Raw genomic sequence first — 72,089 nt, forward strand, 5'->3', positions numbered from 1 at the left:
AAATGTCTCTTTGAAGTCTATCCCTTCAACTTGAGTGAACCCTTGAGCAACCAATCTTACCTTGTTCCTTGTCACCACACCATGTGTTTATCTTGCTTGTTTTGGAAGACCCACTTGGTGCCAATCACATTAGTCTTGGGTCTTTCCACCAACTCCCATACTTGATTTCTCTCGAAGTTGTTCAACTCTTCTTCCATAGCTATCACCCAATCCGGATCCTTAAGAGCTTCATCTACCTTAAGTGGTTCTAAGGAGGAAATAAACGAGTAAAATTAGCAAAAATTTGCTAGACGAGATCGAGTTGTTACCCTCTTTCTTATGCTCCCAAGGATGTTGTCAACGTGATGGTCCTATTGTACACTTTGATGGACTCTTGGGTGAGGTGGTCTGCTTGAAGGTTGATGTAGGGGTTGGTTGTCATCATCTTCATCAGCTTGAGGCTCATCATCTTGAATATGTTCATCCTCTTACTGATTGTTGTCCTAGACCCTAGAGCCTCTGCGTCCTGGCGCGGAGCCTCCACGTCCTGCATGTTCACAGGACCTAGAATAGCAGTTGGCCCTTGGAGTGGTGTTGAAGCTTGGAGTGGAGGATCTTCTTCTTCAGTAGCTTCAACTGGTCTCACATCACCTGTGGCCATATGCTTGATTGCTTCATAAGGCGGCTCTTCTTTTCCTACGACATCTTGATCAACTTGCTCCACTTGAGAGCTATTAGATTCATCAAACGTCACGTCTACCGTGATTTCAGTTCTTCCGGTAGAAATATTGAAAACCCGATAGGCGTGCTCGTTTAGACCATAACCAAGAAGAAAGCCTTACTCAATCTTAGGTGCAAATTTAGAGTTTCTAGACTTCTTGTTAAGAATGAAGCATTTGCACCCAAATACTCTAAAGTATGACACCTTAGATTTGTTACCGGTTAGGAGCTCATATGAAGTCTTCTTGTAGTACTTGTGAAGATAGAGACGGTTGATAGCATGACAAGCGGTGTTGATTGCTTCGGCCCAATAGTTGTCCGGAGTCTTGTACTCATCAAGCATTGTTCTTGCCATGTCAATGTGAAAGGTCCTAGTATGGCTAGAGGGGGGGGGGGGGGTGAATAGCCTATTTAAAATTCTACAAATTAACTAGAGCAATTTGATTAGTATGACAAATAGCGTAATGCAAACTTGCTCTAGCTCTACAAGGGTTGCAAGCCACCTATCCAACAATTGTAGTTGCAATGATTACTTAGGCACACAAATTTGCTACTCTCAAGAGCTCAACTAGATGAATGTAAATAACAAAGCAAGCTCTCAATTCTAATTACTCTAAAGAGCTTGTATCAACTAGTTTGCAAGAATGTAATCAAGTAAGTAGGGTGATTATACCGCCGTGTAGGGGATGAACCAATCACAAGATGAAGATTAAGCCAATCACTAGGAGAATGCAAATGACAAGAGACAATAGATTTTTCTTCCGAGGTTCACGTGTTTGCCAACACGCTAGTTCTCATTGTGTCGACCAACACTTGGTGGTTCGGCGGCTAAGAGGTGTTTCACAAACCTCGTCCACATGATAGGACACCGTAAGAACCGACCCACAAGTGAGGTAACTTAATGACACGAGCAATTTACTAGAGTTACCTTTCGGCACTCCGCCAGGGAAAGTACAACTCCCCTCACAATCACCGAAGGCGGCCACGAACAATCACCAACTCGTGCCGATCCTTCACCGCTGCTCCAACCGTCTAGGTGGTGGCAACCACCAAGAGTAACAAGCGAAATCCGCAGCGCAACACAAATACCAAGTGCCTCTAGATGCAATCACTCAAGCAATGCACTTGGATTCTCTCCCAATCTCACAATGATGATGGATCAATGATGGAGATGAGTGGGAGGACTTTGGCTAAGCTCACAAGGTTGCTATGTCAATGAAAATGTGCAAGAGAGCTCCCTTGAGCCGGCCATGGGGCTATAAATAGACCCCCAATCAAATAGAGCCGTTATACCCCTTCATTGGGCAAAACACGCTCTAACCGGACGCTCCGGTCATACAGACCGGACCCTGGACTCAGCGTCCGGTCCATAGATGTAAGCCACGTGTCATTCTGAGTTTAAACTTGAGCCGCTAGATCACAACGGCTATTAACTGACCGGACGCTCTGGCAAAACTGATCGGACGCAGAATCCTCAGCGTCCGGTCGTTTCCAGTAAGCTCCCCGAGGCGTATTTCTTCGACCAGACACGTCCGGTCAACCTTGACTGGACACAGACCAGCGTCCGGTGCAATACCCTCGGTACTGTGCCGACCGACCAGTTTGACCGGACGCATGCTGTCAGCGTTCGGTGCTTTCAGACCCAGCGTCCGGTCAGTTGACCGACGCCAGCGTCTTCGTGACCAACTCGTTTTCACTTCTAACTTCTTCACCCTTGCTCCAATGTGCCAACCACAAGAATTTGCATCCGGCGCAATAGAAAATAGGCATTCCATTTTCCCGAAAGCGTCGAATCCCGCCGCCATCGTCATGATCTTTGCCATTGCTTCATTACTTGGAGTAGTGCTACCTATCTTATAATCACTTGATAAACTAGGTTAGCACTTAGGGTTTCATCAATTAACCAAAACCAAACTAGAGCTTTCACAATGGGAGTGCGATTCTTCCTCTCAACCACCCCATTTTGTTGAGGGGTATATGGAGCCGAGAATTCATGCTTGATGCCCTCCTCATCAAGAAACTCTTCAACGTTGGTGTTGTGGAATTCGATGCCATTGTCACTTCGCACCTTCTTGATAGGTAGCCCGAACTCCCTTTGTGCTCTTCTAATGAAGGTCTTCACCTTCCCTTGCACTTCACTCTTATCATACACAAAGAACACCCACATGAAGCGAGAATAATCATCAACAATAACAAGACCATATTTGTTACCTCCAATGCTAACATAGGCAATTGGTCCAAAGAGATCCATGTGGATGAGTTCCAATGGACTTGAGGTAGTGACAATGCTCTTTGGTGGGTGTGGTACGCCTACTCGCTTTCTGGCTTGGCATGCCTTACATATCCTATCTTTCTCAAATTGAACATTCGTTAGTGCAAGGATATGTTCCTCCTTTAGAAGTTTGGCCAAGTTCCTCATCCCAACATGAGCTAATCGACGATGCCATAACCAACCCATGCTAGATTTAGCCACTAAACAAGTCTCAAGCGTTGCTTTACTTTTGTTGAAGTCAACTAGGTAAAGTTTGCCCTTCAAGCGACCCGTAAAAGCAATAGAGGAATCCTCCCTTCTAATGGTGGTCACACCCTTATCCGTAAAGTGACAATCATAGCCCATCTCACATAATTGTGATACGGACAATAAATTGTAACTTAACGAATCAACATGTAAAACATTGGAAATTGAATGATCTTGAGTTATAGAGATTTTACCAACACCAAGCACTTCTCTTTTTGAATTATCCTCAAATACTATGTTTTCACTTGGACCTTCCATTTGGGCATAAGATGAGAACATACTCTTCTCTCCGGTCATATGATTTGTACATCCACTATCAAGCACCCAACTTGATCCACCGGAAGAGTATGCCTGCAAAACAAGTTTAGTTCCTTCTTTTAGGTCCCCAATTAGCATGGGGGCCATGAGTGTTAGCCACTAGAATCTTAGGAACCCATAGAGATTTTTTTACATATATGTTGGACTCATTTCCAACATACGTGGCAACAACTTTACCAAGGTTGTTGCGTCTCAACACATAGCTAGAGGACATGCTCTCATGGGGTGCATGGGCCTTGGGCTTATAAGCATACTTGTTCCTCTTTGGTGTGATTGGGTTCTCCTTGACCTGTAGATGAGTGTTAGATGCTTTAGGAGCTTGTTGTCTTGGTTGAGATGGTGCTATGGTTCTATTGGTGCCACTGTTCTGCCAGATCCCGAAACCTCCATGTTTTGGCGCGGAGCCTCCAGGGTGCGGAGGTTCCGCGCAGGCCAGAGTAGATAAGAATTCAGCCCGGCTAGCTTTTTTGTGGCTGGGATTATTTGAGATGTAGATGGAGTTTTGAGCACTTGGTTCCACCCAACAAACCATTAGTATCCCCCTTGATAGTATTGCTTGTCCTATGACTCAATTTCAAAATATAAAATGAATTAAACTAGCTCTTAGAGCCATGGCAAGCCATCCATTCAAGTTGGGGGGGGGGGGTCTCCTCTTTTGTTTCTTTGCATCCACGATTAAAGATATGCTGTCAAACACTTGTCATAGCCATTAGCCATTTAATTATGTGGTCAACATCGCCAAAACCCACTTAGAGCTTGATTGCACTTACACCCATGTCTCACTGTAGTTAGCGTAGATGTTGTGAATCATGGTAGGTTTGAGCTTCGTCATGGCAGACGCGGCGCTTTGAGGAGTGTTGCTGGAAGTGCAGGAGCCGTGACGCCGCAACTAGCGTTCGTTTGCAAGAAAGACGAGGAGCACCGGTAGGCCGGAGAACAATGTCGTGCCGTGCAACTAGGGAAATGACACACTGCACCCAGGATGGTGCTCGTGGTGGTGCCATGCCCGTGGTGGTTGTGAAACATGGAGGTAGTGTTGTGCCTGTTGCTGTTGACTGTGTGGAGGTGGTGTTGTTTTTTTGGACAAGTGGAGGTGTTGTTGTTCCTAGGGCCTCATGAAAATGGATAAAGCTCGGGAGGGGCTAAGTGCATATTTTCAGGTCTTTCAAATGTTCTATCACTAAATAACATAAGCGATTTAGAAATGCAATTTAAAAGTTTATATACCTAAATGACACACCCATATAATTCGAAATGTCTTGTAAGAGATACCTACAGGGGCGGAGAAAGGGGCGAGCAGGGGCCTGCCCCCTATGAATGTGAAATGTCCAACTTTTTTTTTTGAAATTCAAATAAATTTCTAAATTTGACACTGCTAGCTCCTCTGCCATTCAAAAAATCAATTTAATGGCTTCGCCCCTGGATACCCATGTCATTAGCCGAGCAATAAGCACCTGTGCGCTTAGGCTAAGTCCATGTTTGCAAATTAGTAATTTTTAACAATACAATTATGCTTATGATCCTCACTATTTAGTGAATTATATGAAATTAGGTGGTGACACATATACTCCATGTATGTTATACAAAGGAATAAATCAACAGAATGCTCGGAATTATCGATCGAACAATAAATCCGTGTATAAATTGTATACCTACCTATATTTGAAACACACAAAGTGCCCAATACGAATGCGGATCGAAAAGGCAAATTTTCCGCAAAAAGCAAAAGGGTGCATCGTCCTTTTGTTTTTTAAAGAAACGGAAACGACAGGATAGATGAGAGAAAGGACCCCCAAATAAAATAGTAAATAAAACAGTAGGTAATAATTTAATAAGGAAAGTAAATGCTGCGAGCGGGCGATTGGTTTCTTCTCGGCCTCATCGTCTTCTTCGCCGATCTCTCCCCTCCCTCCCTGGCACCCTCCCACCCCCGTGCTCCAAACCCTAGCAAGCAGCAATCAAGCGGTACCCATGCAATCGTAATCGGCTCGCTGCCTAATCCCCTCCCTTTCTCATCTCATGACCATGCCGGCCTCGTCCCCCTCCGGTGGCAGTGCCTGTGCCCCACCGCCGCCGCCGCCACCGCCGCCGCCGCCGCGGGCTATGAAACGTGAGCTCGCCTTCGCGCTCCAGTCCCTCTCCGAGATCTCTGCCTCCCCCGGCCGCACGCGCTCCGGCCGCCCCATCTCTTCCCTTCCGGACCCATCGGCATCAGCATCTCTCAAGAGGCGCAAGAGATCCGCCCCGTCCGCCCCCGCCCCCGCAGCCGATCTCGTCTCCCCGCCCACGTCGCCTATCGACGCCGAGCCGCCTAACCAGCCCCTCCTTGACATCATCCAACCGCTCCATGGATCTAATCCTCCCACCGCCTCTGACCACCGTTCCGATTCCAATGCCGCTCAAGAGGTCATTCTGCAATCGATGCTGGAAGCCCCCCAGCCGTCGCACGCTGACACTGCAGCAGAGGACTCGGCAATGGAAGTGATTGCAAAGGTGAATCTGCCCGCAGCAGAGGATAGTGCAGCAGAGACTGCAACAGAGGACTCGGCAATGGAAGTGATTGCAAAGCCGAATGTGCTCGCAGAGGATGGTGCATCAAAGCCGAATGTGGCCGCAGAGGACACTGCAGCAGTAGCACCAACTCTGCTGGAAACCACCATTGCAGATAGTGCATCAAAGCCGAATGTGGCCGCAGAGGATACTGCAGGAGTACCACCAACTCTGCTGGAAACCACCATTGCAGCTGGAAATGACCAGTGTGATAACACAAACTCGAATGGAGCAAGTCTACAGCAGCAGGCCGTCACCATTGCAGCTGGAAACGACCAGTGTGATAACTCAAACTCAAATGGAGCAAGTCTACAGCAGCAGGCCGTGGACAATGTATTACTCTCCAATACTATGCTAGCTGAGGACGCTGCCACACCTGTGGCTGCTGCCGAGCTCAAGCCTGCAAGGCGCTTCACCCGATCACTGCTCAAGAATAATAAACCAGACAAAGAAGAGTCTGCAGCTTGTGAAAGTCAGGCGACACCAGATGGCAGCAAGGATGCCTCATTTGATTTCGCTTTGCTCCTGGAGAAGCCTCAGAGAAGGTTCACAAGGTCGTTGCTCAAGACAAAGGTTGAGAGCAGTTTGCTTGGATCTGACGATGCGCTGGACAGCACATCTGACTCCCCTCCATCAGTGAAGAAGATGGAGATGAAGATGTCAAAGAAAGTTGCCTGCCTCACGAAGCATCCTGGAAACATTAGAGAGCTGCTCAATACAGGCCTGCTCGAAGGGATGCCAGTTATGTACATCATTCCTCATAGCAAGGTATGTGAGAATCAGCCGTAATGTTTTATGAGCAGTTCTTAAGTATGTGGTTACTGCTGCGCTAATGGCTTGCAAATTCATGTTTTACACTTTTTTTTACTGATTTGACATAGTTTAGTAATATTAAGACAAGTTATCCTTTGTTGAGACAGTAGGAGTATTTGGCAGACCTTAAACCATGATCCATGACAACAAGTGCAGCTTAAGGATAAAGTTGCCATCGTGGAATTAAAGTTGCTTTGATGACATATTGCCTTGGATTGTTGTCTGTCTGGTTTTTGTATCTCATGCAGTTATTAAGATTAAGTTTATGCTTGCAAGTTGCAGAAGGCTGTGCTAAAAGGAGTGATTACTGGTTGCAATATACTTTGCTTTTGCCTGTCCTGTAATGGCGCCAAGGTTTGTGTTCCGTAGTCTATAAACTGTTAAAGAACAAAAACTGTTCATTTATGCTACTCTCCTTTTCATTTTGCAGGCTGTTTCAGCTTATTACTTTGAACAACATGCTGGAAGCACCAAAAAACACCCTGCTGATTACATTTACTTAGGGAATGGCAATAGTTTGCGTGACGTGCTGCGTGCATCTGACAGATCTCCCTTGGAGGCTCTGGAAAAAACGATTCGTTCTTCCATTGATCCAGTAGCTAAAAGGAGCCGCGTTAATTGTTTGAATTGCAATGGTAAGAACTTCATGTTTTGAGCAATTTTTTAAGTGCAAGTTCCTCTGATACATTTGACAACATCACCTAATGCTGCAGAGCCTGTTCTTCCGTCATCACAAACTGAAAACATACTGTGTCAAGTTTGCCTCGAGTCAAAGCAACCTCAAGATCCTCTTACCGCATCGTATACATGTAATGGCAGTTCGAGGTAAGCAGTTTGAGCAAACAGCGTGCTACATATTCTTGTGCCCAAATAGCTATGTTCTCACTATTGGTTAGATAATTAATAATATGTCCAAGAGATATCTGCCTGATATGGTTAGATGCTAAGTAACTTACTTTTTTTTGGGTTCTATCTAGGTTCATAGTTTTAGAGTTTTGATTGCTAATTTTACTTGTTTTATTAAATCATATTTAAGTTCTTGCATTTAGATCTTACTTCCTTCCATCCTTTGTTTTTGGTCTGTAGTCTGACTCCAGGTTCCAAGGAGGCTTTGCTAAAGAACATATCATCAGGCAAGAAGGGTGGGAGTGCTGGCAAAGTAACAAACAAGTTGGTACACTATAAGCATGTTATCTTTCCTTATTTATTATGTGTGCATGAGCTCATTGGTATTTTTTGGCTACTTTCTTCAGGGATAACAGACTACACAAATTGGTCTTTAATGTTTTGCTTGATGGCACAGAAGTAGCTTACTATGTTGATGGGCAGGTTGTTAGACTAAGGCTATCTCCTGGTTTTCTTCAATTCACTTTGTGTTTTCTTTGGTTTATAATTTGCATTGCATAATGCAGAGAAAGGTTGACGGGTATATCAAGGATCAAAGAATCTACTGTAATCACTGCAACAGAGTGGTCTCATTCTTCTCTCATTTAAGTTATTTCTTCAGGTTCATCGTACATTTTATAAAATAATTAATCTTTCTTTATGCGGAATATTCAGGTTAGCCCATCAGCATTTGAAGCTCATGCGGGTGAGGGATCAAGGCGCAAACCGTAAGTCTTTATGTTCTTGTGTTTAAATTATGCCAACTCAGGGTTATCATGGTTGACCTTACTTTACATTGCTGCTAGGTATGATAACATATTCACATCAAACGGAGTATCATTGCATGAGCTGGCAATGAAAATATCAAAGGATATGGAACTGTCAGAACGCGAGACAGATGATCTGTGCAGAGAATGTGGTCAGGGGGGAGACATTTTCCCGTGCAAAATTTGTCCAAGGTCATTTCATCCAGGTAGTTTTGCAAGTCCTTGGAATTAATTACAAGAGCTGGAATGTTCTTTTTGGTTATTTGTTCGTGAAGTCTTTTTCTTCTTTTTGTGAGAACGGTTTTAACAACTGGCTCGCTTGTTATGCCAACTGCAGCTTGTGTTGGACTGTCTAAAGTCCCCTCCGAATGGTATTGTGATAATTGTCGCAATCTTGTGCAAAAAGAAAAGGCTTTAGCACAGAACAAAAATGCTAAAGCTGCTGGGAGGCAAGCTGGAGTTGATTCCATTGAACAGATAATGAAGAGAGCTATACGGATTGTCCCCATTTCTGATGATCTTGGAGGCTGTGCTCTATGCAAGTGAGTACTGTTTCCTTATATATATATGCTCTATGCATTATGATAAGCTGTGCTTATACTTGATTAATCAATTGTAGCCTGGAATAGTTTTGAGTTTTAGTAGCCAGGGTTCATCTGCATTGCTACCTGTTCAATTTACAGTCTACTTACACCAGTGGGAACTGACTGTCTTATTATGAATATACCAGTGCAGTTAATTCAGCACTTTAGCCTGTAAATAGCTTGAGGCACAAATAAATAAGCAAAAAACCATGCACCCGAGCAAAGGTAGGTGCTCAAATAAACTTCGTATTGTACAGATAATGATTTGGTCATTAGATGATTAGATCATATCCTGCTCAACGTATGCATGTACATGCTCCGTATTTAGACCAGCTGTTTGGCCCGTTCCACATCCACAATTGTAAGAGATGTACTTTTGCAAATCACAAATATATTTTCAGCCTGTATGGAAAGCAAATGTTATCTCCATTTGGTCATCTCTGCCCCCCTATCTATTCTTCCCTTTTCTTCATGGCCCCATCTACTTATATTCTTCCCATCCATACCCCCTCCACCTGTCCTCTCATTGGACCTAACCTTACAATATTTTTTGTGAGTTGCCCATGCAATCACCATGAAGCCTTGCTGATAGAAAATGGTGTTCTGCAACTAGAGAAAGTATGCCCTGGAGAGTAGGATGTTGTGCATTAACTGAAATGTGCATGGCCGCATGAGGATGGTTTCTTAAAGCTGACCCTTTTAGTTTTATCCATGTTATTTGATGGAGGCTGGGAAAATAAAATTTAGGTCTTAAGAACTAGACTAGACTGTCATTTGATTAGTTGACTTGGTTTTTGAATCCCTAAACGGCTAAACCTCTTCTTTTAGATTTTTGGTTTTCTTAAATTTCTCCTATGAGAACACAAGAAGCCCTTTTTGCATATGTGGCACAAAAATATAGTGCTTGGGACTTTTTCTTTTATGCATATTTTTTAACAAGTATTGATCATAGGTATTTTATTCTACCCCAACTTGCTTGGGACTGAAAGGCTAGGTTGTTGTTGTTGTATTGATCATAGGTATTTTATTCTATTGTCCTGTTGAATGTAAAACAGCCATGGGTACATAATAGTTGTGGGTTGGAAAATCTCTTGGTAAACTTTCAGTAACACGCTTAAGTACAACTGATGCTGTTAGACCCTATGGAAAAGAGTATGCGGGCAGAAAATGGGCTGCTGCCAGCTGTAAAATCTCTTGATGCAGCTGGTTAGGCTAAAATTAATAGGCAAACCAAACAGCACCTAAAGAAATACTTTGACTAGAAGGCAATACAGAGTTTAAACCCCTGGTACATAATGCCTTTAGCTATCTGGGTTATCTAGGTGAGTTTCCAGCAAGGCAGGATGACGGCGGCTGGTGCCTAGGCAGTAGGCACTCTTGGCAGTTATCTCTTAGAACAGTGAAATGTGTGATATGTTTTTTGATGTTTGTAGCTGTCAAGTATGCTAGCCTCCTGAACTGCTAGCTGTGCTTTTTTAATGCTAGTTGCATTCTTACAGTGTTCTAACTGGTGAAGTTTCTCTGTGCAGACAGAAAGATTTCAACAATGCTGTGTTTGATGAGCGCACTGTGATACTCTGTGACCAAGTATGCTATGCATTTCCTTTTTCTGCAGTGGCTTGATATTTTTGCTTGTACATCGTTATTTATAGTCCAAATATTAAGACATAACACTTTTCTTCATATGGTTCATTTTTCTCTTAGTTTTTTTGCTCTAAATTAAAGTGCAACATACATGTGCAAGTTTACTGTTATACTTGGCTGACATATTTCTATTTTGTTCTGCTCAGTGTGAGAAAGAGTATCATGTCGGATGCTTGCAGAGTCAATGGCAAGTAGAACTAAAGGTTAGTGCAGAACGACCTTATTATGCAATTGAAATCAGTCATTATCTTAACCTTAGGTTTGCTGTGCATGATATATTCACTTCAGATGGAGTATGATGCCTTTTACCTGGGTGAATGGCTCAATGCTAACACAATACAATTTTCTACAGGAATTGCCAGAGGGGGAGTGGTTCTGTTGCAGTAGTTGCTCTGAGACACGATCTTCATTGGACAAGATAATCTCCAATGGAGCTCAACTATTGGCGGAGCCAGATCTTGAAATCATAAGGAAGAAACATGAGACAAGAGGTTTATGCATGGACACCAGTAAAGATCTCAAATGGCAATTACTTTCTGGTAAAAGGGCTACTGAAGAGGGAAGCATATTGCTCTCTGCTGCAGTGCCAATTTTTCATGTAAGTCCTGTATTATTTGATCTCATATGTTTTTGTATAGATAAATTTCTGGGTCAAATATCTTTGTTTCATTTCATCCTTTGGACGTGTTTCTCATCTGATGGTAATCTGTTTTGGGTAGTTTGTTATTATGTTGGATAGATGCATCATATCATATGTCAGAAATGTTAGTTGTTTATCAATAGAACTGAGTTTAGCCCAGCTTTGGGTGAGTTCTTTGTTCTTTGTAGCAGTGTAATGCCAAACATGAGCTTGTGGGCGCCTTAAAAAGGAGATTTTCTGTACAATTTTCATATTCTCATCTCAGAACAGAAGAGAAAATAGCAAATGTTTGCTCTGTTGCTAAGAGATTTTGGCTGGAGTAGCAAGTTCAAAGCTTTAGTTGCCAGCTTACCATTATTAGTGGAGGGACATTAGGACTTCTTATCAAACTATCTTAGAATCAAGACTTCAGTGGTTTCTCACCAAGTGTTCTCTTGCAGCAATCTTTTGATCCGATCCGTGAAGCTCTCACTGGTAGAGATTTGATTCCTGAGATGGTTAACGGGTAAGATAACCGAACAACACTTTGTCTTAGAGGTATACAACTGCCTCTGTGAAGGCCCTCATCTCATTTAAATGTACCAGGAGGGGACCTAAGGAGGGAATGCCCGGACAAGATTACAGTGGAATGTACTGTGCACTGTTAACTGTGGGGTAAGAACTGTTATAGTAAAATGGAAAATCGTCCCAACTTTTGCATCCATTGTTACTGAATAATAGTTGATTGTTGCAGCTCTGCTGTGGTGTCAGCAGCACTTATGCGTGTGATGGGAGGTGATGTGGCTGAGCTGCCACTAGTTGCTACAAGCCAGGATGTTCAAGGGCTGGTGGGTCTTAGAATTGCTTTGCTGCTCAATACTAGATTGTTTATTTGGTCATGCGGTTGGTTCTTTGTTCATTGGTTGATGTTTGACCTATTACGCTGATGCAGGGCTACTTCCAAGCCTTGTTCTCATGCATAGAGAGGGTGCTAGTCTCGCTGAAGATCAAGCACTTTGTGCTTCCAGCTGCACATGAAGCTGAAGGGATCTGGATGAAGAAATTTGGCTTCTCTAGGATCCTTCCTGAAGAGGTTAACTACGAAGCCTGCCATTCAGTTTAGATGGTGTGTAGATGTAAATCTAATTGATGTTGATGTTTTGCAGCTGGAAGCTTGTCTTAATGGGGCACACCTGACTATATTCCATGGAACGTCATACCTGTACAAGGCTGTTCCAATGTCATGATGTTGGTGTTGCAATAGCTAGCTAGCAAGCAGGATTTTGTCTGTCTTTTGGGGTCGCCATTGTGATGTACATAAAGAGTTGACGTAAGCAAAGCATGGCCAGACATAGCAAGTTCAAAGCAAAGCATGGTATACAGGAGCTGAAGCTAAGGCGAAGAAAAGAGCCAAGGAAGGATACAAGAGGTCATCTTTCTTTGTTTGTTTACTCTTGAATCGAGTGTAGTCGCGCTGGGGTTGGCGAGTGGTGGCACACCTGGCTATTTTTGGTGTAATACTAGATGCAATGCAATTGAAGCAGCCCCACCCAGAGTCTTGGCCCTGGAGACAAATTTTGCAATTCAATTTTGATGTGTTTGACACTGACAAGTGGTGGGGCTTGTATGTGTAAGTAATCGGTGGTGTTAGTTGAACTTGACTCCAAAACTGCTACCAGAGCTATTTTGATGGTGGAGTACTGGAGTGGTTTTACATTCCTCCCCCCCCCCCCCCCCCCCCCCCCTCCCCTCTAATAACATACATTCTGGTTGAAGCTGCGATATACAGGGAAACACAAATTTGGAGTTGTTGGTAGTTGTTGGTCTGCAGGGATACATGTTTCATATTTATCGCAAAGTTTACTATGCTACCGTCGTGCGGTCCGCGCGCAGGCCGTCACACCCCCTCCCTTCCACGTGACCACACGTGCTTGTGCCTCCGCCATGTCGAAGAGGAAGAAGAGGCGGTTGCATTAGGGTTAGGGTTCCGGTGGGTTAGGGAATGAGTCTCCAGCGGCCTTAGCAGGAGGGTTTGGGGGCTGTGGCCACGACACGGCGGTGGAGGCGGACGAGACGACGACGGTGCGGTGCAGCGAGGGAAGGTGGTTGGGCGGGGCTAGCGGCGGGGGCGTCGCTACGGAGCCTGCCCTAGGATCAAGGTGGGTAGGGTTGAGGGGCGGGGTGGGGGTGAGACGCGAGAGGTGGGCGGCGTGGCCGACGACGAGGCAACAGCTGGATGAGGGTGGTGGAAGCCGGGGCGGGGGTAGGGGCGAGGATGGCGTCGGCGAGAAGACAATGGGAGGGGCGTCGCGAGGAAGAGGAAGACAGGTCACGCGTGACCCGTCGCACATTATCTACCTCCCATATTTATGGATGTGATGGCACCCAAGGCAGCAGTCAAACAATTGAACTCCGTGGAAGAAAAACTTACAACTAGGTTAGGCATGTTCAAAGGCCAGCTAGAGCAAGTCTAGTAATAGAGCTAAATGCTTGTTTTTAGGATAATCGGAGGGGAGAAGCACTCCCCACCTACTTGATTGCATTGGAGCAACAAAAGCTTGTTGCTCGGTTACATATGACAGCGTACATTAGAGGATGGGTAGCACAGTTTTTTTGTAGGGCTTAATTCATAAGGAAACTACATTACACCAGTGGGCAGCTACACCCTGATCAGCAACAGGCAAGCGAAACTTCCATGGGTTCACGACGTCTTTGCATGCTCCTAGGAGACGATTGTATGAGGGCGCCATATTGTTGAAGACCACATCGTTCCTGTGTTTCTATAACATCCAGCATATCAGGAGAGCTAAATGCTTGGCTACAAGTCAAAGTTATAAGATATACTCTCTCCGTTTCTAAATATCTGTAGTTTTCGCTTCTCGAGAAACAACTTTGACTAAATATATATATATATAATATTAATATTTATGATACATAATTAATATCATTAGATAGATATTTGAATCTATTTTTTAATAAATTTATTTAGACATACAAATGTTGCACGTATTTTTTACAAATCAAGTCAAACATTCGGCACGGAAACCAATGGCGATAGTTATTTGGGGATAGAGGAAGTACATGAGTTCTCTTTTATTTACCTAAAAGATAAAAGAATCTTTTATTATTATTTCTATTAATGTCACACCTTATCTCACATCTATTTGCTACCTAGTCCTATCACTGCATAGACTTCCGTATCTAGCTTATTAGTATGAGTCATGCTCTTCTCTCTCTCTTCCCCCTTCTCTTCTCCACACCAACAAAAAATAATGACTAACTTGGCTATAAAACAATTGTTGTGCTTGCTCTTATGGTGTTTTCCTCACCTATCAAGATTACTTGTCTACTCCCAAGTGTAGTATCACATGCACTAAGGGCTTCCCCAACGTATGCACTAGAGCTTTCTCAACGCTATAGTGTGGTGTGCTATTTCAACATACTCCCTCCATCTAAAAATAAGTATTCATCCCATATTTCGAGGAGTCAAATAAGCTCAATGTTTTGACGTAAATTAACCATATCATGTATTTTTATAGTAAACTTATTTGAAGATATATGTGTTGATACTATTTTTTACAAACCTAGTCAAAGTTGAGATTGACTGACTTCTTGAAATGTGACATGTCAGTATCAAAAATCCATGTCACATCAAAGTGTAGCCCTAAAGTGGCAGACTTCTGTAGAAGTATCCACAGCTTGCATTTCTTGCTTCAACATTATTTTCCGACGCCTCAACGTCCCAATGACTCGAATCAACTTCTTCTTCTCCCCCGACCATCTCGCTCTCTGAAAACAAAAGTCATTCTGGACTTTCCATAAGCCCTAAAGCATAACCACGCATTAGTAACACCATTTTTTTTGCTCAACCAGAAACGTGCAAATGATTCAAAATCTTGGCCTAGCTAGACACTTAGGATTTGTTTGGTTTCCTTCACAGGTAGCCTGCATCCCATCTAGCCAACCAGGCTCCCTCTAGCCAAGCTGTGGTTATGCATATCATTGTTGTTTGGTTCATACGCTCATGCTGCCCGTTCAAGCTAGGCCGACCAAAAACCTACAAGTCAGGCTGCGGCGCGCTGGTGTAGGGTCGAGATGGTGGACTAGAGGGGGGTGAATAGTCCTTTCTAAAACTTAATCGCGCCGGCTAACCAAAATAAATGCGGAATTAAAACTATCGGTCTAGCCAAGACTACACCACTCTATCTAAGTTCACAAGCACCTTAAAAATATCCTAATTAGGCAACAAAGGTGCCGGGCTAGCTAGAGCTCACCTAACCAATTCTAGGAGCAAGGTCACACAAACCTATGCCGCTAGTACTTCAAGCAACCGGGGGAGGTCCTACACAAACTAGTAAGCAAAAGCACAAAGCTCCTAAGCTCACTAGCAATGTTCAATAACAAGGCAACTAATGCCAAATTAGAGAGCGTAAATTACTTAGCTACACAAACTAAGCAATGTGACTAACAAGGTTACTAAAACTAAATTAGACACGCAAAGGAGCTACTTCTATGCTACACAAGCAAGAAGGGAACTAGCAAGCTACTAAAGCTAAACTAGTCACAAGAGCAACTACACAAGCACAATGTATGAAATGTAAATACAAGCTTGTGTTGCGCGGAATGCAAACCACCGAGAAGATGATGAAGACAATGTTGACACGGTGATTTTCTCCTGAGGTTCACTTGGTTGCCACCAAGCTACGTCTCCGTTGTGTCGACCGCTCACTTGGTGGTTTGGTGGCTAATTGGCATCACCCGCCAAGCCCATATGTCGGGCACCGCAAGAACCTACCCCAAAAGTGAGGGTAGCTCAATGACACGCTCAACTAGACAATGTTATACCTTTACCTTGCGCATTCCATTCCATTTCCTCCAACGTCGATGCAACACATGCACCAACATGATCAACAATGATATGATCCACTTCATATCATCACGTGATCATATTGGTTCATCGATCTTGACTTTACTTGCTCTTCACTGTTGCCATCGTCCATCGGCGCCAAGTCTTGCTCAAGCTTCACCGCCACGTGGTCCATCACTCCAAAGCCTTTGACTTGCCCTTCACGCTTGCAACCGGTCCATCAAGCCAAGTCTTGTCTTGATCTTCTCCACCTTGATCACATGACTCAATGTCATGTCTCATGTGCAATGAGCTCCTTCATCATCACATGTGTGAGCTTTACAACATCTCCAAGCCATTTTCACCTTCATGGCATATGTTGCTCACACACATGTACCTGTGGACTAATCACCTGTGTATCTCACATAAACACAATTAGTCCACCTAAGTTGTCACTCAATTACCAAAACCAAACAAGGACCTTTCAATCTCCCCCTTTTTGGTAATTGATGACAACTCTACAAAGATATGGAAATTAAGCTCTTTTGGATTCATGTTGCTTGCCCAAGCAATTTTACCATGTGAAAATGATTTTGGACAAGTACCACAAACCCGAAATGGTAGTATTTGCTCCCCCTACATATGTGCTAGAGTGTTTGATTTGAAGGTCGCACATATGCATAGATTAAAATTGTGGGAGAGTAATTACTACTAAATGATGCTAAGGTGTATAGAATAAACCTTTGAAGCGTGTACCAATCAGAGTTGCACCTTGAAGTTCATCCTTAGCACCATGGTTAGCTAGATGTCACTTGGCAATAAAAACACTAGATACCTTGTGAGATCAACATTAAAAGCAAGGTACTAGCATTACTTGAAAAGCATACCAAGTGTCTAGCTTATCATCCTATGCATGCTAGTTATCAAATCATCATTCACGTTCTACAACTAGCATACACCACACAAGCATGCATATTGAATTTGAAAACTTATGCAATGCAAGCAAGCACATGAATATGCACATATCAAATGCAATCAATCAAAGTTCATGAGCTTGCTCCCCCTACTTGTGTGCTTCTCTTGTCCAAGAATTTTGATCCATCTCTTTTCTCCAATGTTGCTCCCTCTTTGTCCATGTTCATGTCCAACCTCTATTTCTTATATCTCATCTCTCCCATTGTACAATCTCTCCCCCATTCAATCAAGCTTTCATATCTTTGTACAATCTCTCCCCCTTTGTTATCAATTTCCATAAAAAGGTGTGCTTCTCATTGATGCAAAGGTATGCATTTGGGGTAGATGGTTGAGGCTTGAATCTTGCATTTTTGATGGACATCACTTGATTGTTGGAATGACACCATTTGTAAATACCACTTGTAGCTTGTACCACTTGTATCTTGTGTAGGGCTTCTTGAGATACCACACATAAGATTCTTTGATCTTGATATCAATTTGTGGGACACCTCCCCCTATGTGATAGCATGGGTCATCCATTTGATACACTTGAGCTCTTGTAGTTGAGGGATGCATTCTTCATTTGATGATCACTTAAAGTTGAGGATCACTTGTGGAACCATCGTCTTTCATGGCTGATACTATGTATAGATACCACTTGTAGGAAGTGAATACTATTTGAAAGAATCTTCTAGTATGGAACCACTTGTTTGATTTATCAATAAAGACCATTTCTTGAACATTTGCTATCTTCATGAGTACCACTTATAGGATATCACTTGTGAGTTGATCTAGACATCACTTATGAAATCTTGATGAAATACTTGAGTCTAGATACCATTTGAAGCAAACTAGATGTCCATTTGCATTATTGTCTTGTGCTTGTACTCTTATCACTATCATGAGCTTCTATGATTGACTTGAACTAAAATGATTTGCCTAAGCTTTCAAGTCCGGTTTGAACCAATGACAAGCTTCTTCACACCTCTTGCAAGAGTTATCTTGCCAATGTTGTACTTGTCACTTGTTAGCAATCCAAATTAAGTCAAGTACTTGGGTTCACTAGCTCATGAACAAATTCATATACTAACCACTAGATCAAGTAATCATTTAAACAATAGTGGTAGGCTATGAATTTAAGCACTTTATTTGTTATGCATGATCCTATGAAGCATGTACTATATGCACTAACCGCATACTAGTAAGGAATGAAATGATCATGCACATTACATTGATACCTTTGCTATGTTGGAGTAGAGGATAGTCACATAGATTCCAATTCATTACTCTAATAGCAATGTGAAGTCCAATTATAAGCTTGGTGAAGACCAATAGATACCATGTTGAATTTCATTCTTCACCCATATGAAATGAATACCACTTATGATCAAGTGCACATTCTTGTTGTGGTTGACTTGCTTTATCTTTTGATCTTTGCTTGCATAAGAGTATCAATTTGAGAATATCACTTGACATATCATGATTAGCTCTCTTTTGGGTGTTGCTTGCTTTTCTTGATCAACCCTTTTGATTGCTTCAACTAAGCATCTCAAATGTTCCTCAGATCACCACTTCCATGTTAGCCTTCCAAGTACCACACTTGGTTTACCTACACATAGGCGACAAGCCCCTACACTAGGGAGAAGTGACCTCTCTCCAAGAACCATTCTTGACACTCATTTGAAATGACTTGATTGATTGATCCAAGTGATGGACTTAACTTGATGAGTAACCTTGATTCCTTTTTTAAGTCCTTTTCTTTCTTCTTGTTTAAGTCCTTTTCTTTCTACCAAATGATTTCCAATAGTCACTAGAACTTAAACTTTAACTTCATCTTGAGTTTGATCTCGATCTTTCACTTTGAGTACCGAATGTGTGCAAAGTACACTCCACAATCAAATAGCCTTGTACTCCTATCTTGTCATGCTTCTAGATCATCTCAAAACCAAACTTAGGTACCTCAAACACTTGTAAACATGTTTCCAACTTGAGGACCTTTCAATCAAAGTGACTCTAGATCAATCTAACATTTGTCACTTTTCTGACAGATTTTGTACCCTTCAAAGAAATAAGCATATCTCCCAAAGTACAAATCCAAATACCACTAAATTTGGTGGAGGTGTTCTTTACTAAGTTATCTAGCAGCTGTAACAATTTGAGCTTCATTTGACTTCTAGACTGCTGCCATATATCAATTCTTCCACCACTGCTACATGCTGAAAACAGCTGCACTATAGCTGACAAGATCTACTCCAAAACCGAAGCATTTCTTATCCAATTCTCATGAAAATTGTACAGAATCTTATACCATAAGTCTAGAGCATGTACACCAATTTTTATGCTAATCCAATAAGTTTTGATCACTCAAACATGGCTAAGTTCACAGCTAGCTCAGATTTTGCAATATAGGACAGATTTCAACACCTGAGCTATTCTTCATCAAATATGAATCAAACTTGAAGCTAACTTGTTTGAATACTTCCATAAGACATATATCCATTTAAATCACTTACTAAATGTCATCTCATGAATTTATCCAACACAAATCAATCCAAACTTGATTACTAAGCAATTATCCATTCAATCATCTTATAGCAAGCAACATTGCATATTTATCCAATTCAATCAACTTATATGCACCAAAATGAAATGATCAACAAGAGATATACCTTGGTTAGCTCATGATCATCCAACTAGCAAGCTTTGACTTCAATTATTTGTAAGTCATCAAATATATCCAATGAATTACCAACAACTTGAATATGACACTTGTATGTTGTAGCACTTGGACTTCATTCAATTTTCATTTAGCATTGGGTTAGATATGCACTAAGCTTCAATGCTTGATTCAACATATGATGATTAATATGAACACAATTGAATCAAGTCTCCAATGCCGATGGTACCTACAATCAATCATCCACTTTTTGATGGTACCCAAACAAGTTTGGGTCCTCTCAAGTTAGGAGCAACATACTTAGGCATAGCCTTAGTATGAATAGTGGGATGTTTTGCAATTGCAACCAATGAGGTACCATTGCCATCATTTCTAAGCACATTATTATCAATAATTGAAGTAGGCTTAGAAATATCACCTAGGGGACATGAATGTGCCATGTGTGCCCTTTCTCGGCATGAGTAGCACTTTCTCTTTGATTGAGCCTTCTCTTCCTTGCTCATATGGTGCTTCTCATTGCCTTGCCTCTCATGGATTGCTTGATCCTTTTTCTCAAGCTTGGTAGGACACTTAGAGGCAAAGTGTCCCACACTTCCACACTTGAAGCACTTGATGTGAGCATGATCTTTCTTCTCATCTTCATTCTTGCTCATCATCTTGGCATCTTGAGTTTGCATTGGATGCCTTGCCTTTCCACCCCTTCTTGTTTTCTTCTTCTTTATCATCAAGTCACCACCATCTTCATGGTTGATCTTGATTTGAACTTGGGGTGTCTTCTCTTGCTCAACTTGTGGCTTTGGTTGAGGCTTCACTTGTTGCTTCACCAATTGCTTGGTTGGGCACATTGAGGTAAGATGAACCCAAGTGCGGCACTTGAAGCACTTGACATGCTTTAGCCTCTCTTCTTCTTTTATACTCTTGAGCTTCTCAATGTTAGGGCAACCATTTGCAAGGTGTCCCGCTTCATGACACCGGTAGCACATGGTATGAGAGAGCTTTCTTTGTTGTAGCTTCTTCATCATTCTTTCTCTCTTTCTTTCACCCTTTGTCATCTTCTTCTTGAAGCCAAGGCCACACTTGTCACCATAGTTTCTTTGAGTCTTCAACATGTGCTCAAAGGTGACTTTTGAGTTGTAGCACCTCTCTAACTTGTTGCTCAATTTCTTCACTTCACTTTTGAGCTCAATGTTCTCCTTCAAAATGTTAGTCTCACAAGACATGGAAGTAGAACAAGCATCTATATGTGAAGAGCATGTCATATCTAATAAATCATCACAAGAGGTGGATACATGCTTCTTGCCTACATCACAAGGGTTAGCAACATTTTGTGATTTATCATTTGATCCATGTGATGAGCTCTCATTATTTTTAAGTTTCTTTGTAAACACTTTAATGAGAGAAGCATGTTGTTCTAATAATTCATCATGAGATGCAAGTAGTGTCTCATGATTCAATTTTAGCTCATCATGTGAAGATTTATAAGCATCAAGTAATTTCTTATGTTCTTCACAAGAGTTCTTTAGAAATGAGTTTTCATTTTCTAAGTTCAATATTTTAGCTTTCTCATTTTCTAAAGACATGGTCATGCTAGCAAGTCTACTAACAAGCTCATCATATGAACAACTACACAAGCAAGAAGGTAATTAGCAAGCTACACAAGCTATCTAATTACAAGAACAACTACACAAGCTTAATATGTATAAAAGTAATTGCAAGCTTGTGTAATAGGGATGCAAACCAACGGGAAGAACAAGGTTGACACGATGATTTTTCTCCTGAGGTTCACGTGTTTGCCAACACGCTAGTCCCCGTTGTGTCGACCGCTCACTTGGTGGTTTGGCGGCTAATTAGCATCACCCGCTAAGCCCGCACGTCGGGCGCCGCAAGAACCTACCCCTTGAGTGAGGGTAGCTCAATGACACGCTTTACTAAAATTGCTCTTCGCGACTCCCGTGGGGCGAGCACAAGTGCCCCTCACAAGCACTTCTCCAGAGCACCGCACAAGCTTCTTGCGGGCTTCCATGGAGACCACCACCAAGCCGTCTAGGAGGTGGCAACCTCCAAGAGTAACAAGCACCACCGGCTTGCAACTCGATCACCTAGTGCCACTCGATGCAACCTCACGATGCAATCGCACTAGAATCGCTCACTCACACAATCGAATGATCACTATCAAGTATGTGTGAGATGGAGGGCTCCTAAGCACTATCAAGCATGGACACAAAGTCCCCCGAGGTGCTCAGCACCAGCCATGGCCGAAGGCCACTTCTATTTATAGCCCTAAGGGATAAACTAGCCGTTACCCCTTCACTGGGCAACTGTCAGGTCGATCGGACGCTCCGGTCGTGTTGACCGGACGCTGGACCTCAGCGTCCGGTCGCCCGATGATAGCCACGTGTCACCTGTGTTCAACGGCATTCTTCCGATCTCAACGGTCATCTTCTGACCAGACGCAGCAGCTTCAACTGACCAGACGCTGGACCCTTAGCGTCCGGTCGTTTCTAGTAAGCTCCCGAGCATGACCGGACGCGTCCGGTCGAACACGATCGGACGCATCACCAGCGTCCGATCACTCTTTAGCTACTGCGACACTCCACGTCAGCTTGACCGGACGTACCCAGCCAGCGTCCGGTCACCACGTGACCAGAGTTCGGTCCACTCTATGGGACCTTTCTTATCTCCGTTTCTTCACCGAGTTGATCCACATCAACTCCAACTTCATCTCCTTTGTAAATGTGCCAACACCACCAAGTGTACACCACCATGTGTATGTGTGTTAGCTTTTCATAATCATTTCCCAAAGGATGTTAGCCACTCAACTTGCTATGCCACTCGATCCTAGCGACGATGCAAAGTTAGATCACTCGAGTGGCACTAGATGACTGATATGCAAACAAGTTTGCTCCTCTTGATAGTATGGCCATCTATCCTAAACCCGGTCATAAACTTCTCTACACACTTATGACTGGTGAAATAAAATGCCCTAGGTTATACCTTTGCCTTGCGCATTCCATTCCATTTCCTCCAACATCGATGCAACATATGCACCAACACGATCAACAATGATATGATCCACTTCATATCATCACATGATCATATTGGTTCATCGATCTTGACTTTACTTGCTCTTCACTGTTGCCATCGTCCATCGGCGCCAAGTCTTGCTGAAGCTTTACCGCCACGTGGTCCATCACTCCAAAGCCTTCGACTTGCCCTTCACGCTTGCAACCAGTCCATCAAGCCAAGTCTTGTCTTGATCTTCTCCACCTTGATCATATGACTCAATGTCATGTCTCATGTGTAATGAGCTCCTTCATCATCACATGTGTGAGCTTTGCAACATCTCCAAGCCATTTTCACCTTCATGGCATATGTTGCTCACACACATGTACCTGTGGACTAATCACCTGTGTATCTCACATAAACACAATTAGTCCACCTAAGTTGTCACTCAATTACCAAAACCAAACAAGGACCTTTCAATCTCCCCCTTTTTGGTAATTGATGACAACTCTACAAAGATATGGAAATTAAGCTCTTTTGGATTCATGTTGCTTGCCCAAGCAATTTTACCATGTGAAAATGATTTTGGACAAGTACCACAAACCCGAAATGGTAGTATTTGCTCCCCCTACATATGTGCTAGAGTGTTTGATTTGAAGGTCGCACATATGCATAGATTAAAATTGTGGGAGAGTAATTACTACTAAATGATGCTAAGTTGTATAGAATAAACCTTTGAAGCGTGTACCAATCAGAGTTGCACCTTGAAGTTCATCCTTAGCACCATGATTAGCTAGATGTCACTTGGCAATAAAAACACTAGATACCTTGTGAGATCAACTTTAAAAGCAAGGTACTAGCATTACTTGAAAAGCATACCAAGTGTCTAGCTTATCATCCTATGCATGCTAGTTATCAAATCATCATTCACGTTCTACAACTAGCATACACCACACAAGCATGCATATTGAATTTGAAAACTTATGCAATGCAAGCAAGCACATGAATATGCACATATCAAATGCAATCAATCAAAGTTCATGAGCTTGCTCCCCCTACTTGTGTGCTTCTCTTGTCCAAAAATTTTGATCCATCTCTTTTCTCCAATGTTGCTCCCTCTTTGTCCATGTTCATGTCCAACCTCTATTTCTTATATCTCATCTCTCCCATTGTACAATCTCTCCCCCATTCAATCAAGCTTTCATATCTTTGTACAATCTCTCCCCCTTTGTCATCAATTTCCATAAAAAGGTGTGCTTCTCATTGATGCAAAGGTATGCATTTGGGGTAGATGGTTGAGGCTTGAATCTTGCATTTTTGATGGACATCACTTGATTGTTGGAATGACACCATTTGTAAATACCACTTGTAGCTTGTACCACTTGTATCTTGTGTAGGGCTTCTTGAGATACCACATATAAGATTCTTTGATCTTGATATCAATTTGTGGGACACCTCCCCCTATGTGATAGCATGGGTCATCCATTTGATACACTTGAGCTCTTGTAGTTGAGGGATGCATTCTTCATTTGATGATCACTTAAAGTTGAGGATCACTTGTGGAACCATCGTCTTTCATGGCTGATACTATGTATAGATACCACTTGTAGGAAGTGAATACTATTTGAAAGAATCTTCTAGTATGGAACCACTTGTTTGATTTATCAATAAAGACCATTTCTTGAACATTTGCTATCTTCATGAGTATCACTTATAGGATATCACTTGTGAGTTGATCTAGACATCACTTATGAAATCTTGATGAAATACTTGAGTCTAGATACCATTTGAAACAAACTAGATATCCATTTGTATTATTGTCTTGTGCTTGTACTCTTATCACTATCATGAGCTTCTATGATTGACTTGAACTAAAATGATTTGCCTAAGCTTTCAAGTCCGGTTTGAACCAATGACAAGCTTCTTCACACCTCTTGCAAGGGTTATCTTGCCAATATTGTACTTGTCACTTGTTAGCAATCCAAATTAAGTCAAGTACTTGGGTTCACTAGCTCATGAACAAATTCATATACTAACCACTAGATCAAGTAATCATTTAAACAATAGTGGTAGGCTATGAATTTAAGCACTTTATTTGTTATGCATGATCCTATGAAGCATGTACTATATACACTAACCGCATACTAGTAAGGAATGAAATGATCATGCACATTACAATGATACCTTTGCTATGTTGGAGTAGAGGATAGTCACATAGATTCCAATTCATTACTCCAATAGCAATGTGAAGTCCAATTATAAGCTTGGTGAAGACCAATAGATACATGTGGACTAATCACATGTGTATCTCATATAAATACAATTAGTCCACCTAAGTTGTCACTCAATTACCAAAACCAAACTAGGACCTTTCACACGCGGTCCATCGCTCCAAAGCCTCCAACTTGCCCTTCACGCTTGCAACCGGTCCATCAAGCCAAGTCTTGTCTTGATCTTTTCCACCTTAGTCACATGACTCAATGTCATGTCTCATATACAATGAGCTCCTTCATCACATGTGTGAGCCTTGCAACAAATCCAAGCCATTTCACCTCCATGGCATAGGTTGCTCACACATGATGTACTTATGGACTAATCACATGTGTATCTCACTTAAACACATATTAGTTCACCTAAAATTATCACTTAATTATCAAAACCAAACAAGGACCTTTTAGTTGGCTGCACACACCGGGCCAGGCCCAAGATGGAATATAGGCAACCAAACGACTTGAGCCTACATCCCAAGGTATGTCCAACCAACCAAACAGGCCCTTAGAATCTCTCAAACAATCTTTCAAATGTTTTTAGCTACACATCACCCAGAGAATAAATGACTAATTGACTTAGATTTGTTGCAAAACAAACACGTTGGGTTAGTGAATTTCTTTCTTTCTGCAACGTTATCTCAGGTAAGCAACTTGCTATTGGTTGACAACCATAAAAAGATTTAAACACTAGGTGAGATAGTAATTTTTCACACGATTTGAATGTAAACTGGAACTGTACCTGTATGATTAATGATAGTGTATAATGAGTGCACCCAATATTTTCCACTTGAGCTAAAGCTCCAAACAATATGATCATTATCATCAGTAAAATTAATACCCTCGGTGATGCTTATCAGCTCAAACCATAACGTTATAAGACTATAAACAATTGATCTTCCAAAAGCTAGCTTCCGGTGCCATCTCTTACCTCTGCTACAGTAGTACCTTGCTGGTCATAAATAAGATAAAGAGACCAAAATTGAATAGCATGACTAAAATTCCCAAAAAATTATCTTCGCAATATCTATTTTTCTTTCAGTTCCCTACTAACCACCTAATCCCCATATGAGCTGCTTGAATATATAGCTCAAAGACTCCTCCAAGAAGGGGAAGCTCCAATATCAGGACATCAATTGATAGGTATGCGCGCCTCGTCGCTGCACTGCTGTTACCTCACATGCTGGCCGGTTCGTTGGGTCCCTGCTTGCTGTCTTGCGCGTAATCCATATCTATATCTATATCTATATCTATATCTATATCTATATCTATATCTATATCTATATCTATATCTATATCTATATCTATATACTACCTAATACTAAATAGACAAAATTTCTTGCCATAATTTTTTCGTCCATCACCTAATCTCCGCCGGATTCACGCTTAGATCGTCCAATTGAGATTTTCGTATCCAGGTCGTACCTCTATCTATCCCTTCCCTAATACTAAAGAGGCAAAATTTCTACCACTATTTTGTTTCATCTAACCTATTCACTATGACCCGCTTCTGTTTTTTTCCCATGAAAGCGAGTCCGTGCCCTTTGCCAGACTGCTAGATTGTTTTTTCTTTTTTTTCCGCCTTTCCACTAACACCCATGTCCGTTTTTTACCCGTGGGAAGTGTTGCCGTCCGCGCCCATCGTGTCCGGTTGTTTTTTCATTTTTTTTTTCATTTTTGCTCTCCCCACGTTTAGTTCCGTGATTTTTTTTCTATAGATAGAAAAAATAAATAATAAAAATAGTAGTATGTGTCTTTGATCTCTTTCTTGTTCCTAATTTAAATAGATATTTTCATCACTAATCAATCTAGATCAGCCGATGCCCCAACTAATCAACCTTAATAAATATAATAATTTGTTATCCTGTCTAATATCTATATACATATACTTCTATACCTAATATTGTTCAAAAAAAATTATACCTAACACTAAAGAGACAAAAATTTTGCCAATAATAATTTTTTATCCAACCTTCTACAAGATCCGTCACCTGCGATAATCTTTCTTCTGTCCAGTTTTTTCCGTGTCTGTTTGGGACTTTTTGTCCTTTTCAATTCACAACCGCGACAACGTCCTCTCCACCGTTGCCTCCCTCCTCCAACAACCTTTCCCTTTTCTGTTCGGTATCTATTTTTGTGTTCGTTTCGTTCTCTCTTTTTCCATCTTTTCTTGTTTTTCTCTTCTTCTTTCCCGTTGCTGCAGTCTGTTTCTTCCGTGTCCCTTTCATGATTTTTGAGCAGGCCTAGGCGGCAACGCCTTGTGGTTCCATTTTTGACTTTTCTTGTTTTTCTCTTCCTCTTTCCCGTTGTTGCAGTCTGTTTCTTCCGTGTCCCTTTCATGATTTTTGAGCAGGCCTAGGCGGCAGCGCCTTGTGGCAGCACAAAATTGTTGTCGGTATTTTGTAAACCAAACTAGTAAATCTATACGATTGCCGCGTTGCTCTAGGAATACGATGGTAGCATCCAAAAGATATGAGGATTTATACTAGTTCAGGTCGGAGCCCTACGTCTAGTCTCAGAGATGATCGAGTGCGTGTTCCTCGCTTGAATGCTCTGAAGTTCTTACAATGGGGAGGTGCAAGAATGGTGGAAGAGGTAGGAGAGCTAGAGCTAGGAGATGGGCTGCCCGAAGGGAAGCTTCAGGAGTCCTTCTACGATGTAAGAATGAGTGAATGAGTTCAGATCCCCAAGATGGGTGCCCTGGCTGCCCTTATATAGAGTTCAAGGCTAGGGCGTGTACAAAGAAAAAGGTTGTAACACCCCAGATGTTAGTCACGAGTTATGCAGCAAAATTGGACTTAAGTAGGATATGTCAAGCAATGATTATGATCTCTAGTTCATAATTTTGAAGTGATGATGATTGATGAAGGTGTTGAGGTCCAATCTATGAAATTGAGTCCCAACCTAAACTTGGACAACACACCTTTGCTTACATGTGGACCCTAGTTAAGGTTAGGCATGAGTAATGTTAAACATGCTTGTTTCATGTACATTACATCAACATGCATCCATCTTGACCAGTGGAAAAGTTTCATGAAGTTTGGAATCAAGAAGTCACATGAAATGATAAGTTATAATCTTTCTTGAATTGCTTCATCAGGTGAATGGGAACATGGGATGTCGACCAAACCTTGCTACCTTGCCCAAATGACTCTAATTGAACCCTACAACAAAAGTTATGAAGGGTTCATGTTGAGAAAATATCAAGAAAATGCTTCAATGGATCAAAAAGGACAATTTAAGATTTATCGTGATGCTGCTTTGACCAAGGTCAAATAACAGTATGGAAACAAGTTATGAAGTTTGACCTTAAATAAAAGTTGAAGTTCCAGTGGAGTACTACAAACTTTATGTTTGGACCAAGACCTGATTCAACTTCTAAGTGTCTCATATAGTGGTCTCAATTTTGAATGCAGTGCTATTTTGGGCCCTCTAAAATATTTCTAAGTCCCTGATCGGCAACAGCGAATTGACATGTTGTGACATTGTTTTCTTCCAAATTCATATGGTAACTCAATTGGATTCCTTAATATGAGTTGAAGTACACTATGTGGAGGAAACAACAAAATAAGTCTCAGTAGATTTGAAGCTCATTTGATCATTCAAAGATTCTCTCCAAAATGGCAAATTCACGAATTCGGTCACACTTTGCTGAAACTCTAAAATCTGAATTTTAGTTTTATCTACCTATCTTTGGAGATTTGTATCTTGCAGACCAAGCTGAACCAGTTCATGATCCTTTAGCCAAAGTTGCAAAGCAAGGTGCACACAAGAAACTTTATTTAAGGGTCATGAGCTAATTTGGTCCCTAACTTAGTCAAACTGAGGACTCAAAACTGAACCCAGTGCTGTTTTGGATCTCAAAAATTTGGTTGTCTGAGATTACAATGTTGATGATGATTGGCATCTCGCGTTCTCGAATTTTTGTTCAACAACTCAAGTTGAGCCAAATATAAAAGTTGGAGTTTATATCTTGGAGAAGGACATACAAAAAGTTGGATTAAATTTGTCCATGTGTTGACCAAGTAATTCGAGCTCAAGCAGAGCAAGGCTTAACCTTCGTTAAGTCGTTGACACTATCAACTTGGAACTTAATTAGCTGCTAATGGAGAGCTCTAATGGCCAGGCACCCTTAATGAGTTTTATAGATCATCAGGTGGGCTACAACTTTGCTTTTGGGCCCAAGGTCCAAATTGGCCCATAGCCGGCTCAATTCGGCTCCCACCTTGCACACATCATCGCTCGTCACCTGTTCATTGAAATGGACGCGTGGCCGCTGTAACACCCCAGGTGTTTCTCACCAGCTAAGCAATGGGTTTGAGCTCAAATATGACATGTTAAGTAGTGATGAAGGTGTCAAGATCAAATCTACAAGAGTGAGCTCCAACTTAAACTTGGACAACACACCTTTGCTTACATGTGGACCCTTGTTAAGATTATGCAAGAGTAATATTAAACATGCCTATTTCATGTACATTACATCAACATGCATCCATCTTGACCAGTGGAAAAGTTTCATGAAGTTCGGAATCAAGAAGTCACATGAAATGATAAGTTATAATCTTTCTTGAATTGCTTTAGTAAGTAAATGGGAATATGAGATGTCGACCAAACCTTGCTATCTTGCCCAAACGACTCTAATTGAACTCTACAACAAAAGTCATGAAGGGTTCGTGTTGAGCAGAAGTCAAGAAAATGCCTCAATCGGTCAAAAACTCTAATTTAGGCTTTACCGTGATGTTATTTTGACCTGTGTTGACCAATCACTTACAATGCTTGCATGGAGTTGCACCTTAAATAAAAGTTGAAGTTTGAGTGGATTAGAACAAACTTTGTTTTTGTATCAAGAGCTAGATCAGCTTGTAAGCAAGTCAAACTGAGGCTCAAACTTTGAATCGGCCGATGTTTTCAGAGTTCAAAAATATTCTAAGTCTGGAAATTTCACTAGGAAATGACTTTGGCATCTCGTGTTCTCGTGATTTTGTTAAGCAACTTGATCGGGTCCCAAAATAAAAGTTGGAGTATACATTGTGGAGAAGCGCGTGCAAAAAGATGGCACCAGTTTGACTTCATTTTGACCATCAATTTTGGAGTTTGTTAATCGATGTCAATGCATTGACAATGCCATCTTAGAGCGTAACTAACCGCTAATCTACTGCCCTAATGACCATGGTCCCTAAATGAAAAATGAAGAGCAGTTCATGGGCTTCAAACTTTGTTTTGGGTCCAAGGTCCAAATCGGCACAGATTCGACCCAAAACTAGCGCCAACCTCACCCTCGCCGACACCCGCTAGGTGTTTGTTGGAATGCCTTCGTGGCGTTCATGCACCGCTCTACACCCCACCTGCCCGACATGCGTCTCTGCTGCTCCCTCTCGCATTTGGAGAAGCTCGACGCCCTCTACACTCGCTCAGCGCTCTCCCTCACTCGCCCCTTCTCGTTCTCACTCACTTTAACGCCGCGCACGGCCGTGTCCGCCATGGCCGGCTGGCCGAGCTCGCCGCCGCAGCATCCCCGCCTCCCTGAGCTCCCTCGTGTCTTTCCGCATGCGCCACCGGCTCTGCCAACCTCTCCTCGTTCTCGCACACTCCTTCATCGGGCCAACCCACGCCAGGAGGCAGGAGGACCGCCGTCGCCGCCGCTGCATGCCACCGACGTGCATGGCCAAGGCACCACGACCCGTCTCCTAGCCATCCATGGCAATCTTAGGGTGCACGTGGACCCCCTGGTGCTCCCCCACCATTCCTACGCCGCCGACGAGCCTTCTCCGTCTGAAATCGGCGAGCTCCCGCGCATGATCTGCTCCAAATCCACATCAAGGACTTCGCGCAAAAATTCGACAAAAGGTAAGGGTCGATCTGCAAACCGTAGACACATCTAAATAGTGCATATAAGGACCTCTTCGCTGGAATCTATTTTATGAGAAGTATAGGGTCCCTGTGCAATGTTGTTTTTCTTTTATGGCTGAAAATTTGTAAAATCGTAGTAAATTGTAGAAAAATCCAAAAATAGCAAATGAGGACTTTTTGGAATCCTTGTGAAATTATCTATGCACTAGACCTATCATATGTCTTTCTTTAGTTTAAAGTTTTGCTATAAAAATCAATTTATGCAGTTAGGTTTTTAATCCTAGTTGTGTCTTGTCTTTTTCATAACTGCAGTTGTGGAGCTCAAATAAATGTGAAATTTTTATGGAGTGCTACTCTGGTGATGGTTGTTGTCTGGTAAAAATTTCAAGAGTTTAGAATTGATAGTTTAAGAGCCATAAAAATAACAAATTCCCTGTGTTGCTTTGCTCCTATTCTAAATGGGACTGCATGTTTGTATTAATTGGCTCAGTTAAGTTATGAATCATCATCTAAATGTCAACTTCTCTTGCAACCCGCTTAATATCGCCCATGAAACTCTTAAGCACATCTAACGAACTTAAGGTAGATGAACGCAATAAACACAATGAACTAAATAAAATGCATGTTCCAACGGTCTTATACGGGTACATTGTATAGGCATTCAGGCTCCCATTCCTGATACAGCATTCACCTTTCCTACGGGCGAATGATCTCAACAACTACGGACCAACAACAACGGCAAGAATACAATACCGGAGGACAGTGATGAAAAGCACTACTACTACGGGTACAGCATCCCAAGGCAACTAATCTACATCTTTTCGGGGCAATGGCTGAGTGAGAGGAACCAAGGGCTCTTCTTCTAACACTTCCGAGGGTGGAGGTGCTGGCGGTGCTGCAACACCAGTTCTTCTTTCTAGCTGGTGGATAGGGATCCCTTCCAAGATCGGGGCATCCTGCCTTTCATCCACCAGCATCCTCCGCTTGGCCTTGGTGACAAGATAGGCCGCACGTAGCTGATGAACATGCCAGTCTTTAGCCTCCTACAGAGCTTCCGACATGGTAGTCTCCCGACTCTTAGCAGCTGTAGCACTAGCATGCGCTTCGGCGAGCTACACCTAGAGCATCCAGTTGAAGATCTCGGCTTCCTCGGCGCACCGAAGGCATGCCCTCAGCTCCAAGGCTTGCCAATCATACTGCTCATCCAGAGTGAGCAGGTACGTGGTCAAGTGCACCACGGTTGGACTGTCTTCTTGCGCATCCCGCCCTTGCAAAGCCTCCATGCGAGCCCTCCATGCCCGCCGATTCCTATCCAAAGGTGGAAAGAACCGCATGGGGGTACGAGCAATGGGCTCCTCATAGATCTAGCAGAGGTACCGCAAGGCTTTACGGGCCACAACCTAGTAGGTGTCGATGAAGCGAAACTCGATTGCGGTCACACTCCAGGCTTCGGTGAGGTCGGGGAACTCTTCACGCTTCCCAATGTAGACGGTAACCTCACACCGCTCGGTGCCATGCTCCTCATACTCACGGCCCTCATACTCGGGATGATCTTTGACTCCGAGCTTTTGTAGGGTGGCATGCAGGATTCTAGGAAAACCCTCAACGTTTAGGCAGTAGGTACTAACCTAGGCTCCTGCCATCTCTGGCGGTGGTTGCAAGGAAGGCTGAGCAAAAAGCTAGCTCAAAGGAAAAGCTAAGCGAGCTAAAGTGTTTCGAGTGGTGATACCAATAGCTAAGTCAGGCTCTGTGATGAGGACATCACTCCTTTGGATGTAACAGCTGATCCTCCAACCGTCATGCAAGGTCCAATGACCCGGGCTCGAATGCGTCAACTCAATTTACAGGTGAGCTCGTTCTTAAGCGATCCTTTTCATACTTTTGAGAATAGACTACTACCTAATGATGTTATCTTGCTTAGGAACATTGGAGAGGGTCAAGAGGGACTAAGAGGACGTGGAGGAGGTGATGATGACCAGCAAGGATGTCCAACACAAGCCGGAGGCCCAGTCCAACACGAATTCGAGTTTGCCTTGGCCTCCAGGACCAGTCTGCCTTAAACTGGTCGCCCAAGACGCATCCGGACTCCGTTTTCGATGATCCACATATGGATGGAAAGCTAATTTGATAAGGAAGCCAATCCAACTGGTTTCACGTCAAAAGCTATTCGGAATCAACGGGAATCGTCGAAACAAGTCAGCGTCCAGAATCTGCCAGGGTGCTGCAACACCGTCTTTTGGTCTGTTGGACCATGTATCGAGTTTGGGCCCATTAGGGGCGCGTCCAGGGGTCTTGCACGACCCTAGAGTCTTCATATACAGCCACTGCCCCTCCATGAGGGTTTGGGTTTTGCTTAGATTATTCTGTCAAGAAACAGTTTCGCCGTTCTTCGGTTTGTGAGACCCCAACTCGTGAGATTAATCATACATCTGCAATTTGGTTGCGATCTTTCTTGTTCTTGCTTGTGTTCTTCGTTGCGCAGGCAGGGATTAGCCTTCTTGGCGAGGTCAATCTGGTCCGTGACTCGGTTGATAACCAGAGGAGCTGTGGTGCTAAGATTGCAGGGTTCGATCTTTCGATCTGAAGCCGGATCGGTGTGTCATTCTCCGCCACAACGATAGTTACCATCACCTGACGGAAGATCGGGATCCCCGTCTCCATTAAGTGGTAATCAGAGCTAAGGTATACCGTCAGGTTCACTTGTTACTCCCTAGTTTGAGTGTTTCGTATTCATCCCATAGTCCAGTGCCATACTCGTTTTTCCTATCCTAGAACCTTCCGCGCCATAGCCTTTGCATATTTCAGTTTCAGAGTCCGTCGTGTTGAGTTTGTGTCCTGGTCGAGGTCTTGTTGCTGGTTAGGTCGTGTTAGAGTCCAGTTCGTGTGTTTCCCCCCATCGTTTCCATCAAATCTTGACTGTTGTGACCAATTTTGCACACATTGTTCCCGTTTTGTCCTCTAATTCGGAGCCAATTCTTAAAACTGATCTAGTTTTCGCATACGAACTCCGTTTTCGACGTTCCATATATGCAAATCGATTAGAAAAAAATTTCGGATCCGTCCATCCCCCGCTTTATCGGGGTTTGGAATTTTTAGATTGGCCAAAAAGTGGTCACAAGATCCTCGTTTCATGGTCACAAGGTTTTTGTCAATTTTCATCCAATTTTCTAAAAATTCCACAGGCCACGTCTTACACTTGTTTGAGCTCATATTTTCTGTGGTTACTGCTTTTGTGCTCCTAAGTAAAGGAAAAATATCAAAAAATAAAATAAAAAAGTCAAAATTTCCCAAAAAAACAACGACAGCCCAAAAAATAGAAAAAAAGAGAGGGGCAAAAGAGGAACAATATCTAGAGGAGCACATAGAGAAGCCCAAAGTGAGCTGTGTTTGCGTGTGCTGTCTGGTTCCTTGTTTGTGTTGCTGTGTCCATCCACCATACTTGTTTTTCTCATACCTATCACCTTGCTATCCACCATACTTTTGTCACAACCTGGTACTTGCAACACTTTAGACCAGCAACGAGAACAAGTACTTTGGACTATAATTCAGCATTACTTTCTGTTACTGACTTGTGTGCCAAATATACATATTACTCTTTGTTTGCCTTCCAAGCTCCACAAATTCTTCAGATCAGTACAGACAAAGGGCCTTGCAATCTCGGTACCACTACCTCACAGGTATCACGAACCAGCCGCCGGTTGTACCGCCCACTGCTTATGTTAGTAAGAACTTGGTAAGAGCTTGGTAAGACGCTTCCACTTGCTGTGAAAAGTGACACCACTACAACCACGTAGTCATTTGGTAGGGATAACTTTCACCTGTTTGTTCCTATTTTTGTGTTTTCAATGGCAGGAGGTGAACAGACTGCAGATAACAATCTTAAGGGTTTCAGCGAGTGTGTCAGCCAAGAGCAACTACAAGCTGTTGTAGAGGATGCCCAAAAAAGGATGAATGAGGCCGTCAGGAAGGCCGTCACTGACGCACTCATTGAACTCAACATTGGCAATAGCATGGAGAGATTGGACAAGAGAATTTCCACGCTAACCGATAAGGTTACTGAGTTGGAAACCTTTGTGGCGGGCAACAACGACGTTTCTGGTAGCAACACCAATGGTCAAGACACGGTGCATGATGCCGCTGGAAACATAGGTCGAGCAGCTATCCGACAAGAGAGATTACGACAACGTCTACGCCACAACACGACAGGTATGGGTGGTGTCCATCACCACCACCGTCAAGGTAATAATCACCGTGTGCCCGATGATCCTTATGCTAAGATTAAGTTCACAATACCATCTTTTTCGGGTCATTATGATGCTGAGGGATATCTTGATTGGGAGATGACGGTAGAACAAAAGTTTAGTGCCCACCTTGTACCTGAGCAGCATAGAGTTAGACAAGCTACTAGTGAGTTTAAGGATTTTGCCATTATTTGGTGGAATGGGCTAGCTGCACAGGATGCTTTACCTGGTACATGGGAAGAACTTAAGGTAGCTATGCGTGATCGTTTTGTTCCTCCTTCTTATCATAGAGACTTGCGTAAGAAATTGATGCGTTTAGAACAAGGAGATAAATCTATACAGGATTACTATGGTGAGCTCCAAAAGGGATTGATGCGCTGTAGTGTTGTAGAGGGAAATGAAGATGCCATTTGTCATTTTTATTCTGGTTTGAGGCGTGACATTCAGGACATTGTTGATTATAAAGAATTTAACACTGTCAACCAGTTGTTTCAGTTTGCTATGCTTGCAGAAAAGGAATTGCAGGGGCGTGAACAGCAGGGCAAGAGCAAGGTCAGCACCAGCACATACACGCCATGCTCGGCACCATCTTCGGGGCTGACCAAGCCAACCACTTTTCGGACACCTCCACCAGCGAGCAAGCGACCAACAGCCTCTGGAGTTTCCGCTACACCTAAGACACCTCCCACATGACCTTCAGATTCAGGTAAAAATTCTTTGCAGGTGCCTACCAAGAGTTCCTCATCCGTTGCATCGACGGGACGTACTTCGGGTATTCAGTGCCATCGCTGCCATGGCATTGGCCATGTGCAGAAGGACTACCTAAGTCAGCGGGCATATATTGCTACAGAAGATGGTTACATCAGCACCTCTGACATTGAGGATGAAGAAGACCAAGATGTAGATGAGGAGGATGGCGAAGTCCTTGGTGACGAGGCCACGGCGTCCTATAGGAGCATTATTGTACAGCGGGTGCTCAGCTCACAAGTCCAGCAGCCTGAGAAGCTACAACGCCATAACTTGTTCTAGATTTTCTTCGTCATCAGCGATCGACGAGCACGTGTCATTATTGATGGAGGTAGCTGCAACAATTTGGTGAGTTCTGATTTGGTCAAGAAGCTTAGCTTGACCACACGCCCACACCCACGTCCATATCATATTCAGTGGCTAAATGATTCTGGTAAAGCAAAGGTAACACAAACTTGTAGAGTTTCATTTTCTATTGGTTCTTATGCTGATTCTGTTGATTGTGATGTGGTACCTATGCAAGCTTGTTCACTTTTATTGGGTCATCCTTGGGAACATGATAATGATGCTACACACCATGGTAGAAGTAATAAATACACTTTTGTGCATAAAGGAAAGAAAATTACTTTGGTACCTTTGACCCCTGCTTAAATTGTACAAGCTGATAGAGAACGCGCTGCTAGTTTGAATGATGTTCAATCTGAAAATCAGCAAGTTGCTAATTCTATTTTCCCACCTAAAAAGGATAAGTCTACATCTATTTCTAAGGCTGAGGGGATTAAATTGAAGGGTGGTGTTATGCTTACAACAAAAAGTGACTTTGCTGAAATTTCTGTTGATGATATTTGCTATGCTTTGGTATGCAAACGAGCTATGTTTTCACTTGATGATATTGTTAGCTCGGTACCTCCTGCTATCACTAACCTTTTGCAGGAGTATGAGGATATTTTTCCAGCTGAGATACCCCCGGGGCTGCCACCTATGAGAGGGATAGAGCATCAAATTGATTTGATTCCGGGAGCGACCTTGCCCAACCGAGTTGCATATCAAACCAATCCTGAGGAGACTAAGGAAATTCAGTGGCAAGTCCAAGACCTTTTGGACTGCGGGTATGTACGTGAAAGCCTTAGTCCTTGTGCCGTTCCTATACTTTTGGTTCCTAAGAAAGATGGAAGTTGGCGTATGTGTGTTGATTGTAGAGCCATCAATAATATTACTATTTGGTATCATCATCCTATTCCTAGGCTAGATGACATGCTTGATGAGTTGTGTGGTTCTATAATTTTCACTAAGATTGACTTGCGAAGTGGATACCACCAGATTAGAATGAAACTTGGAGATGAATGGAAAACTGCATTTAAAACCAAATTCGGGTTGTATGAGTGGTTAGTTATGCCTTTTGGTTTGACAAATGCACCTAGCACTTTCATGCGCTTAATGAATGAGGTTTTAAGAGTTTTTATTGGTCATTTTGTGGTAGTTTACTTTGATGATATATTGATTTACAGCAAGTCTTTTGATGAACATATGGATCACTTACGTGCTGTTTTTAATGCTTTACGTGATGCACGTTTATTTGGTAACCTTGAGAAGTGCATCTTTTGCACGGATCGAGTTTCTTTTCTTGGCTATGTTGTAACTCCACAGGGAATTGAGGTGGACGAGATGAAAATTGAAGCCATAAAGAGCTGGCCGGTTCCCCAAACTGTCACACAGGTGAGGAGTTTTCTTGGTCTTGCAGGATTCTATCGCCGCTTCGTCAAAGATTTCAGCACCATTGCTGCCCCATTGCATGAGTTAACGAAGAAAGGAGTGGTGTTTCATTGGGGAGAGGCACATGAGGAGTCCTTTGACACTTTGAAGGACAATCTTACACATGCACCATTGCTGCAACTTCCAAATTTTGGTAAGACTTTTGAGCTAGAATGTGATGCTAGTGGACTTGGCATTGGTGGTGTTTTGATGCAAGATGGTAAACCTGTTGCTTACTTTAGTGAAAAATTACATGGTCCTGTTCTTAATTATTCCACGTATGATAAAGAATTGTATGCACTTGTCTGTTCTTTAGAGACATGGCGTCATTATTTGTGGCCTAAAGAATTTATTATTCATTCTGATCATGAATCGCTTAAGTATCTTCCCTCTCAAAATAATCTGAATCGTAGGCATGCTAAATGGGTTGAATTTATTGAGTCTTTTCCTTATATTATCAAACATAAGAAAGGGAAGGATAATGTGATTGCTGATGCTTTGTCTAGAAGATACACATTGCTGTCTCAACTTGATTGCCGGATTTTTGGTCTTCAATCCATTAAAGAACAATATGCGCTTGATCCTGATTTTAAGGATGTGTTGATTAATTGTAGAGAGGGACGCACATGGAATAAGTTTATGATCAGCGATGGGTTTTTGTTTAGAGCTAACCGCCTATGCATTCCAGTTGGTTCCGTTCGTCTTTTGTTGTTGCAGGAGGCACATGGAGGTGGATTGATGGGACATTTTGGTGCCAAGAAGACGGAGGAGGTGCTGTCCACACACTTCTTTTGGCCTAGGATGAGGCGTGATGTGGAGCGGTACGTGGCTCGGTGTGCCACATGTCAAAAAGCTAAGTCGCGTTTGAACCCACATGGTTTGTATATGCCTCTTCCTGTTCCTTCTACTCCTTGGGCAGATATATCTATGGATTTTGTGTTGGGATTGCCAAAGACTAAGAGGGGGAGGGATAGTATTTTTGTGGTGGTTGATCATTTTTCTAAGATGGCACATTTTATTCCTTGTCATAAGAGCGACGATGCTGTTCATATTGCTGACTTTTTCTTTCAAGAAATTGTTCGCTTGCATGGTATGCCTTCTACTATTGTTTCAGATCGTGACGCAAAATTCTTGAGTCATTTTTGGCGCACATTGTGGAATAAATTGGGGACCAAGCTGCTGTTTTCTACAACATGTCATCCCCAAACTGATGGGCAAACTGAGGTGGTGAATCGAACATTGTCCACCATGTTGAGAGCCATTTTGAAGCGCAATTTGAAGATGTGGGAAGAGTGTTTGCCACATGTGGAGTTTGCATATAACAGGGCGGAACATTCCACCACCAAGGTAAGTCCTTTTCAGGTAGTGTATGGTTTTAACCCCCGTGCTCCTATTGATCTTTTGCCTTTACCTACCACTGAGAGAATACATAGTGATGCTAGAGAGCGTGCTGATTTTATTCGTAAGTTGCATGAAACAACTAAAGCAAATATTGAAAGCATGAATGAAAAGTATAGAATTGCTGGTAGTAAAGGTAGAAAAGAGATTAAACTTGAACCGGGTGATTTGGTTTGGTTACATTTAAGAAAAGATAGATTTCCTGAGCTACGTAAGTCTAAATTAATGCCAAGAGCAGCTGGTCCTTATAAGATTCTTGAGAAAATAAATGATAATGCATACAAACTTGAGTTGCCACCCGAGTTCGGGGTTAGTCCCACATTTAACATTGCAGATTTGAAATCTTATTTGGGAGAAGAAGATGAGCTTGAGTCGAGGATGACTCCAATTCAAGAGGGGGAGGATGATGAGGACATCACTCCTTTGGATGTAACAGCTGATCCTCCAACCGTCATGCAAGGTCCAATGACCCGGGCTCGAATGCGTCAACTCAATTTACAGGTGAGCTCGTTCTTAAGCGATCCTTTTCATACTTTTGAGAATAGACTACTACCTAATGATGTTATCTTGCTTAGGAACATTGGAGAGGGTCAAGAGGGACTAAGAGGACGTGGAGGAGGTGATGATGACCAGCAAGGACGTCCAACACAAGCCGGAGGCCCAGTCCAACACGAATTCGAGTCTGCCTCGGCCTCCAGGACCAGTCTGCCTTAAACTGGTCGCTCAGGACGCATCCGGACTCCGTTTTCGATGATCCACATATGGATGGAAAGCTAATTTGATAAGAAAGCCAATCCAACTGGTTTCACGTCAAAAGCTGTTTGGAATCAACGGGAATTGTCGAAACAAGTCAGCGTCCAGAATCTGCCAGGGTGCTGCGACACCGTCTTTTGGTCCGTTGGACCATGTATCGAGTTTGGGCCCATTAGGGGCGCGTCCAGGGGTCTTGCACGACCCTAGAGTCTTCATAAACAGCCGCCGCCCCTCCATGAGGGTTTGGGTTTTGCTTAGATTATTCTGTCAAGAAACAGTTTCGCCGTTCTTCGGTTTGTGAGACCCCAACTCGTGAGATTAATCATACATCTGCAATTTGGTTGCGATCTTTCTTGTTCTTGCTTGTGTTCTTCGTTGCGCAGGCAGGGATTAGCCTTCTTGGCGAGGTCAATCTGGTCCGTGACTCGGTTGATAACCAGAGGAGCTGTGGTGCTAAGATTGCAGGGTTCAATCTTTCGATCTGAAGCCAGATCGGTGTGTCATTCTCCGCCACAACGATAGTTACCATCACCTGACGGAAGATCGGGATCCCCGTCTCCATTACTCTGCTTATAAAGGTGGAGCGCTCAGTGGTCCTGGCGTGGTTCACCAGGGTTCTCACGTGGGATCACCACGACGAATCGACCAAATTCCGCGCGTTCGAAGCGAGCGACGTGCGATGCCATTACTGACTAGTATGACTATAGGGCAAGGGTCCGACAAGAGCGTAGAAAAGGGGTACGAGAGACGTGGGTCACGACAGGCATGAGCCACGGGCGAACGCGAAGCACGAAGCTACATTGCAGACCTAACTCTAGAACATGACGGTTCAATCATGCACAATACGACACGCGTGACACCTATGGATGGTGTATCTATAAGTAATACGTGCGCTACAATGCACAAACAAGATATGCATGAATGCACGTCCTATACGTCCTTCCACCATTGCCAACATATAGAGCAACCGTTCTTAGATTTTTGGCACATCGTTCTCTCCCTGTACCTAGTCGATACTATCGGACTATGCTCGAGTCAGTGTACCTACAGAAAATTGATTAAGCATACCTAAGTCAGCAAAGTGCCATCTATCCTGGATACATAACCATAGTAATAGGGCTACTTATATAGTTCGCATACAAACGTCCTAACTTTTTGAAAATAATTTGTTGTCAAATTTTAGTTTAGAAAAGGTTTTTGAAGCCTTATTTCCTCAACCTGGCTCTGATACCACCTATGGCAGAACCGCCTAATCTAATGCCTCACAGGAGTGCTTGTCTTCCATTAGACACTAAGCACTCAAGGGAGAACACTAAATTACTCGGTTCCGTCGGGCACACCCCAGGGGAGAACCCAAAAATCCACATTTTTGCCATCAGGATCACAAATAAGAGAATAATGCTTACATCATTCTTAACCATTTCTTACATCACTTTTAATACAACATCAAAGTATAATATTTATTATTATAGCAGCGGAATATAATCATATTATCAGAGTTATAAACAATTTAATTGAACAACGAAATATAAACATGTGATCCGAATTACAGCGGAAACAAATATCTAATCATGACATGATGAAGTATTGATATATAAACTACGACAACAGATTATGAAACTTTCATTTATAAAAGCATTTGGTAAGAGTTATAAATAAAACTATGATCGTAGCATAAAGGAAATCCTCTCTGAGCCCACCAGGAGGAATCCACACACACGGGTCAGCTCTAGCCTCCACCTGTCACCTGTAACAGGGGGAATAAAACCCTGAGTACTCAATTGTACTCAGCAAGACTTACCCGACAGGAGAAAAGAAAAGACTCCAAGGATATACAAGGCTATCTGGCTTGTGGGTTTATTGCATTTGCAGGAAGCATTACTAAGCGTGCATCCTTATGTTTGATTTTTATTAATAGCTGCATTGGTTCATTAACTAATCATTCTATGTAAGCACATGTGCTACTTTTAAGCAGGTGGTAAGCAATCAACTTTCCTTTTTCCATCTTCCATCTTTCATCTTCAGTTCTTACTATGGTGCTAGGCCGCAGACGAGCCATACCAGATTTCCCTGCGATTTACGAATCAATGCCCCCAGCTGAGTACCCCGAAAACACACGCCCCGCTTGTACCCCAGGCACAAGCAGGACCAACCCATCACTCTCCTGTCCCGAGTGTCTAGGTCCCCGTCCAAACTAGGACTCTAAGCCCCCACCCCTGAGTCCCGGACTCAGTGCGGTGCAAGGACCTCCTCCACCAAAAACAAAACTCTGATAGTCGGTCTGGAAAGATCCAGATCCGCGACAAGAGAGCAACAAGTCTTCCAAGCGTCCATACCCAAGTATGTGCTCGGGATAATAAGTCCGTGACTTGCCTAGAGCCTTATGCAACGACTGGTCCTTAATCGACACAGACAGGGAAAGCAGTGTAACCAAGCCATGCCCCGCATCCACGATGACACAACCTCTTACACCCACCAATACCCAAACCATATCCCTGTCCGGTCATAATTTTCCTTTCCACCATTTATAATTTCCAAGTGGTAATGATATAGTAACATATTTCCTATATCTCGCGAGTGACAGGCAATCACTTGACTTCTACCGATTCCTGTAGCATAGCAATCTACCCGATCCTGTCATACTAGTAAGACTCATAGGATAAAGATATATATGCAAGTGGGTTTCATTCAACTCCTTAAAACTTAATGCACAAATATAATTTAAACTGTAGAAAAGTAGAGGTTATGCACCGGGGCTTGCCTGGGTAAAATATAACCAAAAGTTAGTATTTGCATCTTCAGATCATCCACCATCAACTGAACAGAAAACCCATTGCATCATCTCCTGGAGAGAATACCCTTACACCATCTTTGGATTCTCAATCATCCTTCGATCGATCCGTTGATCCATCATCGTACCTATATGATATGCATGCGATGCAATGCAAAGATGTAATTAATCAACTGCAATCGTAACTCATAAAAAACGACGTATGCCTCTTGAGTTAACGGGCTAGTTCTAACGACGATCGTACCTAGGCTACATATACACGTTGTCGGATAAGGCTCTATTTCTCAACAAATTATTTTAGTTATATAAACCAACGATGTTTCTTTATTCCATTCTTTCCATTTAATCTTTATTCGGAATAGGGCATCATTATCTATTTTGCAAATTAATTATTCTAGAGCTACAAAAATTACAGTGAGTACCTAATATTGCTAGGAGCCTACTATACAATTTCAGTTTCAACAATATTACCAATTTATCACAACAATTCCTACAAGTTTACATTTTTATAATATTAAGTACCTTAAATTAATTATATAGCTTCCAAGAATATTATCAAACTATGCGAACAAAATATACTAATAGGTAGATCATAATTTTAAAGACTCAACAAAACTGTTTTAACACTTTTTGGATTCCTATACATTTTATATTGATTTTTCAAGTTTCAGCCAATTTAAACAAAATTAGAAAGGAACAGGGTACTTGGGCCGGCGGCGGCAAAATGGCCCAGCAGGGCGCGACGCGCGAGCGGCCCAGTAAACCAAACATGGGCACGTGGCCCAGAAGGCACCAGGCCGGCCCAGGCGCAGGCAACCGGTCGGCCCAGCGCTGCGTAGCGGCCTAGAAGACAGATGAGTGGTGGCCCAGGCAGAAACGGGCGTGCACGGCCCAGTGGGAGCCGGCAGCCCACACAGACGCGCAGCACGCAGCCCAGGTGCGGCGGCACAAGGCTGGCCCAAGCACGCGGGCGCGAACGGCCCAACGCGCAGTCATCGGCAAGCCGGCCCAACAATGCCAGCCCAGACAGCGAGGCAGCCCAACGCGGCATGGTGGCGGCCCATTTTGCAAAAACGTCCCTGCGTTTCTAACAAATCACGCCGAGGTACATTAGCACTATTCACTAAGGTCGCATATTTAGCATTGAGAACCCTGTATAATAATTTAGCTTGGATTTATACCTCTTCTACCTTCTCAAAGCAGAGCACGGCATAGGGAGGGGCATGGTGACCGGCGGCTGCAGCACGGTGGGGGAGCGACTGGCCCATGACGGCGTCGTGGTGCTGTGGAGTGGAACGGCGTGGCCAGCCAGCCCCGGTGGGTGCTGCGGCACACAGGTGCGGCAGCAGCGGACTAAGGGCACACGCGGGTGGCGTGCCGCTATGGCACGACACCGGCACGACGTGGCCCCGACGGGCGTGGCCATGGCGGAGACGCGGTGTGGACCGAGGACGTGTGCGCGTGGGAAAGCCGAGCGATGGGGCGGTTGCGGTGAGATGCACGGCTGCAACCTGTCCAAAGCGAGGAAGGAAAAGGACGGCGCTCGCATGCGGTGCGGCGTTCCAGGCCCAGGACTGCGCTCCAGGCGCGGTGTGGAGCTACGGCGCCGGCAGGGCGGCTCCGTGCGGCAGGCGGCCTGCTCGGAAGAGCAGCACACGCGGTGGAGGCAGGACAACGGTGGGCGCGGGCGCACGGACGGGGGCGCAGGCGACTGGATGTGGCACGTCACCCGGCGCGCAGCTGCGGGTAGTCGTAGGACCGAGGGGCGCGGGCACGGTGGCTGAGCTCGGTGCGGCCGGACCAGCGATGCGCTGCGGCTCAGGCGGAGCAGCGTAGCGGCGAGTGAGCGGGGTGGAGTCACGTGGGCAACGTGGGCGGCGCGCCCTGTGGCAGGCAATGGAAACGGTGATAGCGGGTGTGGCCCAGCGGTGTGGCGACGGTGATCCTACGCGCGGCGACCGCGGCTTCTAGCGGCAGAAGCAAGCAGAGAGAGAGAGAGCAGAGCGATGGTGCGGGCATGGGGTGGCTGTGAAAATTCACTGCTGCTGTGCTAAAAAAGGTGAGCCACTGAACTACTGTGCTTCCATAAAAAAATTTGGACAAGACCAGCACGGACAACAGCAGTAGTAGCTGGGCCTCAGCGTTGCATCGCACAGGAAAAGTAGTATACGGCAACAGCAAGGATGCTGGCGCAGGCGGGTGTTCAGCAGATGTATTGCTTAGCTTCTTCCTGCCGTGCTCAGTCATATGTAGTAGTCGTCTGCATGTGTACTGACCATACTAGGTAGCTTATATATATATGTATATGTATATATATATACACACACGCTGAACGTGCGGTTGAGTGTCAGCTCGTGTACATTTATCTGCAGCAAGAAACCAAGGCAGAGAGAGAGAGAAAAGCAAAGGCCGAGGACAGACTGAGACAAGGCGCAGCAGGCAGACACCTGCTGAGCCAGGCAAGACAAGCAAGCTCAGAGAGCAGAGAGATTTATGACGCCGCAGAGTGAAACGATGGAACCAGCAGCGAGCGGAGGGAAAGCAAACAAATCAGTATACGACGGCAGCAGCCCAACCAACCTTCATTATGGCGATCATCAGAGAAAGGACGCGATGGAGAGGGAGCAGTGGCATGACGACGGAACTCGACGATGCGGTGCGACGCTAATAAACTGGAGTTGATTGATTTCGAACAAGGGGGAACGCACTACTGACGACAAGCGACGGAGCAGGGCAGGGAGACGTCCCGTCATCACTGTGGAGCCATTCGCTTGTAAGTCAAACTAAACCAAGGCTTTTTAACTGAGCGTGCTTTTCAAAATAAACACATGAGCATATATATATATATCGTTCTATTTATTAATTGATTTTATTTTATTTATAAAAGTTGCTTTTCATGCGTAATCTATCGGAACATACCGTTTGCTGGCATCGTCGTTCGTCATTCCTAAATATTTCTACGTACTGCGTAATTTAACTTGGGTATTGATTCGAGTCCACAAAACTGGGTCACCGAATTCACTGATCACACCAAGTATATTAAAAGAAATTCCGAGAAACTTGTTTCAAAAATTTGACTTAGGCCTAAATCGCGGTGCTAAACGAGCTCGTAACACCAGGGGTGTTACAGATACACACCACCGACCACTCTGGAACCGCCCCCGCCTTTCTTCTTTAGCCAGAACAAGTGTCGGAAGAGGTTGAAGTGGGGCAGAATGCCAAGATATGCCTCACAGAAGTGGATAAAGACAGCAATATACAAGATAGTATTTGGATGCAAATTGCACAGGCTTACTCCCCAATACTCCAACAGATCATGCAAGAAAGGATGAATAGGAAGTCCTAATCCGTGCTAGAAACAATCTTCGAAAACTACCACTTCGTCAGTATGTGGCATCGGGTAGGGCTCACCGTCGATCGGATACCATCCGGCGGTGACACGGTCAGGAAGAATGCCCGCCTCCACCATCTTGTTGAGTTCCATCTCCCCCATGAGCGATGGCACCCATTCCTTGTCACGGCTTGCTCTAGCGTCCGCCTTCTTTGGGTTACCACCTCCCCTCTTCGGTGCCATCTCTCAGATCTGGATTGGGACTGGCGGCGGAAGCACGTGTGAATGCGAATCGGGAAGCACGAGGTCTGAGGAGGAAGATGAAGTGGTGAAGTGGCAAAGATGGGAGCGCGGAGTGCGATGGCATAGTTATGAAGAAACCGTACCCACTTTTCGCATTCAAGGGTTTTTGGGAAACCACACCATGATTTGCGCCTTTCTGAATTCCTCGAAGCAGTGTGGTGGGCCGTTATCAGAGCTTCCACGCAACTGCAGCCCATATCGCCCATTTTTCGCCACAACTTGAAACTGCACACTGAATATTCGCCGACTTCTCCGCAATACCATCAAGGCTCAGTAATTTCTACTGTATAGCCGTTACTCTGGTTTTTTCTCCATGATTTGATTTCTTCGAGATTTCCACTTATGGCTCGGGGACTACGTCATCACTATGACTTGGTTCCTCACCACACTAGGGATTTTCTCCTGGTTACTGTTGTTTCTGACCCTGGCACCACATGACCATGTCACCTACTGTCAGGCTTGGGGACTAAGTGGGCACACTTCACCTTGCGGTGAATGTGCGCTTTTCATTTCAGGGCTACGCCCGGGGACTGGTTGCCTGCTCGACTGGTCTTTGGTTTTTCTTCTACTATCTGGACCCTGGCACCACATGACTACGTCACCTACTGTCAGGCTCGAGGACTAAGTGGGCACACTTCACCTTGGGTGAGTGTGTTTTCTCTAATCTAGAAGACTCCATGCCTCCTAAAGTTGAAGATGATTACCTCCCTTTCTCGTGGTCAAACTCTAAGTGGGCACACTTGGTTCACAGTAAGAAAATTTTTGATTTTGAACTTGAGCTCATTACATCCTTCTGGCAAGCCTTACTTGGGATACTCTGCTCGGCAATGGTTCACAACTACTCGGTGACTCATTATGGTAGTTGGACCATGAGTCTGACTGCTCAGCTTTGTTTACAACTGCTCGGACAAGCTCAAGACGGCATTGCACAATGGATACAAGGCGCTCGGGGACTAGCTATGGTGAAAGCTCTAGTTTGGTTTTGGTGAATTGATGAAACCCTAAGTGCTAACCTAGTTTATCAAGTGATCATGAGATAGGTAGCACACTCCAAGTTGCAAAGCAAACAAAGATCATAGCATGATGAAGATGATGCCATGGTAATGATCAAGTGCTTGGACTTGGAAAGAAGAAAGAGAAAAACAAAAAGTTAAAGGCAAAGGTATAAACCATAGGAGCTATTTTGTTTTAGTGATCAATGCACTTAGAGAGTGTGATCATATTTAGGTTTGATAGCCATACTATTAAGAGGGGTGAAACTTGTATCGAAATGCGGTTATCAAAGTGCCACTAGATGCTCTAACTCTTTGCATATGCATTTAGGATCTAATGGAGAACTAACACCCTTGAAAATGTTTGTGAAAATATGCTAACACATGTGCACAAGGTGATACACTTGGTGGTTGGCACATTTGAGCAAGGGTGAAGAAGTTAGAGGTGAAATGGAGTTGGTCGCAAGATGCTGGCATCGGTTAACTGACCGAACGCTGGGTCGCTCAGCGACTGGACGCTGAAGGGCTACGTCTGGTCGTGTTGTCGGTCAACACAGTAAGAAGTCACAGTGTGACCGGACGCTGGCAGGGTCCGGTCGAGCATGACTGGACGTGTCCGATCGGCAAAAATCGGTTTTGGAACCTTATTATAAACGACTGGACGCTGGGTGTTCAGCGTCTAGTCAACTCAGGCATAGTGTCCGGTCAAGACTGATGATCGTTGAAAGCAGGACACGTGGCTGACTACGAGCGACTGGACGTTGGGGGCTCAACGTCCAGTCAACTGACCAGAGCATCCGGTTAGCCCACGTTATGCCTAGTGAAGGGGTATAACGTCTCTATTTCGTGGGGGCTTCTATTTAAGCCCCATGGCTGGTTGAAGCTGGCTCGCTTGGCCATTTTGCATTGACATAGCAACCTTGTGAGCTTAGCCAAAGCCCTCCCACTCATCTCCATCATTGATTCATCATCTTTGTGAGATTGGGAGAGAATCCAAGTGCATTGCTTGAGTGTTTGCATCTAGAGGCACTTGTTGTTCGTGTTTCGCTGCGGGTTTCACTTGTTACTCTTGGTGGTTGCCACCACCTAGATGGCTTGGAGTAGCAAGGATCGTTGAGCGGAGGGTGGTGATTGTCTCTGGCTCCGATCGTGGTGATTATGAGGGGTTCTTGACCTTTCCCCATCGGAGAGCCAAAAGGTACTCTAGTGGATTGCTCATGGCTTGTGTGATCCTCATCTTATGTTGGTTGTGTGGCACCCTATTGAGGGTTTGGCGTTTGAAGCCAATTAGCGTGTGAACCTCCAAGTGAGTGAATCGCCACAACGAGGACTAGCTTGCCGGCAAGCAGGTGAACCTCGGTAAAAAATCATTATGTTCATCATTGATTCTGAGGTGATTGGTCCTCATTGTTATTCATCCTTGTGATTGATTGGTTCCTTCATCTACGCGGCAGTATAATCTTCTTGATCACTCTCTTTATATTACTGCAAACTAGTTGTCAAGCTCTTTAGTGTAGCTAGTTGTGAGAGCTTGCATGCTTGGTTGGTGTGGCTCTTTAGTTAGCCTTTGAGAGCACACTAACATAGAGTAGTGTCTTAGCTATTGTGTGAATAGACACTATCTAAACTAGAATTGTGATAGGTGGCTTGCCTTTTAAGTAGGCTAGCGCAACACTTGCTTCGCCTCATAATTGTCTAACTGTTTTGTTAAGTGTTGTTGTAGAAATTTTTAATAGGCTATTCACCCCCCTCTAGCCATTAGGACCTTTCAAGTGGTATCAGAGCCAAGGTCACCGTGATTTGAGGCTTAACAACCTTCGGTGTATAAATGGCTCAAATCAACAACACCAAGAAGCCACCCCAATTTGATGGCTCAAATTATCCTTATTGGAAGGCTAAGATGACAACATACATCAAGTCAATCAATAGGAAGATTTGGAAAGTGGTAGAAACAAAGATTGAGATAGAAGATGAAGAGGCTCCCACCGCCACCGAAGAAATACTTCTCCAAAACAATGACATTGCTCTTAGTGCCATCCATGATGCTTTGGATGAGAGAACCTTTGAGCAAATCAAGAACATTGAGAGAGCTCATGAGGCATGGAAGAAGTTGGAAGAGTCATTTGAGGGCACTCAAGCCATGAAGGGTGCAAAGGCATATATTTTCAAAGAAAAGTTTGCAAGCTTCAAGATGAAGGAAGATGAGAGTGTGCCCGACATGTTCCATTGGATGGAAGTGATTGTCAATGATCTCAAAGCACTCGGTGAGAAGATAGAGGACAAGGACTTCTCAAATAAGTTCTTGAGATGTTTACCCTCAAGATTTGGCATGTTGGTCACCTTGCTAGTAAGGACCAGTTTGAACACAATGACACCAAACCAAATCTTGGGAGATATTATGACTGATGATGCTTATAGATGTAACACCCCTGGTGTTTAGCTTTCACATTTGCACTGCATTTCATGAACATGAGCATCATGCATCCCTTCGTGAACTTGTAGCACATGAAACATAATTACGAAACATTGCAACATGTTGTATATTTCATGTGTGTTGTTCTTTTATGAAATGTAAAGTGTGCAACACTGAAGTGCAACATGTGCCACTCACTTAGTGAAACCAGATTAGTTAATACTATGCAACAAGATCATGAAACATGTGAAACATGACTATGAAACATTTGCAACCTTTCTTGTGTTTTTCAGTGTGTCAGTACATACCTTGATTGATTCTTGTGTGACCAATGCATGGTGTGGCTAGAAATGCTTGTAAGTAACTTAGTTACACATAGAATGTCTTTTGGAACATTGTTCATGTTGGTCACTTTAACTAATTAGGTTTCCAAGTCATGGTTGACCAATTTGGACCCCTAGAGCTCCTATGTTTGACTATTTAAAATGTGTAGCTTAGGATGTTTGCATGTCTGAGCAACCTAAAGCAAAGTTGTAGAGAATTATATAAGGAACAAACTTTGTTTAGAAGCCAAGTCATGAAAATGTGCACAACATGCTCTAAAGGGCCCCACAAGTTAGATTTGAGATCTATTTTGAAACCCTGAAAATTTTCTAAGTCATAAACCAGTTTTCAGTTTCATGAGCTGATGTTGGAGCACTGTATCTCACAAACCAAGCCGAACCAGCTCGAGCTCCAATTGTGATAGTTGTAGACCACATGTAGATCTCCAACTTTGTTAACTACAACTTACCCTGGATCGCCATGGATTGAGAGATCCATTGTCAACAAGTTTTGCTGACAGTCAGTTCGATGGATACTGAAACAAAAAATTCAGGCGCTACAGTGCTCAGGTGATTCAGAACTCGGTGGCCGCGTGTACGCCGCGCGTCGACGGCCGGCTGACCGCACTGGCCACGCGCCGTGCACATTCTGGCATCGCAGCCGCGTCTTGAAGCCACCCCGCGCCTGCCGACGCACTCACCCGCTCCAGTTCGCCTTTCTTCTCCTCCACCGCGTGCTGCGCCAAGCAAGCAGCCGCTCCGCCATTGCCGCCATGAGCTTCGGCAAGCTCCCGCGCACTCACCACCACGAAAACGCGCACTACACCTTCACCGAAGCTCCGCCGAGATCCCCTCTTGCTTGTCATCATCTCCGCGCGGTCAATCGACCTCAGGTGAGGCCGCTGTTGGCGTTCCCGCGCCGTCACACCCTCGCCGGAGATGGCGCTCATCGTGGCCAGAGCATCACCGCACCACTCCTTCTTCCCTCGCCTTCGTTCCGTCTTCCCTAGCACGCGTAGTAGCTCTCGCGTTGAGGTTACCGGTGAAGCCAGTCCGGCTGAGCCAGAACACGGCCGCGCACCGTCGCGCCATGGCCGAGCCGCTGTGCGCCATGGCCGACATACCTAGGGTTCGGTAGGGTTTGCGGTTAGGGTACCAATCGACGCAGTAGGTCTAGGCGGTCACGTTGGTGCCGTTCTCGTCGCCGGTGAGGTCACCGTCGGCGAGCTACGCCGTCTTTCGCGCGTCGCAGCCGCCTCCTCTGCTTTGCTGTCGCTGACCAGTGGGGTCGGCTGATAGCCGGGTCCCACATGTCAGTGGCTGTTGTTCTTAAGGATAGTTCAAATTTTCAGTTTTGAATACTGATTTGTGATTTTTGTAACTCCTAATTGGTAGATCCAAATTGAGTACTTCCAATTTTGTTAGACTCACAGTTAGGTCTAGTATTTAAGAAAAATATGTCTTGAACACATTATGTAGAAATTTTGGATGAATTAAATAGGAACTTGAAAAGTGTTTTTGAATGCATGCAAACTTGTTTAAATCATATCTTGAATTTCTGTGATCCAAAAATTATGAAATTTTGTGGGTAAGCTAGTCTTGTATGGTAGAAGCTCTGGTTAAAATTTGAGGGTCATTTCATGTGTAGTTTTTGAGTTATAGATTTTCCTTTTATCATTTGTAGATACTTGGATGAATTTTAGTAAATTATTTATGAATCCATTGACCATGAAAATTGTTGGAGAGTATCCTTGTACCCTAAGGATGCTAGGAAAAATATGAAATCTGTTGCTTGACACTTTTCACTAAGGTTTCCTAATTATGCCATTTTAAGCCATTCCGCCTTACCATTTTTGTGTAGGCTGTTGTACTTACTAAAATGATGTGAAATTTTTATGGTAGTCTACTTAGGGCATGTAGTGTCTACTGTAATTTTTGTAGAATTAATGGTGTAGTTTTCATATATGTTTACTATTTCCTATAATTAATTAAATAAATTAAGAAAAGTATTAGAGGAAATATTTTGGGGATGAACACCCTACTTTCTGGTGTGCTTGTGATATGTGTCATATGTCAGTAAAGTTGGTTTTGTCCAATTAAGTGTTTATATCATAAGTTAATAATTATTTGTTTGCATCATGTCCCTCTGGACAGATCTGGGGACTTTGGAAAGTTTCCCATGATAGTTTGGTTTTATGTGATTGTGATGAATACAAGAGTTGTAGATAAATTAGGTAGCTAGCTCCTGTCAAAATTTGAGGGTATTTGGCCCAGTAGTTTAGAAACTACAGCAGTTTAAAGTTAGGTTGCAGTTTTTGCTGATTCTCTGCCTTGTGAGGATAGACTTCTGTTGATTGATGAATTCGACCTGGTAAAGGTTTGAATCATGCTTTGAGGTCTGAAAATGTATTGTAGACAATTTTATAAGCTTTCCAGATTGTCTTGTTGCATATCATTTGGATTTATAAATCTTCAGTTATGACTAGTTTACTGCACCGCTACATAGTATTCATTTTGCTGAAATACAATTGCTTGAGTGTATGTTGTTGCAAGGTTCTCGTTAATTGTTTAGGGGTTAGCCTAACTTGAGAATATGCTTAGGTGCAGGTGCTAGGTCATTAACGGAAGATGAGCAATTATACCTTAGGTTGTATAAACGTGGTAAGTGAAAGTGATTTGAATAGGGCTTAAGTTGGAATATGCAAACTACAGCGAACATGTGCATTCCCCGAGCATCCCCGACATTCGTACATGTGCATCCATGATATTTATCTTGCGCATTCATGCAATAGGTGTGCCGGAGGGAGTGACGTTGCTGGAGTTCGAGGGAGCCAACCAGGAGGAGGAACCCGAGGTGCAGGAAGCCGACGAAGCAGTCGCCGCGAAGGAATTGCCCGAGTGCCCTGACCACTAGCCTTCCTTGTTCCTGAAAGGCAAGCCCCGGAGCATATTAAGCCTCCCGTGTTTTTACAAATACATTGAGTATCTTTTATTGTTGATGATGCATTAAGTATAGGAATTGGTTGGAACCAATTGCTGCATTATATATCCTTCCTTGTCCAGATATCGCACTGGAATCCTATTTAAGTTCAGGAACGGGTTAAATGCTTAGCCATGCTTAGTGCGGTAGAAGTCAGGTGATTTCCTGTCACCTGCGAGCTTTAGGATGAGGTGGATCACAGTTGGCTATATTTGCTATCGTGGAAAAGAACCATGTGAATAATGAATTAAGACCGGGCGGGGTCTTGTGTAGGTTTGAACATAGTGACTCCATCTGAGTCGTTTAAGGACCGATACGTTGTACGTCCTCATGTCATGTTGAACGCAGCCTAACACTTAGCTGGCCGGATAAGTCGTTCCGACCGCGAAGCCTAGTAGCTCGACTCAGGCCAGGGACGCGAGCGGTGGCGACATTCTGGAGGTAGTAAGGATGTGCGGAGAGCCATTGGCATAAGTCCAAGGCGGGTTAAAGTCCTGAACGACCTTGGCAGAGTGGTTCTCTGAGAATGTCGATCTGTTCGGACTCGCGACTCCTGAATCATACCAAAGGTGACTTGTTTGCGACCCTAACGGGGGAAGCAGGGTTTGTGTTTAGGAATACCCCTCCAGCTGGATAGGAATCGATTCGAATCGCCGTCTCTCCCGGATAGTGAGAACTTGACTGAGCAGCGGCAACGTAGATTCAATTAATTTAACGATATGGTTAAATGGATGATGATAAGGTTGCCACAATGAATACCTGATATGGTTATTAATGTTTGCACCCTAATAAAATGATTGCTTAGTACAGGTGCTAATATAGATGACAGGTTAATGGCTAAAAAGTTACTGCTAGTTCAGGTTAAGAGTTGATCATTATTACTTATGCTTTTCTGCAAAAAGAAAATGTCAGCCAGCTCCACTACATTAAGCTATGCATAATCCTTGGTATCATTTGTTTGGTTTTCATCGGGTAAGTCTAGCTAAGTACACTCCCGTACTCAGGGTTTATTTCCTCTTGTTGCAGATGACCTCCTATATCAGGGATTCTACAAGTATTGTCTCCACCCGGCGGGTGATGAGGACTAGATCATGGGCATGATCTCCTTTCTCTTATCTGAATGCTTTTGCGGTCTGTGATCAGCAAACCAGTATGTGTATTTGAACTCGGTGTGTGAGTTAAACTATTTGCTTCCGCATGTTTACAAGACTTGTTTTGTAATAACAATGACTCTGTGATGATGTAATCTATTTGCGAATATCTGTGAAATGTTGTAACGTACGATATGTTATGTTGGATTACTGTGATCTTGGTTGTATGCAAGTTGGTTTGAAATCCTTCGAGATTTCGGTTGACTACCGGGTTTATATGGGCTCAAGTTCGAGAATTTGATCGTTCCGGCGATTGTTTTTGTACTTGTGCTCTTATAAATTGGGCGGTTCTGTGACAGCTGGTATCGGAGCTAGATTCAACATTAAACATGTCTTACGGCTATTTAAAACAAAAGCTTTTGTTGTAAAAATGGTTTTCAAACTTATAATTATATATATAAGTGTTCAAAAATCAAAATTTTTATGGTATACTGGTGATCACATCCCTTATAGCCCACTTAAGGACTTCTAGGTGGCTTATATATAATTACTGACTTGGGGGAATTGATTGTCTCTATTTCGTCGTCCATGCGGCGTGATATTGCATGGATGCCATTCGTTTGAATGGTAATGTCTGGATCAATTGCCTCTACGCTAAGGTAAGTGTGAGTTGCGAGAGCATGACCGTCCAACCGTCGGTCTAGGGAGAGCTAGTTGTGGTTACTGGAGTATTTACATGTTGCATACATGTATATATGAAAGTACTTAATTGTGGGTACATTTGTCGGGTAGTTTGGATACCGAAGTATATATATCGGGGGATGTATATATGGAGAGTATCTTAGTATTACTTGTGTAATTAGCATTATATCTTGTTGGGTTGGGCTGCAATGAAGTTTTTCTGCAGGTACGCTAACAACGCACCGTGTAGATCGACTAGTTACCGCTAATTGAGAGAACGTATGTATGCCACCGTATAGTCCGCTAAAGCTTAAATTTTCTTAGGTTTGTGAGGACGTATGGAATGAGCATGCATCATATTCACTCATGACATTCATATTGCATTGCTCCCTCCCTTATAATTGCTTATCCTAAGTATAAAGTGAAATCTCTCGGCAAGAAGTTAGAAGGAGAGGAAGACCCAGAAGAAGTCCAAGGTGTCTCCAATGTGGACAGTAATCACTTCGATGAGTAGTTCGTTAGCAAGTCTCACTAGTTAAGCTTTTGCAGTCATACTTGTAAAGTACCTCAATTCGCTCCCTTCGGGATGCGTATCATAATGGTGAAGTTTAAAACTTGTCATGTTGGAATGCACTGCGTATGGCGCTAGTAATCTACTTGATGATGTGGTGATTGGGGAATAAATTATTGCCTCTGTTTATTGTATGAAGCTTTTATTCTCATCAGTAAATTCAGTTTGGCACGATTATATTGTTCCTCTCCAATGTGCTGACATCATCAATAATTACTGGTTGCGCATTGTGCAGATGCCTTGTACTCATTCCACCGGTGCGAGTGATGATGATCTTCCGCCACCACCACCCACACCAACGGAACTAATAGCAATGCTTGCGGAAGGACAGCGCACTATGACCGAGGCCCTCTGTATGATTGCGAATCGTGATGGCCGTGGCCCATGCCAAGGACCGGATCCAAATCAATACAGTGATTTCAAGGATTTCCTTGACACAAAACCCCCAATCTTCAAGGAGGTTGAGGAGCCTCTACAAGCTGATGAGTGGTTGAATACTCTCGAGCAGAAGTTTCGTCTGCTCCGCTTGACTGAGGTGCTAAAAACTGAGTACGCATCACACCAACTTCATGGGCCTGCTGGCATTTGGTGGAGTCATCATCGGTCCACTATGCCTGCTAATGCCCAAATCACATGGGATCAGTTCAAGTCTGCTTTTAGGGGAAATTACATTCCTCCTGGTCTTATGGCGATCAAACATACAGAGTTCATGAAGCTGACTCAGGGAAACAAGAGCCTGAATGAATACCTGCAAGCTTTCAACAACCTTGCAAGGTATGCTACCGAGTTTGTGGACACAGATGCCAAGAAGATCGCAAGCTTCAAGCGGGGACTTAGCCCCAAACTGATGAAGACCATGGGAAATTGCAAGTGCGCTCATTTTAATGAGTTTATGAGTGATGCTTTATCGCAAGAGAACAACAATGCTATGTATGCTGCTTCAAAAAGTCGTAAGAGGGCCTATGAGGCGGGCGCCTCACAATCTAAGGCTCCCGTCGCACAAAGGGCTCCATTCCGTCCTCCAGCGTCAGCCGCCAAGTTTCGCCCCCCGCAGAAGAAGAATCCCGCCAAGACTGGGTTTCGCAAGGCATTTATAGTTGCTCTTCCCAAGGGCACTACCAGTCAGGGCAATTTTAGGGCTCCACCAAGCAACATGCCGTGCTGGAACTACAACAAGACAGGCCACTGGGCAAGGGAATGCCCTTACCCTAAGAAGAATAATTACCAGGGTGGCCATCAGGGACAAGTGAACCACACTAATATTACTGAGATTCCTTCATGAGAGGTAGTGACTGCCGGTAAGTTTCTGATTGACCAACACCCCACAGTTGTACTATTTGATTCAGGTGCTTCGCATTCCTTCATTAGTCCATTTGCATCCAAGTTTATGCAGAAAACATATACTGTTGAGGGTGAGGGTTATTGTATTAGGGCTGCCAGTGGTATTATCCCAACCAAGCTAGTAGTTGGGGACGTACAATTTGAGATAGAGGGGCGAAGTTATCAGGTTGATTTGGTAGTTTTACCGGGGCTAGGTATCGATGTGATATTGGGAATGAACTGGATGAGCCGTCATGGAGTGCTTATTGATACGTCGACTAGAGTAGTCATGCTCAGAGATCCTGGTAATCAGGAGGGTTTTCTAGTACAGTTACCCAAGGACATCAATCTTTCTTGCATGACCAATGCGGTGCAAGCAAAGTCTCTGGCAGATATCCCTATCGTGTGTGACTTTCCGGATGTTTTTCCCGATGATTTGCCTGGATTGCCCCCAGATCGAGAAGTAGAATTCAAGATAGAGTTGCTTCCTGGTACAGCTCCCATCTCTAGAAGGCCCTATAGAATGCCTCCCAATGAACTAGCTGAACTCAAGACCCAGTTGAATGAACTGCTACAGAAAGGCCTTATCCACCCTAGTTCATCTCCATGGGGGTGCCTAGCCATCTTTGTGAAGAAGAAGGATCAATCTCTACGCATGTGTGTAGATTATAGACCCTTGAATGCAGTTACAATCAAGAATAAGTACCCTCTACCACACATAGATATCTTGTTTGATCAGTTATCTAAAGCAAAAGTCTTTTCCAAGATTGATTTGAGATCTGGGTATCATCAAATCAAAATTCGGCCTGAGGTTGTCCCAAAAATTGCATTCTCTACAAGATATGGTCTGTATGAATACCTTGTTATGTCTTTTGGATTGACCAATGCCCCCGCACATTTTATGTATCTGATGAATTCAGTGTTTATGCCTGAGTTGGACAAATTTGTGGTGGTATTTATAGATGATATCCTGGTCTATTCTGAGAATGAAGAAGATCATGTTGAACATTTGCGGGTGGTTCTTACTAGATTGCGAGAACACCAGCTATATGCAAAGTTCAGCAAATGTGAATTTTGGCTTCGTGAGGTACCTTTTCTTGGACACGTGTTGTCCGATGGTGGAATTATGGTTGATCCCACCAAGGTGGAAGAAGTATTGAACTGGAAGGCTCCCATCTCGGTGCATGAGGTTCGGAGTTTTCTGGGGTTGGCTGGCTATTATCGTCGCTTCATCCCGGATTTCTCTAAAATAGCCAAGCCTATGATTCGATTGCTGCAAAAAGACATGAAGTTTGCCTGGACTCCTGAGTGTGATGCGGCTTTCCATACCCTGCGAACTCTTCTAACATCGGCTCCGGTTTTGGCGCAACCGGATATCGAGAAACCTTTTGATGTGTTTTGTGATGCATCAGGTATTGGGTTAGGAGGTGTTCTTATGCAAGAGGGTAGAGTCATCGCTTATACCTCTCGCCAACTTCGAAAGCATGAAGTGAATTATCCAACGCATGACTTGGAACTCGCTGCAGTTGTTCATGCTTTGAAGGCCTAGAGACATTATCTACTTGGCAATGTGTGCAACATCTACACTGATCACAAAAGCCTCAAGTACATCTTCACTCAACCAGAGTTAAATATACGTCAGAGAAGATGGCTCGAGTTGATCAAGGATTATAATCTTCAAGTGCACTATCACCCTGGCAAGGCAAACGTCATCGCGGATGCCTTAAGCAGAAAGTCTCATTGCCACTCATTGATTGAGAGTGATGTCCATTTGTCAAAGCTCCTTCATCCTGCAGTCCTACACAACATCACTGTCAGTTGTACTCTATAGAGTCGAATTATCGAGCTACAGAAGATAGATGCAGGTGTGTTTCACATCAAGCGCAAGATGAAAGAGCAAGAAACCAAACATTTTTTAGTAGATGAGGAAGGCGTGTTATGGTTCAAGGATAGGTTGGTAGTTCCGAAGGATAGAGAGCTTAGAAATCAAATCATATGCGAAGCTCATTCCTCTAAACTATCTATTCATCCGGGTAGTAGTAAAATATATCATGATTTAAAGCCTCGATTTTGGTGGACCAAAATGAAGAAAGAGATAGCCGCTTATGTGGCTAGGTGTGACACTTGTTGTCGGGTCAAGGCGGTACACATGAAAGCTGGATTACTTCAGCCACTCTCTATTCTAGGTTGGAAATGGGAAGAGATAAGTATGTATTTTATAGTTGGACTCCCTACCACTCAGAGGAATTTTAACTCAATTTGGGTAATTGTGGACTGACTGGCCAAGTCGGCACACTTCATTCTGGTCCGCATAGACTTTCGTCCAACCGACTATGCGGAGTTGTACTTCAACCAGATAGTCCGACTTCATGGGATCCCTCGTACTATTGTCTCGGATAGAGGACCACAGTTCACTGCTCGCTTTTGGGAGCACTTACACGGATTATTAGGGACTAAGCTCATAAGAAGTTCTGCCTATCATCCGCAAACCAATGGGCAAACTGAACGAGTGAATCAAATCTTAGAAGATATGTTGAGAGCTTGTGTCATCTCAGCTAAGGGCTCATGGGAAAAATGGTTACCCCTAGCTGAATTCTCGTACAATAATAGTTATCAAGAAAGCATAAAGATGGCACTGTTTGAAGCTTTGTATGGCCGGAAGTGTAGAACCTCGTTGAACTGGGTAGAAGCCGGTGAAAGGAGATATTATGGAATTAATTTTGTTCAAGAAGCCGAAGAACAAGTCCATACTATCCAAACCCACATGGCCGCAGCTCAAGCTAGGCAGAAAAGTTATGCTGATTGACATAGAAAACCTATTGAGTTCGAAGTTGGAGACTTCGTTTATCTAAAAGTCTCACCTATGAAGAGTGTCCAACGCTTTGGTGTGAAGCGAAAGCTTGCGCCGAGATATGTTGGTCTGTTTGAAATCGTTGGACAAAGTGGTAAAGTGGCGTACAAAATTCAATTACCTCCTGAGATGAGTGCTATCTTCAATGTCTTTCATGTATCCCAATTGAAGAAATGTCTTCGCGTCCCTGAAGAGAGAGTTCCATTGGGGGATATCGAGTTAAAATCAGATTTGACCTTTGAAGAAAAGCCGGTTCGAGTGATTGACACTCGTGAGCGAGTGACTCGGAGTCAGGTAGTCAAGTTCTACAAGATCATGTGGAGTAATCAGGGTAGTGAATGCGATGCAACGTGGGAAAGGGAAGACTATTTGAGGGATGGTTATAAGGAATTCTATCAACAATGGTACGCTTTTCAAATCTTGGGACGAAATTTTTATAAGGGGGGAGGGCTGTAACACCCCTGGTGTTTAGCTTTCACATTTGCACTGCATTTCATGAACATGAGCATCATGCATCCCTTCGTGAACTTGTAGCACATGAAACATAATTACGAAACATTGCAACATGTTGTATATTTCATGTGTGTTGTTCTTTTATGAAATGTAAAGTGCGCAACACTAAAGTGCAACATGTGCCACTCACTTAGTGAAACCAGATTAGTTAATACTATGCAACAAGATCATGAAACATGTGAAACATGACTATGAAACATTTGCAACCTTTCTTGTGTTTTTCAGTGTGTCAGTACATACCTTGATTGATTCTTGTGTGACCAATGCATGGTGTGGCTAGAAATGCTTGTAAGTAACTTAGTTACACATAGAATGTCTTTTGGAACATTGTTCATGTTGGTCACTTTAACTAATTAGGTTTCCAAGTCATGGTTGACCAATTTGGACCCCTAGAGCTCCTGTGTTTGACTGTTTAAAATGTGTAGCTTAGGATGTTTGTATGTCTGAGCAACCTAAAGCAAAGTTGTAGAGAATTATATAAGGAACAAACTTTGTTTAGAAGCCAAGTCATGAAAATGTGCACAACATGCTCTAAAGGGCCCCACAAGTTAGATTTGAGATCTATTTTGAAACCCTAAAAATTTTCTAAGTCATAAACCAGTTTTCAGTTTCATGAGCTGATGTTGGAGCACTGTATCTCACAAACCAAGCCGAACTAGCTCGAGCTCCAATTGTGAAAGTTGTAGACCACATGTAGATCTCCAACTTTGTTAACTACAACTTACCCTAGATTGCCACGGATTGAGAGATCCATTGTCAACAAGTTTCACTGACAGTCGGCTCGATGGATACTGAAACGAAAAATTCAGGCGCTACAGTGCTCGGGCGATTCAGAACTCGCTGGCCGCATGTACGCCGTGCGTCGACGGCCGGCTGACCGCGCTGGCCACGCGCCGTGTGCATTCTGGCATCGCAGCCGCGTCTTGAAGCCACCCCGTGCCTGCCGACGCACTCACCCACTCCAGTTCGCCTTTCTTCTCCTCCACCGCGCGCTGCGCCAAGCAAGCAGCCGCTCCGCCATTGCCACCGTGAGCTTCGGCAAGCTCCCGCGCACTCACCACTGCAAAAACGCGCACTACACCTTCACCGAAGCTCCGCCGAGATCCCCTCTTGCTTGTCATCATCTCCGCGCGGTCAATCGACCTCAGGTGAGGCTGCTGTCGGCATTCCCGCGCCATCGCACCCTCGCCGGAGATGGCGCTCACCGTGGTCAGAGCATCACCGCACCACTCCTTCTTCCCTCGCCTTCGTTCTGTCTTCCCTAGCACGCGTAGTAGCTCTCGCGTTGAGGTTACCGGTGAAGCCAGTCCGGCCGAGCTGGAACACGGCCGCGCACCGTCGTGCCATGGCCGAGCCGCCGTGCGCCATGGCCGACATACCTAGGGTTCGGTAGGGTTTGCGGTTAGGGTACCAATCGACGCAGTAGGTCTAGGCGGTCACGTTGGTGCCGTTCTCGTCGCCGGTGAGGTCACTGTCGGTGAGCTACGCCGTCTTCCGCGCGTCGCAGCCGCCTCCTCTGCTTTGCTGTCGCTGACCAGTGGGGTCGGCTGACAGCCGGGTCCCACATGTCAGTGGCTGTTGTTCTTAAGGATAGTTCAAATTTTCAGTTTTGAATACTGATTTGTGATTTTTGTAACTCCTAATTGGTAGATCCAAATTGAGTACTTCTAATTTTGTTAGACTCACAGTTAGGTCTAGTATTTAAGAAAAATATGTCTTGAACACATTATATAGAAATTTTGGATGAATTAAATAGGAACTTGAAAAGTGTTTTTGAATGCATGCAAACTTGTTTAAATCAATTCTTGAATTTCTGTGATCCAAAAATTATGAAATTTTGTGGGTAAGCTAGTCTTGTATGGTAGAAGCTCTGGTTAAAATTTGAGGGTCATTGCATGTGTAGTTTTTGAGTTATAGATTTTCCTTTTATCATTTGTAGATACTTGGATGAATTTTAGTAAATTATTTATGAATCCATTGACCATGAAAATTGTTGGAGAGTATCCTTGTACCCTAAGGATGCTAGGAAAAATATGAAATCTGTTGCTTGACACTTTTCACTAAGATTTCCTAATTATGCCATTTTAAGCCATTCTGCCTTACCATTTTTGTGTAGGCTGTTGTACTTACTAAAATGGTGTAAACTTTTTATGGTAGTCTACTTAGAGCATGTAGTGTCTACTATAATTTTTGTAGAATTAATGGTGTAGTTTTCATATATGTTTACTATTTCCTATAATTAATTAAATAAATTAAGAAAAGTATTAGAGGAAATGTTTTGGGGATGAACACCCTACTTTCTGGTGTGCTTGTGATATGTGTCATATGTCAGTAAAGTTGGTTTTGTCCAATTAAGTGTTTATATCATAAGTTAATAATTATTTGTTTGCATCATGTCCCTCTGGACAGATCTGGGGACTTTGGAAAGTTCCCCATGATAGTTTGGTTTTATGTGATTGTGATGAATACAAGAGTTGTTGATAAATTAGGTAGCTAGTTCCTATCAAAATTTGAGGTTATTTGGCCTAGTAGTTTAGAAACTACAGCTGTTTAAAGTTAGGTTGCAGTTTTTGCTGATTCTCTGCCTTGTGAGGATAGACTTCTGTTGATTGATGAATTCAACCTGGTAAAGTTTTGAATCATGCTTTGAGGTCTGAAAATGTATTGTAGACAATTTTATAAGATTTCCAGATTGTCTTGTTGCATATCATTTGGGTTTATAAATCTTCAGTTATGACTAGTTTACTGCACCGCTACATAGTATTCATTTTGCTGAAATACAATTGCTTGAGTGTATGTTGTTGCAAGGTTCTCGTTAATTGTTTAGGGGTTAGCCTAACTTAAGAATATGCTTAGGTGAAGGTGCTAGGTCATTAACGGAAGATGAGCAATTATACCTTAGGTTGTATAAACGTGGTAAGTGAAAGTGATTTGAATAGGGCTTAAGTTGGAATATGCAAACTACAGCGAACATGTGCATTCCCCGAGCATCCCCGACATTCGTACATGTGCATCCATGATATTTATCTTGCGCATTCATGCAATAGGTGTGCCGGAGGGAGTGACGTCGCTGGAGTTCGAGGGAGCCAACCAGGAGGAGGAACCCGAGGTGCAGGAAGCCGACGAAGCAGTCGCCGCGGAGGAATTGCCCGAGTGCCCTGACCACCAGCCTTCCTTGTTCCTAAAAGGCAAGCCCCGGAGCATATTAAGCCTCCCGTGTTTTTACAAATACATTGAGTATCTTTTATTGTTGATGATGCATTAAGTATAGGAATTGATTGGAACCAATTGCTGCATTATATATCCTTCCTTGTCCAGATATCGCACTAGAATCCTATTTAAGTTCAGGAACGGGTTAAATGCTTAGCCATGCTTAGTGCGGTAGAAGTCAGGTGATTTCCTATCACCTGCCAGCTTTAGGATGAGGTGGATCACGGTTGGCTATATTTGCTATCGTGGAAAAGAACCATGTGAATAATGAATTAAGACCGGGCGGGGTCTTGTGTAGGTTTGAACATAGTGACTCCGTCTGAGTCGTTTAAGGACCGATACGCTGTACGTCCTCATGTCATATTGAACGCAGCCTAACACTTAGCAGGCCGGATAAGTCGTTCTGACCGCGAAGCCTAGTAGCTCGACTTAGGCCGGGGACGCGAGCGGCGGCGACATTCTGGAGGTAGTAAGGATGTGCAGAGAGCCATTAGCATAAGTCCAAGGCGGGTTAAAGTCCTGAACGACCTTGGCAGAGTGGTTCTCTGAGAATGTCGATCTATTCGGACTCGCGACTCCTGAATCATACCAAATGTGACTTGTTTGTGACCCTGACGGGGGAAGCAAGGTTTGTGTTTAGGAATACCCCTCCAGCTGGATAGGAATCGATTCGAATCGCCATCTCTCCCGGATAGTGAGAACTTGACTGAGCAGCGGCAACGTAGATTCAATTAATTTAACGATATAGTTAAATAGATGATGATAAGGTTGCCAAAATGAATACCTGATATGGTTATTAATGTTTGCACCCTAATAAAATGATTGCTTAGTACAGGTGCTAATATAGATGACAGGTTAATGGCTAAAAAGTAACTGCTAGTTTTGGTTAAGAGTTGATCAGTATTACTTATGCTTTTCTGCAAAAAGAAAATGTCAGCCAGCTCCACTACATTAAGCTATGCATAATCCTTGGTGTCATTTGTTTGGTTTTCGTTGGGTAAGTCTAGCTGAGTACACTCCCGTACTCAGGGTTTATTCCCTCTTGTTGCAGATGACCTCCTATATCAGGGATTCTACAAGTATTATCTCCACCCGGCGGGTGATGAGGACTAGATCATGGGCATGATCTCCTTTCTCTTATCTGAATGCTTTTGCGGTCTGTGATCAGCAAACCAGTATGTGTATTTGAACTCGGTGTGTGAGTTAAACTATTTGCTTCCACATGTTTACAAGACTTGTTTTATAATAACAATGACTCTGTGATGATGTAATCTATTTGCGAACATCTATGAAATGTTGTAACGTACGATATGTTATGTTGGATTACTGTGATCTTGGTTGTATGCAAGTTGGTTTGAAATCCTTCAAGATTTCGGTTGACTACCGGGTTTATATGGGCTCAAGTTCGAGAATTTGATCGTTCCGGCGATTGTTTTTGTACTTGTGCTCTTATAAATTGGGCGGTTCTGTGACAATAGAGATGAAGATGAGAAGGAAGAAAAGAAGGAGAAGAAAGATGAGAAGAAGGATGACAAGAAGAAGAGCATGGCATTCAAAGCCACATCATCCAAGGGCAAAGCTAAGCAAGAAACATCAAGTGAAGAAGATGAATCTTAGGATGATGATGATAGTGAGAAGATGGCTCTCTTTGTCAAGAGATTTGGCAAGTTCATGGTTAAGAAGGGCTATCGTGCTAGAAGAAAGAAGTCTTCATTTAAGAACAAAGAAGAGTCAAGAAGGTGCTTCAAGTGTGGAAGCAAAGATCATCTTGTTGCTCAATGCCCATACAATAGCGACAATGATGATGACAACAAGAAGAACAAGAAGAAGGACAAGAAGGAAAAGAAAGAGAAGAAGGACAAGATGACATTCAAGAAGAAGAAGGGTGGTTCATATGTAGTCACTTGGGATAGTGATGCTTCCTCAAGTGATGATGATGATGATGATAGTGATGATAACCAGACCACCAAGAAGAAGGTTCTTGCAAGCATTGCTATCAATGAGAAGCCTTCTCTCTTCGAATCTTCATCATGCTTCATGGCTAAAGCCACTAAGGTACAATCTTGTGATGATGAAAGTGATGAAGAACATGATGATGAAAATGAACATGAAAATGAAAATGATAGTGATAGTGATAATGATGAACCTACTAAAGATGAATTATTTGACATGCTAGAGGATGCTAGAGAACATTTTGACATTAAGAGAAGAGAATTCAAGAGCTTGAATAAGGAGGTAAAAGCCCTTAAGCAAGCCCTTGATGAGCTCAAAGCAACTCATGAGAGGCTAGAGGAAGCCCATGAGAAACTTGGCAAAGCTCACAAAAAGCTTGAAAATGCTCATTCCTCTTTGCTTGATGAACAAAATAAGAAAAAGCATGTTGAAACTTGCAATGAAGGTTTAACTTGTGATATAATTGATGAATCACTATCTATGCCTATCATTGTTGCTCCTACTAACCCTTCTTGTAGCACCTCCACTTCTACCTCATCTAGTAGTGATGATCTCACTTGTGATTCCTCACTAGTAGTTGAGAATGAGAATCTCAAGAAGGAGGTCAATAAGCTCACTCACACCTTAGCTAAATCTTATGGTGGTGAGGACCGCTTGCTTATGTGCTTGGGTAGCCAAAGAGCTTCTCTCTACAAAGAGGGATTGGGCTATACCCCTAAGAAAGGCAAAGCGGCTTTTGCTCCTCACAAGACTAGTTTTGTGAAGAACAATGGTCGGTTTTGCAATAGTTGCAAGCAAGTGGGTCACAAAGAGTAAGAATGCAAAAACAAGAGCAAAAATGCTAATGTATTCTCCATTAAGCTTGATTCTTTCTATGTGCTTACTAAGGGTACAAATGGTGTAAAGGCTAAGTTCATTGGTAAACTATGGATGGGCTCAAAGAAGAAAGCTATTTGGGTACCAAAGAGCTTAGTGACTAACCTTCAAGGACCCAAGTAAGTTTGGGTACCTAAAAAGAATTGATCTTCTCTTATAGTTCAATTACAAAGCCGGAGGAAGGCATTGGGTTCTTGATAGTGGGTGCACTCAACACATGACCGGTGATGCAAGAATGTTCAACTCAATCAACACCAATGGCAATAATGGTTATGATAGTATCACATTTGGTGATAATGGCAAAGGCAAGGTCAAAGGGCTTGGTAAGATTGCAATATCAAATGACATGAGCATATCCAATGTGTTGCTAGTAGAGAGCTTGAACTTCAATTTGCTATCCGTGGCACAATTGTGTGATCTTGGATTCAAATGCATATTTGGGATAGATGATGTAGAAATCATAAGTGTAGATGGCTCTAATTTGATCTTTAAATGTTTTAGATATGAGAATCTATACTTGGTTGATTTCAATGCTAGTGAAGCTAGGTTATCTACATGCTTGTTCACTAAGTCTAGCATGGGTTGGTTATGGCATAGAAGGCTTGGTCATGTTGGAATGAAACAATTGAATAGATTAGTTAAGCATGACTCAGTTAAAGGCTTGAAAGATGTTGTGTTTGAAAATGATAAGCTTTATAGCTCTTGTCAAGCCGGCAAACAAGTTGGAAACACCCATCCTAAGAAAAGCATGATGAGCACTAGCAAAGCATTTGAGTTATTACACATAGATTTGTTTGGGCCAACACAATACACTAGTATCGGTGGTAACAAATATGGCTTTGTGATAGTGGATGACTACACAAGATACACATGGGTATTCTTTCTAGTGGACAAAAGTGATGTATTTGCAACATTCAAATCATTTGTCAAGGGCATTTACAATGAGTTTGAAACAACCATCAAGAGAGTGAGAAGTGGCAATGGTAGTGAGTTCAAAAACACTAGAATTGATGAGTTATGTGATGAATTTGGAATTAGACATCAATTCTCGGCCAAGTACACACCTCAATCAAATGACCTTGTTGAGAGAAAGAATAGAACACTCATTGATATGGCAAGGTCTATGCTTAGTGAGTACAATGTGAGTCAATCTTTTTGGGCCGAAGCTATCAACACGGCTTGCTATTGTAGCAACCGCCTCTATTGTCACCGATTGAAAGAGAAGACACCATATGAGCTCTTGAATGGTAGGAAGCCCAACATTGTATATTTTCGGGTCTTTGGTTGCAAATGCTATATCTTGAAGAAAGGCACAAGATTGGGCAAGTTTGACAAGAAATGTGACGAAGGATTCTTACTTGGTTATTCCACTACAAGCAAAGCATATAGAGTTTGGAATTTGGATAGTGGTACTCTTGAGTAAGTTCATGATGTTGAATTTGATGAAACCAAGGGTTCACAAGTAGAGAATGAGAACTTGGATGATGTTAGAGGCATTCAACTTTCAAATGCCATGAAGAACATGGATATTGGTGAATTGAGGCCTAGGCAAGTAAATGATGATGAAGATGATCAAGTGCAAGTGCTCTCTAACTCAAATGTGCAAGATGATACAAATCAAGTTAGTACAAGTGGCTCTCATGACAATGAACAAGATCAAGTGGCTAGTACATCATCTCAACCTAATTATCAAGCAAGTACAAGCAATCAAGTTCCAATCCTCTAACCAACCAATATTGCAAGAGATCATCCATTGGACACTATCATTAGTGATATTTCAAGAGGTATACAAACAAGATCAAGATTAGCATCATTTTGTGAACACTTCTCATTTGTGTCATCCATTGAACCAAAGAAGATAGATGAAGCATTGAATGATGTTGATTGGGTGAATGCTATGCATGAAGAATTGAATAACTTCACAAGAAATCAAGTATAAGAATTAGTAGAAAGACCAAAGGGACACAATGCGATTGGAACCAAATGGGTCTTTAGAAACAAGCAAGATAAAGATGGGATAGTAGTAAGGAACAAAGCAAGATTGGTAGCACAAGGCTATACACAAGTTGAAGGTCTTGACTTTGGAGAAACATATGCCCTGGTTGCTAGTTGGAAGCAATTAGAATCTTACTAGCCTATGCTTGTGCCCACAACATCAAGCTCTATCAAATAGATATTAAGAGTGCATTTCTCAATGGTTACATCAATGAAGAAGTATATGTTGAGCAACCTCCTAGTTTTGAAGATGACAAGAAGCCCAACCATGTATACAAGTTGAAGAAGGCTTTGTATGGATTGAAACAAGCACCTAGAGCATGGTATGAGAGATTGAGGGACTTCCTACTCTCTAAAGGGTTCACAATGGGCAAGGTTGACACCACTCTTTTCATCAAGAAGATTGGAAAAGATCTATTTATGTTGCAAATATATGTTGATGATATCATATTTGGATCAACCAATCAAGACTTTTGTGATGAGTTTGGAAAGATGATGGCTAATGAGTTTGAGATGTCCATGATTGGAGAGTTGAGTTACTTCCTTGGTTTTCAAATCAAGCAATTGAAGAATGGTACATTTGTAAGTCAAGGCAAGTATATCAAAGACATGATCAAGAAGTTTGGTATGAGTGATAGCAAAGTCATTAGCACACCAATGGGAACCAATGGCAACTTGAATAGTGATGCAAGTGGAAATATGGTGGATCAAAAGTTGTATCGGTCTATGATTGGAAGATTATTCTATGTGACCGCATCAAGGCTGGATGTCATGTTTAGTGTATGCATGTGTGCAAGATTTCAAGCCTCACCAAGAGAAAGTCATTTAAAGGCTACAAAGAGAATATTGAGGTACTTGAAGTATATACCAAATGTTGGTTTGTGGTATCCCAAAGGAGCAAAGTTTGAGCTAGTTGGTTACTCCGACTCGGATTATGCGGGATGCAAGGTTGAAAGGAAGAGTACCTCGGGCACATGTCAATTGTTGGGAAGATCCCTTGTTTCATGGTCATCAAAGAAGCAAAATAGTGTTGCATTATCAATCGCCGAAGCTGAATACATATCCACCGGTAGTTGTTGTGCACAAATACTTTGGATGAATGCCACTTTGAATGACTTTGGAATCAAGTTCAAGAAAGTGCCATTGCTATGTGACAATGAGAGTGCAATCAAGTTGACAAACAATCCGGTTCAACATGCAAGAACAAAGCACATTGATGTCCGTCACCATTTCATAAGAGATCACCAACAAAAAGGGGACATTTGTATTGAGAGTATAGGCACCGAAGATCAACTTGCCGATATATTCACCAAGCCATTGGATAAGAAAAGGTTTTGCAAGCTAAGGAATGAGTTGAACATATTGGATTTCTCAAATATGTGTTGATGCACCCCCACTCATATGACATGCCTCTCCTTTGAGCAATCCAAGGTAAAAGATGATTGGCATGACATACATCCTTGCTAAGGACATGTTTAGTGCATCTAGTCATCTCTCCATTCTATTAGGCTCATTCATGAAAATCAAATGTTTTTTATGTTTGTATGGTATCACTATTGCTTCTATGCTTGACTTGATCTAGTGATAGCATATGACATGTTTATGGGCTTGTAAACCTAGTGTTTTGATCTAGAAAATGAACTCTAAGTGTTTGACTCAACATGGTACAAGATAACCCTTATTTGGAGGTGTGAAGAAGCTTGTCCTTGGATCAAACCGAGTTAAATATCTTTGGTAAATGATCTAGATTAGACCAAATTTGGGAAAATGATCCTCACCCCATTGATTGACATTGATAATCTCTACCTATCTATATTTTAAATCTTTGTGATCATTGATGACAAAGGGGGAGAAATAGTACACAAAGATAGTGAAAAGACAACACAAAGGGGAAAAGAGGAAGAGAAATAAAGATACAAGTGATAGGGGGAGAACTTGACATAAGGGGAGAAATATAACAAAGGAAAGGGATCAATTAAAATTTTGAGCACACAAGTAGGGGGAGCAAGCTCATAAACTTGTATGGTGCATTTGAATGTGCATTTCATATGTTTGCTTGCATGGCACAAGTTTTAATTCATATGTTTGCTTGCATGGCACAAGTTTTAAAATTCAATATCTATGCTTGTGTGGTGTATGCTAGTTGTCGGTTTGAATGATGAAATAAAAACTAGCATGCATAGGATATCTAGTGATTTCACTTCCAAATATTTCCAAGTGGTATTGAGCTAACCATGGTGCTAAGGATGGTATATTGGTGCACTCCGATTGGTATCACGCTTCAAAGGTCCATCTTTTATACCTTAGCATCATTTGGTAGACATTGTCTCCTATATTTCCTATCTAAGCATATATGCAAGCTACTATCCAAACTCTTAGCACATATGTAGGGAGAGCAATTGCTACCATATGGAGTTCATGAAACTTGTCCATATCCTTTTACACATGGTAAATATGCTTGGACAAGCAACATGGATTCAATTGAATTTTAATTCATATCGTTGTATAAGGGTTGCCATCAATTACCAAAAAGGGAGAGATTGAAAGATCTAGTTTGGTTTTGGTGAATTGATGAAACCCTAAGTGCTAACCTAGTTTATCAAGTGATCATGAGATAGGTAGCACACTCCAAGTTGCGAAGCAAACAAAGATCATAGCATGATGAAGATGATGCCATGGTAATGATCAAGTGCTTGGACTTGGAAAGAAGAAAGAGAAAAACAAAAAGCTCAAGGCAAAGGTATAAACCATAGGAGCTATTTTGTTTTAGTGATCAAGACACTTAGAGAGTGTGATCACATTTAGGTTTGATAGCTGTACTATTAAGAGGGGTGAAACTCGTATCAAAATGCGGTTATCAAAGTGCCACTAGATGCTCTAACTCTTTGCATATGCATTTAGGATCTAATAGAGAACTAACACCCTTGAAAATGTTTGTGAAAATATGCTAACACATGTGCACAAGGTGATACACTTGGTGGTTGGCACATTTAAGCAAGGGTGAAGAAGTTAGAGGTGAAATGGAGTTGGTCGCAAAATGCTGGCGTCGGTCAATGGACCGGACGCTGGGTCGCTCAGCGACCGGACGCTAAAGGGCTACGTCTGGTCGTGTTGTCGGTCAGCACAGTAAGAAGTCACAGTGTGACCGGACGCTGGCAGGGTCTGGTCGAGCGTGATCGGACGTGTTCGGTCAGCAAAAATCGGTTTTGGAACCTTTCTGTAAACGACCGAACGCTGGGTGTTCAGCGTCCGATCAACTCAGGCGCAGTGTCCGGTCAAGACCGATGACCGTTGAAAGTAGGACACGTGGCTGACTACGAGCGACCGGACGCTGGGGGCTCAGCGTCCGGTCAACTGACCGGAGCGTCTAGTCAACCCACGTTATGCCCAGTGAAGCGGTATAACGGCTCTATTTCATGGGGGCTTCTATTTAAGCCCCATGGCCGGTTGAAGCTGGCTCTCTTGGCCATTTTGCATTGACATAGCAACCTTGTGAGCTTAGCCAAAGCCCTCCCACTCATCTCCATCATTGATTCATCATCTTTGTGAGATTAGGAGAGAATCCAAGTGCATTGCTTGAGTGTTTGCATCTAGAGGCACTTGTTGTTCATCTTTCGCTGTGGGTTTCGCTTATTACTCTTGGTGGTTGCCGCCACCTAGACGGCTTGGAGCAGCAAGGATCATTGAGTGGAGGGTGGTGATTGTCTCTGACTCCGATCGTGGTGATTGTGAGGGGTTCTTGACCTTTCCCCGGCGGAGAGCCAAAAGGTACTCTAGTGGATTGCTCATGACTTGTGTGATCCTCATCTTGTGTTGGTTGTGCGGCACTCTATTGAGGGTTTGGCGTGTGAAGCCAATTAGCACGTGAACCTCCAAGTGAGTGAATCGCCACAACGAGGACTAGCTTGTCGACAAGCAGGTGAACCTCGGTAAAATATCATTGTGTTCATCATTGATTCTGAGGTGATTGGTCCTCATTGTTATTCATCTTTGTGATTGATTGGTTCCTT

The 72,089-nt window shown here is 43.2% G+C and overlaps 1 protein-coding gene across 1 annotated transcript; it reads left to right on the forward strand.

Annotated features, from left to right (window-relative positions):
- The first annotated feature begins 5,425 nt into the window (after positions 1–5,425).
- On the forward strand, positions 5,426–13,111 carry LOC136527645 (uncharacterized). Its single transcript, XM_066520436.1, has 18 exons — positions 5,426–6,853; positions 7,181–7,252; positions 7,329–7,533; positions 7,612–7,723; positions 7,985–8,068; positions 8,152–8,227; positions 8,311–8,370; positions 8,459–8,511; positions 8,590–8,756; positions 8,888–9,092; positions 10,664–10,721; positions 10,925–10,981; positions 11,131–11,376; positions 11,859–11,923; positions 12,004–12,072; positions 12,152–12,245; positions 12,350–12,490; positions 12,564–13,111. The coding sequence occupies exons 1-18, from the start codon at positions 5,555–5,557 to the stop codon at positions 12,642–12,644; spliced, it is 3,144 nt and encodes a 1,047-aa protein (XP_066376533.1). The 5' UTR covers positions 5,426–5,554; the 3' UTR covers positions 12,645–13,111.
- Positions 13,112–72,089: the final 58,978 nt, after the last annotated feature.

This window comes from Miscanthus floridulus, chromosome 19 (assembly GCF_019320115.1).
Source record: "Miscanthus floridulus cultivar M001 chromosome 19, ASM1932011v1, whole genome shotgun sequence".
In the NCBI taxonomy this organism is placed as follows: Eukaryota; Viridiplantae; Streptophyta; class Magnoliopsida; order Poales; family Poaceae; genus Miscanthus; species Miscanthus floridulus.

Excerpts from the sequence above, each read along its gene's own strand:
- LOC136527645 (XM_066520436.1), top strand. The coding sequence starts at position 5,555 with ATGACCATGCCGGCCTCGTCCCCCTCCGGTGGCAGTGCCTGTGCCCCA. Across the intron at positions 7,253-7,328 it reads TGTCCTGTAATGGCGCCAAG|GCTGTTTCAGCTTATTACTT; the intron begins GTTTGTGTTCCG and ends TTCATTTTGCAG. Across the intron at positions 12,491-12,563 it reads CTAGGATCCTTCCTGAAGAG|CTGGAAGCTTGTCTTAATGG; the intron begins GTTAACTACGAA and ends GATGTTTTGCAG.